At 49.6% G+C, this 70992-nt stretch overlaps 1 protein-coding gene across 2 annotated transcripts; it reads left to right on the plus strand.

Moving 5' to 3' along the window:
- Window positions 1–24333: 24333 nt before the first annotated feature.
- Il1r2 (interleukin 1 receptor type 2) lies at window positions 24334–59682 on the plus strand. 2 transcript variants are annotated; one of them, XM_055608209.1, is made up of 9 exons: window positions 24334–24388; window positions 40238–40383; window positions 42187–42445; window positions 48135–48315; window positions 50793–50967; window positions 53626–53688; window positions 55168–55303; window positions 56801–56943; window positions 59498–59682. In XM_055608209.1, the coding sequence occupies exons 1-9, from the start codon at window positions 24357–24359 to the stop codon at window positions 59680–59682; spliced, it is 1320 nt and encodes a 439-aa protein (XP_055464184.1). In that variant the 5' UTR covers window positions 24334–24356. The 2 variants fall into 2 exon arrangements, with proteins under 2 accessions (XP_055464184.1, XP_055464177.1); XM_055608202.1 differs by lacking the exon at window positions 24334–24388 and adding an exon at window positions 29494–29545.
- The last annotated feature ends 11310 nt before the right edge of the window (window positions 59683–70992 follow it).

The following is a 70992-nucleotide window of genomic DNA, read 5'->3' on the forward strand; positions in this document are numbered from 1 at the left end:
GTGCAATCCTGGTGTATTTTCTCTCTGTATCGTGCTGAGAACGAGCAGCTGAGTGCGTGCATTGGCTCTGGGCAGACAGTCGTGTTTAGCTTGTGGCTTCATGTCGGGTCACAGGCCCCTCCCAGCCCTACCCCAGGGACTCTCCAGAGCTAACGGCACAGCTGTATGGGCTATAGTCCTGTGGTCTGCTCTGGCTTCTGGGGAGAAATGGACCCATGCCTCCTTACAGAAGCCAGGAGCTGTCAAAATGTTGAGCATTTTAGGAAGCCAGGGAGGAAAGAAAAGGCCGCGGAAGGAAAATTGCCAAGCCCCTGCTGGTTCTGTAGCCATGCTTCTCAGTGGGCCCCTGGTCACCCTCCAAGCCCTGTGGAGCCCTCTTTCTCTGAAGTATGATGTAGAGATGAGAATTCAGCTCTCGAGTACTGCACCGGGATAGGATGGGACCTGGGGAACAAGGCCTTGTCCTCTCTAGGCTTCAGGCCTCAGGTCCAGGGGCTGCTAGTAAAGGGTAGGAAGGCTATAGCAAGTCTCAGGAGTCCCTCAGCTGTCGGTTGCAAGTGCGTTTGTTAGCCAGCTTTCTGGCACTGTGACAAAATGCCAGAGATTATCATCTTACAAGACAGAAAAGATTTTGTTTGTTTTGTTGTTGATCTATCCTAGGTTGCTTCCAGCCTGTGGGAGTGTGAGGTGCGAGGCCTGCCCACCTCATGGCACCCAGGAGAGAGAGGAAGGCCACCCCCAAGGCAACTTCCCTTCCCTTCCATAAGCCCCCCCTCCTAGTGGTTCACTACCAACCTGCTCGATCCCAGGCTGCTGAAGAGTTGGGGAACACTGACCTTCTGCCAGGGGATCCCAGGTGATGCTAATCACGTAGAAAGCACAGTAGAATTCAAAATCTTCTCCCAGCCCAGAGAACCTTTGTACAAAGGTATGAAAGTAAGAAAACTGTTTTGTCGGTATCGCTTAAGGCGTCAAACCAGAATGTGATCCGCATCCAAGGCGTCAGAGATTTCACACAGAAATCTCCTCCTTTCACATAGCCAGGTGGGGGCTCCCTGGCACAGGAGAACGAACAGGAGCTCTCCAGGTGTCCATATGTGTGCGTGCCTGTATTGTATATCACATATGCACACGGAACCTTCCATCCATTCTTGGAGAACTGCACACACGCATCCAGGGCGCTTGGTCACACACAGCACCTGCTCCTCCACTGCTCCCTTTTAGATCCACTCGCTACTTAGATCTCCCTCCCACTTCCCACCCTCTTTCTTTGCTCTCTTTTTTTGTAGCCCACGGAGTCCAGCGCGAGCTGCCCACATGCCAGAGCTTTGTTAACCTCACGTGGGCCACATCCTTAAAGAAAACTGAGTCCTCCTCAGAAGCCGTGACCTGGGAGCAGCCCCTCAGCATGAGGCGAGCCCCTAACCAATCCATGCTGAAGTATTGACTGACTTGCTCTCCTGTAGGCCTCCTGAAGGCCAGCACAGCTGCGGCTGCTCATGAGCACAGCAGCTGCCGCCCAGAAGACACTGTTTCTGTCTTCCCCAGACTCTGGAGCTTGCAATCTTGTTGCCCGCTGTTCCACAAAGGTCCCCAAGCCCCAGTCAGGTTTTATCCAGTCCCACAGGCAATAGAATTAATCAGGCAGCCCTGGCTTTCCATTTCTAGTCCCCCACATAAAGCTTGAAACCCTCTGCAAGCAGGCTGTCACCAAGGCTGAAGTGTGGCTCGAGGGCTCAGTGGCCCACCTGGGAACACGCTCCTCAGGGAGCTCTGGAGCTGCGCCCCACACTCTGTGGGGAAGGTGGAAGCTGGAAGGATGCCACATACCCCGGGTCTGCCTCCGACCACTTTGGAGCCTCAGGCCCAGCTCTCCGGCCCGCTGAATCCTTTAGGCACCAAGTGGAGTGAAGGCATCAGGGGCTGGCCGGTGGAGGACGGCTGCCAGTTCTGAACCTTCCCTTCCTGCTCACTCTGCCCTGCCCATCAGCATCTCGCACGGCTCCCAGAACATAAGGAAAGTGCCCACATGGCTGCTCCACAGTATGGTTAAGGTTTTTATTGTAGACATGAGAGAAAGAAAAGCTGGAGGTGTCTGGTGGTCCAGAGCAGAGAGAGAAGAAATCCTAGCATGGCCTGCAGACTAGACATGGCCAGGGAAACGGGAGAGGGAGAGAGAGAGCGAGAGGGAAGAAAGCAGAACTAGAGAGAGCGAGTGAGGAGCAGCAGAGCACAGAAGGCTAGGAGGGTGAGTAGCTGAGGGCTGGGAAGGGCCGGGACACGGGTGTGGGGGCTTTGGGTTGTGTAACAAAGACTGAGGGACTTGGAGGCCAGCTCAGCTTTGGTGCAGCCACAGGTCAATGGAGCCGTATGTCCCTTCTGCCAGAGGCTGGGGAAATGACTGCTTTTGGCAGCGGGGAACCAGTTTCACAAGCTCCAGAGGAATGCTGGCTCTTCTCTAACCCAGAAGTCCTGCCAAATCCACGTGGAGGTCATTTCTTCCTATCCACACAGCTGGAGAACTAACAGGGGCCCCAGCCAGGGGGCGTCATGGCTGTATAGATCTTGAGATCTATAGGAGGCTGACAGGAGCAGATTGCTGGCATTTCCACATGGGGAGAGCCTGGTGTGGGCTGGGTCTAGAAATGTCCTTCCCTACCATGGCAGATCCTCCAGAGACGCGAAGCATGGGAAGGGGACCTGTCCTCTGCGTCAGCAAAGCCACCTTGCCACTCTCGAGACGGGTGAGCTCCAGCCCCGGCATGCTGTACTTTTGAGACTTACGGAAGAGTTCATGGAAAACCACCATGCCCCTCTGCTCCAGCATGACCAGAGGCCACGGGTCCACGCTTGCTCCGGCTGGATGGCACCAGCTGCAGAGCGTCGGCCGATGAGGGTTGTGACTGCCTCGCCCGCTGAGGCGTCATACGGTCCTCGTGTCTCAGGCTGCTCTCGTGCTGTGTTCGTAAGGTCTCAGTTAATACACAAAGGACCCGTTCACACCCAGGTGAAATGCATGTTTGGATACAGGCGCTGTTTTCAGGTGTGGACTCCCTGGCCTTCCGGGGAGGGGTTCAGGCCTGTGCGTGGTAGAGGTGTGACGTCAAGGCTCTGAGCCTAGGGCTGTGACTTTCTGAGATGAATTCTTTAAGGAATATGAAGAAACAGATTCTTGGTCACTGTCATGTTCATTGGTAAGCACTGACTGATACTCTTATAGTGGGACACCAAAGCTACGGGTCATCGGGGAACACGCTGCTTCCATCCGCCAGACCAGCGGTGATGTAGGTGTCATTACCTGGTGCCAGTGAGGACACCCGGCTCACAGCAGAGAAACCATGTGTCTGAAGCCTGAGAGCTGAAGCTAGTGGGGCTGAGCTCCACCCTGCTAGCTCCTCCCCTGACCGGTGCCCCTTGTACGGGTGTCTCCCTCTGTATGCAAGCCTACTCTGGCCACCACTCTAAGCCTTTCCGTGGCTGTGGTACGGAGCGAGGTGGCCTTCTATAGGGAACGGGGGGCCACACATGTATGTTGCTTTGATTGTATTTATTTATGTAATCATCTTTTTTTTTAATTTTAACCATTCTTCAAGGACCCCTCACAGCCCCCTTGTAATTCTCTCCTTGAATCAGCCTGATGAACTGGGCAGAGAGGGTCTTGCTGAGTGTCCAGGAAAGTCAGAGAGGCTGTAACTCCGTCCATCTCCGAGGAGTGGGAGGCCTTGGGAAGACAGGGCACAAAGGCTGCTTTAGTTCTTGCTGCTGCCGGCTCTATGCTGTGACGGAAGAGAGGCAAGGCAGGCTTTGGGGCTGGGGACTAGAAGCTCTAAGAAACTTTATCTCCTACTGGACAACAGTTATGATGTTTGCACTGCTTGATAGGATAGATATAAGGCTGAAAGGCTTAGAGCTTGCTAAGAGCTGAGATCAGTGGTCCTCAGCCTCCCCAAGGCTACGGCCCTTTAATACAGGCCCTCATGCTGTGGTGACACCCAGCCATAAGATTATTTTCATTGCTGCTTCATAACTGTGATTTTGCTACTGCTGCAGACCGTTTTGTAAACATCCATGTTTTCCTATAGTCTTTAGTGACCCCTGTGAATGGGTCTCTTGATCCCCAGAGGGGTCTCGACCCACAGGTTGAGAAGCACTGGCTTAGAGCTTTGTCCAGCATGTCCGAGGCCCTAGGTTCAGTCCCCACAATGTGCAGGAAAAGTCACAGCGGAGTCACTAGAGGTCCTCATGTGTAAATTGCTGCAGTGCCCCTTCACTGTGGATGGTGACAGACGCGAGGGAGGAGGACATTAACTCATGCTTTTTTGAAAACGCCCATGGTAGCCGAGGGTCAAAGGCTCTACGACCACAACCTCCCTCCCTCTCTACCTTCTCCTGACCTGGACTCCAGGTTTGTAGGAAAAGCTTGGAGAAAGACTCATTTCAGGGCCACCTGCCTTGGTGTTTGGAGGTTTAAGCTGGAAGTGAGGACCCCTCAGGGAAGAGCTTCCTCAGGGAGCTGCAGCAGGGCAGAGCAGGGCTGGGGCAGAGGTGGCCTCCTGGAAGCATGTGACCCACTCCGGATCCCTTCGGCCTTCTGAAAGAGTTGCTGGAGAATTCTTGGAGTCTCTGGGCCAGTTACAGCCTACTGCACATCAAATTCTGTTCTTGTGTGTGTCTCACCTTGTCTGTCTCTTTGTTTCCAGTCTCTCACCCTCTTGCCTGCCTGGGAATCTGAGCTTGTGCCTTTGGATGAAGACCTGGATGGAGACAGACAAAGGGAGCAAGGGCAGAGCCTATATTCCTGTTGAAGAAAAAAAAATGTTTCAGTGGGAAATTGTGCCTCATCCATTGTTATCCTTCTGAGCTGGCTCGCCAGAGCCAGTGTCTCGAGGCTGAGCTGCAGCTGGCCTTTGTAGCAGTGGCTGGCACGTGACTTGGTCCCTGCGCTGGCCTCCTCGCTGCCTTGGCAGAGTTATCCCCTGTACTTGCTGCCTGTCCCCCACATCGCTCTCCCCACACATCCATGCGGTTTGGAGCCCCCCTGAGCCAGCTATATCTGCCTCTAACCCTCATGTCATTCAGAGGGTTAATCGTATTTACTTACCTGATTTTAACGTGTTTCTAAACTATCTTTTCAAAGGGAGTGTATATGTGGGTGCCGTCAGATGCTGTCGGGGTGCCCCCGGAGGTCACCTGCTAACTGTGGCTGTGGGGCTTGGTTGTGGGGGACTTCACGCAGCTTCAAGATGGCATGATGGTGGCCTCCAGGCCTTCCTAACAACCCAACTGAGAATGAGTTTCTCGCCAGCTCTGGCTAAGGCTAGAATATCTCTGGTTGGGAGGTTGGGGCCTGGGAATGTCCATAGCTAGATTTAGTTTGATGTATCAGAACTAAGAAGCATAAGGCTTCCTGCATCCAGACAGCATGGAGCAAGCGCTGTGCATGGCTCTGCATGTGGAGGCTGCTGTGGGTGGAGCTGACCGTGTAGGGTGACCGTCTACACCGATTCACCTTCCGGCTGACGGTGAGGCAAGGGGGGCTTGGAGAGCCTAAGGCAGCAGTGACGGACACAGAACCCTTCAGCGGTATGAAGGAGCCAGTCTCTTCAAGCTGGAAGCCCTTCCGTGGGAAGGAGCAGCATTGTGGTGATGTGAGTGAGAGCACCGAGGGACCCTGTCTTTGTGCCTAACTTCTGGGATGTGCGTCGGCTACCTGAGAGGAGGGAAGCTTTGTGCCTTTTGTGGTGAGTTATTAGTCAAGGACAGTTGTTGCAGGGAATGCCGCCGTTCTTTCAAGGAGGGCTGGGACCCTGGCTGCTTGGCTCATTTGAGATATTGGAGCGATGACAGCCTGGGTGGCCGAGGACCCATGTTGCGGAGGTGGTACCCCAAGGCTTAAAGGGTGCTCTGCTGCAGCTGCTGGTAGAGAATGAGGACTTAGGGCATGCCAAAACATACCCTCGCCACTTAGAAGGCCTTTTAGCTCCTTAGAAGTCAGGCATGATTTTCGGAGCCAGGGTTGGAGGTAGGAACCTGGGTTTAGCCTTAAGTCTTTGCACATAAGAAACTAAATATGAAGAATGAGCAATGGCCAGGGCGTGTATATAAAAGGAGACTATGACCCATGTATGCAGCAGCCAATCTGGGACACACCTATTGTGATGGCTCCTCTCACGCTGAGTCAAACCTGTACAGGGTGATTCAAACAAGGAAACCATCGGACGCCTCACACAGCTGCCCCCTAAGCAGCCTAGATAACATCCGACAGCCATTCCAGCTTCCGGTTTACAAGGCAAGAAAGGTAAGAAACAAGGCGAGCACACCCTGAACCAGTCATGCACGCCGCCCACATTCAGTTTGCGTCACTTCGCTCCCAGGCCAGGAGCCTGTGTCCCTCTGATGCTGCCCCGCCCTCCTGCGCGAGGCTCCCTGTGGCCACCTGCCAGTCTGCCAGCTCTCAGCGCCCCGTGGCTCCTCTGTCAGAGCAAGCCTTTGCTGGCTTTCGCTTGGGCCGTCTTTATTTCCACAGAGGCATGTTCCTGATCAAAGAGGAGACGGGCCAATCTGAGGCCTGCCTGGTTGTTCCAGCAACTGAAATGAGGGAAAGGGGAATGCCGGGAACACAGACCAGCATGCCTAATCTAGAAACAGGGACTGGCATGCCTACTCCTTCCATAACTGCTGAGTTGCAAAGACACTGAGATTCACCAAGTTCAATTCGCCAAATATTACCAACCGTACTTGGTAGACCTGGCACTGGCAACCACGGTTTCTTTTCTTCTCAGCTTGACAATATTAGCTCTCAGATCACAAACTGTGTTGCAAATTGTGTGCATGCGTGTTCTCAAGGGGCCAAGAAAAGGTTAAAGAGTTTGCAGAGCTCATGGACCTCACTGAGGAAGCAAAGGGCTGGGGCAGATGCAGCCGTCGAGTTTGGCTGGACTTTAACGGGTCACAGGGGGTTCGGGAGAGGAGCTGTGGAGGGACACAGAACTGGCTTGGGCTTGAACCCGGCCCCGGGGAACTGAGCTAGGTCTAGCCTGTGGGTAGGCTCTGCAGCTGGGAATCGTCTGAGCTAGGCACTCACTGTCTGTCAGGCCCACCATGCATGTGCCAGGTTTGGTGAAGGTTGGTAGGTGCCACTGTACCTAGTATTAGCTGTGCCTCTGTTTGTGTGATGCCAGGGAAGGAGGGGCATAGTATGTGGATCAGGTGCTCTCAAAATTTCACGGGCTAGCATATTTTAAAATGGATTTTAAAATATGTGTCCATATTTCTTCAGGTTTAACTTGGTAAATCAGCTTGGTGGTCATCCTTTATTTGCATAACTCATGAGCCTACGTGCGTATGAACATATGTAAATGTGGCGTCTGTTTGATTGCATAGACAAGATGCTGAGCCTTGTAAGCCTTTGCACGAAACACAGGACAGGCTGCCTATAACATGGAGCCAGGCTGGGTAAGGCCCAGCCCAAAAGCTGCTCTGTTCAGCACAGTGCCTCAGGGCAGAGTACAGCCTAGCCACAAGGAGCGGGGGTGGAGGGAGACCGGGGCTTGGGGTGACTCAGTGGCTCTTCCAAGGAGAAGACAAATGGGGCTGATAAGCCAAGCAGTTCTGGGTCTTGAAAGGACGAGTTGTTCTTAACCTAGACATCATTTTCTTATAACTTTATGCTTTGAAAAATATTGCACGAACGGCAGAATTTTCATGTAGTTCCCGGCTTCTCTGAATAACAACGATTTATTGTACCAACCCTGTCATTTTCTACTCCTTGTCCCCTGTGTATGCATTAATACTTTTTCTGAACTGTTTAAAGATATGACTAGGCAATCCTCTATTCCTGAACACAGTAGAGCCTATTTTCTGAAGGCAAATTTTCACCTAGCCAGACAACCACATATATTCCCATTTGCCCCAGTGTTTCCCTTTGTTGTAGAAGAGAATCTAACATCCTCCCTTGCGGCTCACTGTCATCTCTCTTGGGCTCCAGTAGCCCGGACTGCTTTCCAGCCTTTCTTTGCATCTCATGGTACTTGACGCTCTGAAAGACGGTAGCCTGGGGAGTCTTTGGAAGGCCCTTCATGTCTGCCTAGTGTCTGCTCAGGGTTGTCTTCAGGCTTACACCTTTGGCAGGAACCATGACATCAAGCTACACTGAATTTATTTCTCATTGCTATGTGCACATACCTGACGAAACAATTAAGGAAGGAAAAGAGGTTATTTTTTTGCTCGTGGTTTCCATGCACTGTGTGAGGCTTTGCTCGTTCTGGATCGAAACTTTGGCAGAATGTTATGGTTGGGGAGAATGTGACAGGAGTTTCACATAGCCTAGAGGGGGAAGACGGAGAGGAGAAGGAGAGGGAGGGAAGAAGAAGAGAGAGAGAGAGACAGAAATTGAGGAGAGAGAGGGGAGAGAGAGAGGAAGGGAGAGAAGAGGAAAGAGGAAGGGAGAAAGAGTAGGTGAGAGTGAGAGAGGGAGAGTGTGAGAAAAAGAGAGAGTGGAAATGACAAGAGGAATAAGACACCCCAAAGCCCCAGCCCCTCGTAACTGTCTCCCACTGTCTTAACCTCCCCAAATAGCATCACCATCTGTGGCTCACCTCCCTGGAACTGCAGTGACGTTAAAATCATGCCTGCCTCTGAATGTGGTGCCGTGGGTGCTCCTGGCATTGAGCTGTGCCCAGGACTGCAGGCCCGCCAGCCAAGGAGACTCAATGAACGGTTCATCAGGCCTTTCAGCAGGAAGCTCACACCTACAGGCAGTCTCTTGCTTACATCTCAGACACCTGCGGCCTGAGCGCCAAGGTGGGCTTTGGCGGGTGAAAGAGTGACCTGCCTGTGCGGCGGTTTGGGTTGGAAATGGCTCTCACTGCTGAGACTCAAGGCCTTTGGAATGGATTGGGCTGTCCCATTTTAGGAAGTGCTGTCTGCGCTTGCTTTCAGGAGGCAGGAGCCCTGTGGGGGTGATGATTTGCACCCCCTATACAGCTCTGGTCACTTTTCTCATTGGGGAGAACAGCTTAGTGGTGGGATTGGAACCAGCCTAACACAGATTTGGCTTTTGCCTCAGAAGGCACTTGAGGCGAGGGATGGCTTCTCCACAAAGATGGAGGGCGGAAACTTGCTCAGCCTACAGAGAAGAATGAACGTAACAACATTTTCTTAGCCCTTGCTATTAACACCTGGTTCTTGTATGCGTGTGAAGCAGATTGCTCTTGAACTTGCTGCCATGGCAACCTTTAGCAAGTCCACAGTGTGTGGCTGTTGGTCTTCTCCACCTTTAGTCTTTTGGGACTAATACTTTCTATCTGGTGGGTTTGCATAGAGGGGAATCTTTGCCACAGTCTCTGCGTTTGAAAGATCCCAAGATCCCACGTGTAAAGTTTGTTGAGGGGAGCTGAAATCACATGCCATCCTGCTTAACGGACGGAACGTATGCGTTATTGGGACCATGCATTATGCATCCATAGACTGCATGTCCGTTTCCACAAGGCTTGAGATAAATGTTTCAGTTTTTTTAAATAAAGAATTTTAGAATATTTGTGTATAATTAAATGGATATCTCAGGGGTAAGAAGTAAGTCAGGGAATCCATTCGTATTTCATAACACTATGCAGTGTGTAGCCTTAAGTAATATTTTATAGAATATTTTTAATAATTTTATCCACGAAACAAGTTCTTAAGGTATGGAAATGAGTGATGTCATGTTTGTACTCCAAAAGTTTAAGACTTAGGGCCTGTTACAGTTTAATATGAGATTCTGTCTTTATGTACCAGAGGACGGGTTACAAACTGAGGAGGTTTTGAGATGCTGCTGGATCAGGAAGGCTCTGCATTCATAAATGGATAAACCCTGCTGATAGGTTCATAATTAGGTGGGACTTTTGGGAGATGGTGGAAATGCTAAAACATGGGAGCTGCTTGGAGGAAGCAGGCCTTTGGAGTCAGGTGCATTTTCCTCCTTTCTCTGCTTCCTCTCTGCCACGAGGGATCAGCCACCCCGTCCACAGTGCTCAGCTTCACCGCAGGCTCACAACCATGGAAACAGACTGCGGACTGGAGCCTCTCAAACCACAGGCTGGAATAACTCTCCCCTCCCTTAAGTTGCTTATGTCATATATGTTGTCAGTGGGAAAGCTGACACAGGTGACTCTCAGATTTGGGGTTAAGAATGCCCAATGGTGCTGGAGAGATGGCTCAGCTAGGAACATTTGCTGCCTCCAGAGAACCCTGTGAGTCCTGTCCTCAGGACCCACATCAGGTAGCTCACAAGCCCCTGTAACTCCAGCTCCAAGGATTCGACACTTTCTTCTACCCTCTGCAAGCACCCCCACACATGTGGCATTTACACACAGACACACACACACACAGAAATAAAAATAATATAAACAAATCTTTAAAAAGAATGCCCAGTCTGTATACAATCCAAGTCCTTCTCAGTGCGTACAGCTAAACACTGAATTTCTCCCTTAAAAATCTTGGTGCCACGGACTAGAGAGATGGCTCAACAGTTAAGAGCAGGTGGAGCTCTTGCCGAAGACTCAGGCTCAGTTTCCAGAACTCCCATAGTTTCTCACAACTATTTGTAACTCCAGTTCAAGCAGCTCCAGTGCCGTCCTTGACCTCTGTTGGCAGCAGGCACGCAAAGTGATGTGCTCAGGCAAAACACTCGTTCACATGAAATAAAATAAACAAATAGAGAGCCTTTAAATCTCAACGCCAGCCTTAGCGCTGGGGGCTGGAAGGACTGTATCCCTGGCATCGGCAGTCTGAAAGATCCCAGAGAATAAGCAGTTGTGGTTTGGTTCACAAGCATGAAGGAAGAATTCTAGTCCCACAGAGAGCCAAAGAGCCTCCTTCCTTTCGTCCCAGAGGAGGCCCTCAGAGAGGGTGGGAAGAAGCTGGAGTGTCCTCCCTGGGTGGACAGCAGGGTGGCTGTGGGGTGGCATAGATGCCTCCACCCTGCTCTTCACCATCGCTTTTAGGGGGCTCTCCCAGAAGCGGCATCTGGAAGGGTTCTGGTGTCCACATGGGAGGAGCTCAGCTCTGATGAAGACATGGCTGGAGATGTTGGGCCCCTGTGCTTGCTACACTGTCTTCCCATACACGCCTTAAAGATGGATGCGGCAGCTCACTGTCCACGGCGGTAGGGAGGTAGTCAGGAGGAAGATCCGTGCTTAATTTGGGATATTTGGATAGTCCTCCCTGGAAGATAGGCTTTGCCTGGTGTCCACGTGCGCAGCCTCTCTTCTGCTCTGCAGGGCTGCTGTCCTGGCCTAGGGCACCAGCCCTGCCCCGGTTTCCTCCACTGGAAACTCTGGGCTAAGGAGCCCTGAGGCAGGCAGCTGCTTTCTACAGGAATGTCAACTGGTGCTTACTTCCTGTTAAATTTGCAGGACACTAGGGGTCTTGAAAGCAGGTGTTCAGAGATAGCCCTTTCTTTTCTGGAGATGGGGACAGTGGGACCTCGGGCTCTGACTTCCTTCTTCAGTGGTCCTTAGCTCTGAGTGATGCGCATGCTCCTGAGGGACTTTGGTCAAGCAAGGCAGGAAGGGCCTGCTCTGGGGACTGGATCACGTGAAATAAACCTGAATGTAGGTGAAAGGTGGGATGAGGGTAGGACTATCTGCAGAGGGTGGGCTCCAGGGAAGGTCCATGGCTGTGGTCAGTAGTCAGCACAGCCATGGCCAGCAGGCTGAGGCTGAGCATGGCCACCTGAGGCTGGGCCTGTGTCCTGTGCCCTCAGAGTCTTGATTTTGGCCCACTGAGGAGTCCACTGTGGGTTTCTCTCCACAGCATCCCACCAATTTGGGGTCAGATTTTGATCATGCTGCCTGGTGAAAAGTTGGTGCATTTGGAGGCCTCTTGTAGCCAAGAGGATCATGGGAAGGGGACAACCATCTCAGAACAGGCTGTGCTGACCCCTGACCATGCATAGGACGAAGAGACTCAGTCTTGCTGGTGTGTGTGTGTCGGGGGAGGGGGGGCTGGTGAGCTGCAGTCCCGGGCTGTCACCCTCAGCCAGGAGAGCGAGGAGCCTAGGTTCTCTGAGGCTTCCTGAGCAGCCAGCCATTCCTTCCCTGCTGTGACAATCCACCAACCACAGAAATGGGCAGAGAGAGGGGAAGGGTCACTCAGAGGGACCCGAGGCTCGGGATGCTGAGGGAGCATGAGGAAGGAGGGACCAGTGGTGGGCGCAGGGAGGAGAGCAGGGAGGAGAGCAGGGTACTGCAAAAGGTGTTACCTGGGGAACAGAGGGAGCAGGGTTGGGTCCCAACATGCTCTGGGGTACAATTCCTTCCTGCTCCATATGGAACAATGAGGCTTGGCCTTCCTGGCTCGGGCGGGCTCCTTGTCCCCTTGACAGCTTGAATGACTGTTACTGCCTGGAGGCCTGGAATGTGGGCTTGCAGCACAGTCAAGGGAGGAAGCACTGTTAGCATCAATTCTTGCTCCTCCTGCTGCGGGGCTTGGGGCATGTGGATGAGGAGGAAGTGTCTGTGCACAGGGCAGGCACCGGTGAGAGCTGCCTGTCTCCTTAGGGAACAGGGCCAGGCTGGGTCCCGAGGTCCCTCCGCTGCTGAGTAACTCTGGAGGAGAAAATGGACCCGGTTCCCCTCTCAGTCTCTCCATCTCTCACTCCTTCACCCGCTCCCCATGGACGCCGCTGCCTCCTGAGGATGCTACAGTGTCCTGACATCTCCTCTGCTTCACAGAGCTGCCCAGCACTGGGTGCCTGTGCAGGCTGGAAGGCAGCGCAGCCAGGGCAGATCCAGGCCTGCGAGGGAAGGGGAGCAAGTGCAGGAGCAAGGTCAGGAGCTGGCAAGGTTGACGTGACCCTGAGTCAGCAGCCTTAGGCTCCCCGAGTTCTTTTCACCCGGAGCAGGCTGAGCTTAGAACAGTGCCATGCTCAGGAGTGAGGGCTGTTGCTGCTATTTTACACACACACACACACACACACACACACACACACACACGCACGCACGCACGCACGCATGCACGCACATACACACACACACACGCACGCATGCACGCACATACACACACACACACGCACGCACGCACGCACATACACACACACACACACACACACACACACACACACACACGCATGCACACACACACGCACACACATACATATACCCTTCAAAAAAATCTAGGGCCTGGAGAAAACAGCAGAGCAGTTAAGAGTGCTTGCTGCTCCTTCGGAGGGCCTGAGCTCAGTCTCCAGAACCGGTGCCGGGCAGTTCACAACTCTGGCTCCAGGAGATCTGATGCCCTCTTCTGACTACCACAGGCACCCACATGTGTGTGTGCGAACACATGCGCACACATAAATAAACAATAAAATATTAGTGTTACGGAACCTAGTGCGCGCAGCAAGCTGGGGTGACTTGCTAACGCATATGCTGGGGGCTGTTGGTACTGCTTCTGTCTTCGGGGGTCTGTGTTTCCTAGGGTGGCGGCTGGACCTGCAGGGTGGATGCTGTTCTGGCATCGGGTGAGGGCCCTCACCTCTTCCTCTGAGGGAAGCTCGTTCCACCACGGTGCTGCCCAGCCTTGGTGAGAGCAGGTTTGGCACAGCGTCTCCTCCGCCCTTGGGGCAGGCAGTTTGCTCTGGCGCCCTTCCACCTGGCAGGAGCTGCAGACACCTGGAGCACCTGGTTGGATTCAGCCCTCGCAGAGTGAGCACTGCTTCAGAAAGCAGTAAACAAGCCCAGCCCAAACGGGGCACATGCTGTTCTCCACCAAACTGCCTGTTCCCACAGCTAGCCAGGATGGCTCCTGCCTTCTTACAGAGGTTCCTTAGCTTGCCTCTGTCTATCGAAAGCTTTTGAGAACATAGATAAGCAACGAATAAGATAGTATCTACCATGGATTCTGTATTTGTGGAGTTCTTGGATAATCTCCACCACCACCTCCACCATCACCACCACCACCACCACCATCACCATCACCACCACCACCGCCACCACCACCACCATCACCACCACCACCATCACCACCTCCACCATCACCACCACCATCACCACCACCACCACCATCACGGTGAATATACCTCATGTCTGTGCCCTGAGCTGAAGTCACCCCAGGTCTGCACCACCTGAAGGCACAAGCATGGCTTAGCCTAGCGAGGAACTGCACCCTGCCTGGTTTAGAACAACAACGTAGAACCACACATTTAGAGCAACAGCATGCTTGCCGGTGTCACTGTCCGGACTGTGGGTTCTGCCACACTCTCTCCAGTGGCTGTGGGAAGGTTCCTCCTATCCCAGTAGTACCTATCCCAGTACTACTGGGATCTGGGAAAGATCCCAGTATCTTTAGATGCATCTCCTGGCATCTAAACCTGCCATGCCCATCTCAGTCATCCCTCAGAGCGTCTTTATATCCCCCCTCCATGCGTTTCTCTGTGCCTCAGTTTCTCCTTTGCACATGGACAGGGGTGAGTAGGGAGAGCCCACCCTCGATCCTGCTGTAGCTGCCTTTTGTTGGGGCCTAGTTGGGGTACTAGGCCTTAGGATTTCCACTGGCAAAACAGAACGAAGACCAGCACAGCTAAGCCATCTGCAAAGCCATGTCTCTCAGCTGGCCCAAATCACGCCCCTCACACGGGACAGCTCTGAACAGACTTCATGCGACCTCCCACAAGGTGGCTTCCAGCAAAACATCACGTGGCACAACTGAGTCTTCAAGGAAACCAGAGACTTGAGCTTCAGAAAAGGCAGGCTGTCCTCACTGTTCCCAAGAGCAGGAGGCCATGGAGCAGGGCTGAGGCGGCCCACGGAGCAGGGATAAGGTGGCCCGCAGAGCAGGGCCGGGGCACCGGTAGGACAGAAGGCAAAGGGAGGAGCAATCTGTGCTGAGGGGATGCAGGCCTAACACAGGCTGACTGGAATGCCCTGATCAGAATCCAGGGTGCCTGGGACCTGCTGGGTGATTCCGGCAGGGACCTGGGGACAGTGTGAGAGCATGGTGGAGTGAGTGGTCAGGGGGTGGGCGGATGGAGGGGCTTGTGGTTGTGGAGCTCGCTGGGCCCCGTGGAGAGCTTTGAGAGCTTTCTTTAGAACACCGTGCAGTTGGCTCTTGGCCAAATCCTGGGCCGCTCCTGATGGGAGTAGAGTGAAATTTGTTTGAAATCCGTTTTCTGCATTAATAACATATCAAGGAATGAAAATAAAACAACTTCCACTTGGGGTCTTTTGACCAAGAGCGAGCCCGAATTTGCGTCTCCACTTCTGGGGTTGGCGTCTTTTCAGCAGCGGAGGTAGATGTTAGCAGCCTACTTCCGAGCGTTGCTTCCGACATTTACGGGAGTCTAGCTGCCTGTTGGCTACGTTCAGAAAATGAGATGACAGCACACACATATTATTCTGGAAGGGGCATGAAGAGTATATCATTTAAGATTCAAGCTATGTATTAGCTTAGCTTGTAAAAGCTGATTGCAAGAAATCCAGGCATGGTGAGGTTGAGCACATTGTTCTCTTAAAGGCAGTGTATTAGTTAGGTTTCTCTAGAGAAACAACTGAGGGTGAATCTCTCTGGGTTTTCCTCTGTGTGTATTTCTTTGTATGTATGTATGGGCACATCTATCTATCTATCTATGTATCTATTTATGTATCTATCTATCTACCCATCCATCTATCTATCACCCATTATTTTTATATCTGGAATTTATTAGAGTGGATGCTAGACTGTGATCTGGCTTGCCCAGCAATGGCTGTCTCCTTACAGAAAGTCCAAGAATCATTGTGGTCCATGAGGCTGGGTGTCAGCTGGCCTTCAGTATGCATCAGGATCCTGAGGAAGCAGGCTCTCATGCCAGTGAAGGCATGGACTGGCCAGAGGGAGCAAGAGCAAGCAGGCAAATAGCAAAAGCTTCCTTCCTCATGTTTTTTTAGGAAAGCCCAGATTTAGGGTGAGCTTTCTGACTTTAAATAATCCGAACTTAAGAGTCATCTTCTGACCTTAGAGGGTCCAGTCAAGAAAAATCCCCAGGGGCGCTTGGGCATCAGTCAATTCCAGATGTCATCAAGTGGCCAACCAAGAATGGCCAGCACAGGCAGGTGAAACTTCAGTAAGCTGGGTCCCCAGTAGGCTAGCTCCTCTGTCTGCCTCTCTCTGTCTCTGTCTCTGTCTCTCTTGTAACAGCATTGACATTGTCTGAAGCAGCATGGATCATACACAAATGCTCTTTTAAATCTAAAGCAGTTTCTAAGGGCAAACTTTTAAAACAAAATCCGATGCTTGTTGCTGTTTTGGCATGGGTCTTTAATTTTTAATATACTGGGAGTTTTGAAAGTGTGATAGGGTGTGGCTTCTCGTCTCAGGAAGAGGCAGAAGAGGCAATGAGTGGTTATTCAGGGGTGGTGGAAGAGTGAGCATGCTCTGGGGAGTAGAAAGGAAGGGCTGTCATTCATTCATACAGAAAAAAAAAATCTGCAAACACATATCACCTTCTCCACACTTCTGGGGCGTTGCTTTTAAACAAAAAGGCAGTCATTTGATTTTACCAATAAAGACTCAGGGGACAGATGCAAGGGTAAACGTCTGTTTGCTCAGAGAGGCAGAGAAAGCTCCCATCTGACCTTCCTACTCAGAGGACCTCCCAGAAGGAAAAAGGGGTCCCCTGTTTTCTACTTCCTTCGCTTCTCTCTGTCCATCTTCTGGATTTCCTCCCACTCTCTATGGTTTTTCCCTATGTTCACTTCCTGTCAACTGGTTGCTTGCTCCACCTCTTGACCTAGGGTTGACTTTATTTAATCCTGCTTACCAAAAGCTCCTTTATTAAAGGTGTGTTCTAGGGTTGAGACATACCACAATAAGCCAGGCAGGAGGAGCTGCCGTGAGCGTCCTGGAGACGCCCACCATTTTGCTCAGCTGCAGTGGGACTACCTTGGAGAGGCATGGCCCCAGGGCCTTGGTCTCCGGATGGCTTCTTGGTGCTGCTGTGCCTTCTCGTGTCTGTCACTGTTGTGTTCATCATATATCCGACATGGCGTGATTGGGTGTGGGGAGACCCTCGCTGCCTCTAGTCCACTGGGATTGTTTCCTGGGTGACAGCCCGTTCATTTGGGCAATTTTCCTGCAGATCAATATGAAGATGAACTTTCATAAAATGATACTGTTTAGATGAATTAGTGATTGTACAGACTTCCTGATTCGATTTAGTTTTAGAAAGTTAAGCTAAGGTGCTTTTGTCAGAGGCTCTGATGTAGAAAAATCTGAAGAACATTTCAAGTTCAGAAAGGCACACTCTTAGTAGAAGAGCTGGGGAGTTTTGATGTTCGCATTGGCTGATGGGATTCTCTTGCTGAAACTGGGCTGGCGATGGCTGATTTCTTATGTTCATTTTGCCCAGAGCTTCCTGATGTGACCTAATAAAAATTGTTAGTGAGTAGATGTGCCTCCTGAGGACTTAAAGTGGAAATGGCTGATTGTTTTTCATATAAAAGTTTATGTTTGTGATTCTTTTAAGATTTTATAAGATTGTTTTTTAAGATAATTGATTCTTTCTCTGTAACTGTAAATTGTAGCCTGCCCGTAGAGAGAAGCTGGCTGAGAAAATTACCTTCCTTGCTTACACTTTTAAATCTGTAACAAGTTGCTTAGTTGAAAATGTATGTGGGTTTTGGGGATAGTCTGTTTTTCACCCACGAAATGTAAAACATTTGGTCATGTGAGGGTATTGGGGAACATGTCTTTACCTACGTACACTCATTGGAATCATTCACTTGAAGAAAAACAGAATGTAACCACGTTGTGATTTTTGTACTGCTTGAAAGGTTTTACTGGGATATATAATCTGTGGGAGGAAAAAAAAAGTTGTTGGAGTTTTCTCCATCCATCCAATTTGTAGGTGTGTATATGTATATACATATGTATGTGTGTAAAATGGTTGGAGCCTTTGAAGCTTTGCTCCATCTACCCAATGTGTGAATATGCACGTGTCTGTCTGTCTGTCTGTATCTATGTATGCATGTGTATGTGTGGAGTTGTCGAAGCTTGTTGGAACTTATTGGAGCTTGTCTTGCTTCATCGTGTGTGTGTGTGTGTGTGTGTGTGTGTGTGTGCATGATCATTCTTTCCTCCTTTCCTTTTCTCTGGAAACAATCACTTCCATCCTGGAGAATCAAGCTTCTTATCAGTCTCCAGATATAAGCAGTACTGGCCTCTAGTTGCCCTATGCCCTCCTCTATGCCCTGCCTCAGTTTACCCATGTGATGTCAAAGCTGGTGTGTGTTAAGGCTGAGCCACACCACAACTGGAAACAGGTTTTTCCAGTTCACAGTCTCAGGGTGTGATCAAATATCCTGCAACACTAAGATAGGGGATCCTAAAGTAGAGAGTTCATCTAAGGGTTTTGGGGTGTGTGTGTGTGTGTGTGTGTGTGTGTGTGTGTGTGTGTGTACACCAGCTTCACTGTGTGTCATATCAACTCAGTTCTTCAGTAATTTCTACCTCTATTAGAAGGTTAGCGGAGCCAATGAGATATGTTAGGGTCTCCACCACGAGAAACACCTGCTCTCTGGCACTCAGGGAATGGAACCCTCTCTCACCCCTCCAGAGCAGAGGGCAGGGTGCCCACCACAGCGAGTGGCCTGCAGTGGTCAGTTTCTGGAGTTCACTCCCTGGATAGGCTCAGTGTGCCGACAGGCTGAGGAGCAGCCGTCTGCACTCCATGTGCAAGCGTCACTTCTGTCAAATGCTAACAACACAGATGGTACTAAAGTGTGAGAAGGAAGGGGTCTCAGACACGCAGTCCTCTACTGGAACCAGCACAGAACACTCCTCTGGAAATAATGCTTGGTCCAAAGGCGACCACAACCTTACACAAAAAAGTTTCGGCCCAACAACTTCCTGTTTAATCTGACCGAAGGCATGCATGTTATTGATCCTGTGGCTGGTATTGTGATTTCAAAGCACCTTACGCAAGCCTCCCCCACCCCCTTAGAACTGTCCCGTGACTCCACTCCCTTAAGTTCCCACGTTATTCACCACGGAGCCTTCCCACCCTGACGTCCACTCCCAAATTAATTCATTGTAGATTCTCCCTGTGGTAGTTACTTTTTGACTCACATAAAGGAGAGAGTGGGCTCAGATAAGGCTAGGGGTGAGTTAGTGTCTTTGGAGCCCCAGTGTTGTAGTAAAATTGATGGAAGAACACTCGGATCTTGGGTGCTGGGTGGGGCCTGGGTGCTCTTGGGAAGGTCCCTTGGTGTTGAAATGAGACCAGGGTCTAGCTTCCCTGGGCCCCGTGGGAAGGCAGGATGATGTGAGAGTGATCAGGAGGGGTCAGTGTTAAGGCTGACCTCTCTGGAACTCCCATTCAATTCCAGATTGCCTAGAAACCTAAGGTGGGAATTAAAAAGACAGGAGCAAGAAAATAAAAAGAAATCCTTCCGCAAGCCAGGCGCAGTGGTGCACGCCTTTGATCTCAGCACTGGGGAGATAGAGGCAGGCAGATCTCTAAGTTTGCTCTACAGAATGACTCTATGCTACACAGAGAAACTTTGTCCCAAAAAACAACAAACAAACAACAAATCCTTCCACAGTGAGCACTGGATTTTTTTGGAGTTGAACAGCAGAGTTAGATGCCCTGGGAATCGCCAAGGCTCCGCTTGTATTTTGTTTCCAGTTTCTGCTCAGCGTTAACCGGGGTATGAAAAGAATTGTGGGATTGCCATGTTAGCGTTGTTGTTAAGAGAAACTGTCTTATGCTGGGTGGACTGGCCTTAAACTCTGGGACTCAGCCTCTGAGCACGAGGACTCCAAGCATGTATGGACAAACCTGTGGGAACCACCTTCTCATGCTTCTGTTTAGAGGCATAAAGCACAGATTGTGAACACCGGAAGGAGGCGTTGAACCCATGGTAGCCAAAAGATGCCTGCCTCTGAGTCTTTGGAAGCTGGGAACATGCTAGCTAATGTGGAGAAAGGGGCTTCATTAAAGTAGATAAATGAAGGATTTCCAGGTGAGGAGACAAGCTCGGATTTGGTGTTTAAGGGAGAATGGTCAGATGGTTAGAGGAGAAAGAGATGCTGTGGGCAGGCCTATCGTCCATGAGGCAGAAAAACGCCACAGAGGCTGGACAAGGACCAGGCATGGATGCTGCCCTGTGGTGCCGGGACCCGGTGTTGACCACAGTTCATGTTGGTCCACTGATACCCATGCAGACCTCTGACCTTCATGGCGATGTAGTAACAGGGAGTCAACACTGATCTCATTGCCCCAGCCCCCACCTTCATCTGATTTTCCCCCAAAACAGGAGCCTGAAGCCCATGTTTTCTTCTCCTGTCCTCAATTTGTGAAGAACTTATGAGGAGGAATTGCTTTTCTCATGTCTCTATGAAAACGATATAGCGTTTTTCTGTTGCCCAGCTGACCAGAGTAGGGCTTAGGGTTCTTTACCGTACAATACATCCCTGACTTTTATCCTAGGTGTTTGATGGCCAGATTTTCTTCCATCAAAACTACAGAACTTGGATCTGATAAGAACAAATGAATGGTGAGGACAATATGCCAGGGTATTCGGGGTTAACATTGTCCCCTCAAACTGGGGACAAGTTCATGCCATTAGTGGCCCACACAGGCTATCTTCCAGCTCACCTTCCTCTACCCTCTGGCCTGCGCATCACAGAAAGGACCTTGTCACAGGCTTCCAGGGGTGGGTACTGATTTCTAAACCCAAGTCAAGTAGGGAAAACTTCTCTGGGTCTAACAAGGAGGGGTCTCTGCTTCAGACTTTGGACAGCATCTCGGGTACAGTGCATCTGGAACCTCAGGGGATCTTGAGATGCCTGTGTTCATTTCCCATCAGCAGGTGGGGAAGCTGATCCGAACATTCTATCGCTGGTAGGACCATGAATGGAAGATGGAGGGATACAGGAGAAGCAGTCATTGTTTCTTAGCTTGTTGTTGTTGTTGCTGTTGTTGTTGTTGTTGTTGTTGTTGTTGTTGTTGTTGTTGTTCTTCTTCTTCTTCTTCTTCTTCTTTTTCTTCTTCTTCTTCTTCTTCTTCTTCTTCTTCTTCTTCTTCTTCTTCTTCTTCTTCTTCTTTTTCTTCTTCTTCTTCTTCCTCTTACCAGCCTGGCCTTGAACTCACAGAGATCCACCTGCCTCTGTCTCCCAAGTCACTGGGATTACTGGCATTCACAAAGCAGGACTTGGGCATTAGTACTTGTAAGGATTATTAGGTTCTATGATTGTCTTAGTTAACTTTCTAAGCTATGATAAAAACCATGATCAAAGGCAACTTGGGGAGGAAAGAGTTTATTTCAAATTACAGTTTTCAGTTCTCCATGAATGGAACTCAGGGGCAGGAATCTGAGGACAGGAACTGGAGCAGATATTATGGAGGGGTGCTGCTTTCCAGTTTGGTCTTTTAGGATTGCTCTGTCTGTATTCTTATTCTACCCAGGACCACCCTCTGGGGTGTGATGGGCCCTCCCATCTCAATCAGTAATCAAGAAAATTTTCCACAGACTTAGACAAGTCTGTCAAATGAGAAACAGATGCTGTGTGCAGGCCTGTCGTCCATGAGGCAGAAATGGGACAATGGGACAATCTGATGGAGACATTTCTTTCAATTAAAAAAAAAATCTTTTTTTTTTTTTTGATATATGTCTTGGTCTGTGTCAAGTCAACAATAACCAACCAGCACAGTAAGTTTTTCCATTGACAGAAAGTGAGATTGAGTAAATTCCTCTTTATAGATCACAAGGTTTGAAGTTCCTCTTGCACGCAGACCAAGGCATCTGCACGATCTTGCTTCTCCTCTGAGCCACTTTAAGCCGTGTGTTGCCTTTGTTATTGAGTGACTGGGATCCTAAATTAGGCAGATCAGCTGGAATGGCGCACGTGAGGGATACACAAACACACAGTCACCACCAACTCCACAATAAAAGGAACTAACATTCATTGTCACTATTATCTAGCAACATCAGTAGACTCAACTCTCCAACAAGAAGACACAGACTAACAGAATGGTTGCAGAAACAGGATCTGACACTCTGCTGCATTTAAGAAACACACCTCTGCAGCAAAGATAGACACTACGTCAGAGTAAAGGGCTGGCCTGTATGTTGGCATGGTGAGACCTTTCTGTTGGGGTGAATTTCTGCCTTTGGTACTAATTTGACTTGATATTTATAGCTTACTCTTTAACCTTACCATGTCAGAATTAAAAAACAAAAGCAAATAGTCTACCTTCAGGAGTACTGGGAAAAGAATAAACATGGATATAATTTAACACTTACCCTTTGTTCTACAACCTCATTTTGGGGTAGGAATAGCCTCATAAGACCATTACCCAATGTGATTGTTGAATTTTGTCAACTCACACAGACCTAGACATATCAAGGAAGAGGAAATCTTAATTGATAAAATGCTTCTGTAAGATTGGCCTGGAGGCAAGGCTGTGAGGTATTTTCTTGACTAATGATTGGTGTGGGAGGGCCCAGACACTTGTGGGTTGTGCCATCCCTGGGTAGGTGGCACTAGAAAGTATCAGGAGACAGGCTGAGTGAGCCGTGGGGATGGAGCTTTAAGACCTCTGTTTCAGTTCCTGCTTCTATGTTTCTGTCCTGACTTCCCTCAATGATGGATTGTGACCTAAGAGTTAGAAGATGAAATAAACCATTTCCTCCCCAAGTTGCTTTTGGTTATGGAGTTTTATCACAGTAATAGAGAGTGTAGCTAAGACACCCATGATGAAATGATGTACATGATTAAATTAGCATAGTTAACTCAAACGTGGCCCCCCAAACCTCTGGACTCCAGTTTGATCTGTTTCAACCTGAGCATCAGTCTGATTAGGTCCGAGTTTCCGTCTCATTCTCACATTTTGTTTTTGTTAGATACTATTTACTTATTCTGAAATTTGAATTCTAAGATTAGCCTTCTTTGTTTTCCAAAGGCTGCCAGTTTTAACTTGACTTTGAGACTTGTTTCATTTGTTAAACTTCCATGTAGGCATGTATCTACGTGGAGTTAAGTGCACGCGAATGCAGTGTTCTCAGAGTCGAGATCCCTGGGGCTGGGGTCCCAGCAGTTGCGAGCCGCTTTGACGTGGGTGCTGGGAACTGAACTTGGGACCTCTATAGAGCCAAATGCATCCCTAACTGCTGGGCCATGTCTCCAACACTGACCCCGAGGCTTTTGTTGTGGTTATGAAAGTCTTAATATTTTTTAAATGTTTTTTGCCTCCCCTTTCACCTGTAGGACTATGAAGAGCTGATATAAACAGGGTAGAAAATATCATCAGAGTTTATAATCTGGGTTGTTGGTTCCTTCCACGTTGATATCAATGTTTGTGATTATTTTTTGCAGTGTTGAGTTTTAAAGTGCATTTTGAAAAGCATCATTTTCCATCTCCCAGTAGCGGGTCTTTACATAAATCTGCCTGTGCTGTGTGGCAGTGCCCAGCATCTATGCAGCAGGGTCCACTGGGACTGCACAGACCTGGAAGACTAGCAGGGGTCACAACCTGGCGCTTGTGCCAGAGCCATGGCCTCGCTGTGTCCCACGCTGCTCCCTCCCCAGCAGCCAATGATAGACCATGGGTGCCTCTGAGATCTTGTGAGATCTGAGAGATCTGCAGCTCTCACCACGTAAAGGTGACCTGTGAACAAGAAGGAGAAAGTGACAACATCTTTGGGACCTTTGGGGGAGTCAATGAGACATTTCTATAAGAACAGAAGCTACTATTAGAGCAATTCCATAAACTGGAAAGAAAGAATTAGAACATCAACCCTTTATATTGCCTGTCTTGGAAACAATTCATAGAAGGATAAAAACAAAACAAACACAAAACTAAAAAAACAAAAAGCCAAATCAAAGCCCCTAAAACAAGCCCATAACCCTCCTTAGAGCCAAGAGGAGTCCTTTCAGGTAGGAGTGGTGACTGCCCTCTCATTCATTAAAAACCTCCTTTTCTCTTTAATGGGGCCATGGTTGGGTTTCAATCAGCACCCAGCCGTTGGGGTGGAATCCCACCTGTGAACCTGACTACAACTTTTTGATATACAACCGGCATCACTTTAAAATGTATTTTCAGCTGGAAGCATGTCAGTTTAGCAAGTCACACACACACACACACACACACACACACACACACACACACACACACGAAACTCAGAGTTTCCTAGGCCACTTCCCCATCTGGCAAGTATGTACGCACACAGCCCCACGAGCCGGGTGCTCCCTGTGAAGAGGGAAAAGGTGTGTCCACCACCACCCAGTTAGCGTGTGTGACACAGCAGTTAGGAAATCCCAGCAGGCAGGAGCCTATAAATCCCTGTGGGGGCTGCTGAGACAACATAGAAGGTGAAAGTGGCCTGCAGCCTTCCCCAGGCAGGATGCAGCGAGGTGCAAGAATGCAGAGCTCCAGGTGAGAAGCTGGGGAGGCCGGGAAGGACACCAGGGCGTCAGAAGGGCAGCTCATCTTCCATGGGACCCCAGGCTACTCGCCAGGCTCCTCTTGACCTCCTGTGGGCAAGCCTTCTCAGTGACTGTCCACACCTCTGTGCGGGTCACTCTAAGCACTCCTTGGCCCTCTCCCCCTTGGGTTTCTCTGTTTTGAAAAGGGGCACTGGGTCGGAGGCGTTCTGAGGGAAGTCTGCAGTTCCACCTGAAGGAGGGGATGGCCTGGGAGGCTGAGCATGTGGGCCGGGGGCAGCGCACTTCTTCGGAAGGCTCCCAGGTCGCTCCCTGATGTAATGTGTGGTGATTCAGCACGCCTGAAGCCTCTCAGAACACACAGCTCCCAGGCTGGCTGAGTAGCGCTCTGGCACAGGCCTGGCACACACAGGTATTAGATAAACGGTCTGCTGCTTTCCCCTTGCTATTTAGAGTTTCTCCTCCCTTTTGGAGCCTTTTTTTCCTCTGAGCCTCAGTGTTATCAGTCCCTCACTTCAGCCTCCTCACACAGGGTGCTCTTGGCTGGAACTTCTTTTCGGGTTTCCTGCTGAGTAGATAGAGACAGAGGGCTGACCTATCCCGGCCAGTCCTGCCTGGGCTCTGCTTGCTGGATCCCCTCTGCACTCCTTATCACCTCTGGAGCTCTTCAGCTCTGCCTGTCCAGGAGGCTTGCTGTCTGGGAGCAATGTCTTGTTCCTACAGGCGTAAGTTCGGAGAATGCCTTCCCAGAGGAGGAATGTCTTCCCAGAGGAAGAATGTCTTCCGGGGCCTCAGTGCATGCTTTTCCTTCTCCCAGCTTCTTTGGTTTTCCCAGGTCTGGGGGTTCTGTGGGGGTGAGCCCTCCATCCCACGCGCTGCGGCTTGACCTGGGCTCGCTCCAGCAGCCTCACTCCCGGCTCAGCTCCAATTCCAACTGTGTGACACTTAGAATGCAGCGATCACGTGATCATTCCCCTCCTCCCAGGCTGCAGGAGAGCAGAGCCAGCCTCCAGCAGGGCTGAGGTTCTGCTGCCTCGGGCGGCCTTTTCCTGGAGCGGTCCACGAGAAGGCGCTCCACCATGGCAGCCCGGTGTTTACCAGGTCCTCAGACTTTGCCTGTATCAGATCTGCCCACACAGATTTTCAGGTCCAGGAGGTGTGGGTGGGCTGGCATCACCCACGCAGGACTGTTTTCTTGGGAATGAGAGGCGGGTCATGCTCATTAGTGAGCTCAGGAGGGAGGGCGTTATCTAGGGACAAGGAACTCTGAGGTCACTGTTTCTTGTATCTCAGGAGTCTGGTAAACACGTGGGTGATATTCTTTCTCCTGGAGGCTGATGCAGGGCACCTGCATTCCTCACAAGTGGTGATCGCGCTGTGAGTAACCAGCCTTAAAGAATCTGGAAAAGACCTTACTTGAGAGCGAGGAAAAAGTAATGTAAAGCATTGGGTGGGTCTCGGATGTCGGAGAGGTCGTAGTCACCGGATGTTTCACACGTGTGTAACAGGCAGAACTGCAGAAGGAGACCGGCTGACTCATGCCTTATCTAAATCCCCTCTATTGAGCGAGGCCGGGATGTAGGGGCAGATGGGTTCTCACAGACAAGGTTTGTACTGCCTTATATAGCCAGGTGGAGGCACTTCATGGGCGCAGTTAGCTAAACAGAAGAAAGAGCAGGTTGGGGATCTCATGTCAGAGCCTCCTTCTTCATAAGCGGGTCAGAGATCCGAAGCAGCATCAGATGGTCTGTTGGCCTTAAGAGGGGCAGAAGGCTAGATATTTGGCTTTGGGGACCTGGCCTTCAGCTGATAAAAAGCAGGGACTTCAGTGGTCTAATCATAACTGTCACTTAACCTTGGAAGAAGGCTCAGAAAAGGAACATAGGCCAAAGGACCCTTAGCTTGAATCAGGAAGGACTGAGCACAGGGAAACCATCTAAACAGAGCCCAGACGCTGGGCCTACAGCGGCTGCGCCTGCACTGTTACTGGTTTCAGGGCAATAGAAGGCAAACCTCTCTCTTTGGCTCATGTATGCACTAATCCAAGGTCCGATGAGGCAGTGCCTACAACCTCCAACTCCCTGTCCCTTAACATAGCACCAGCCACTTATTGCTCCTGTGATCACCTGGACGATACCTCAGAGCCTCTCTTGGCCTCCCAGGCTATTTTCAAAACAGGATTTACAGAGAACAACTGCTCACCTAATATTGTTTTGACGTTCATTCTCTCTCTGTCTCTCCCTCTCTCTGTCTCTGTTTCTTTCTGTCTCTCCCTGTGTCTTTCTCTCTGTCTGTCTCTCTGTCTCTGCCTTTGCCTGACTGCCTGTCTCTCTCTGTTTCTGTCTGTCTGTCTGTCTGTCTCTCTCTCTGTGTGTAATAGACCACAGGCTAGCTACAGGATATACAGGACCTGAAACTTCCTCTGTGTCCTAAGGAAGTGGTTTTCAGAGTGTAGTGCCTGGGCCAGCGGCTTCAGCATCGTTTGGGAACTTCCTAGTCCTGTAAGTCCTTGTGTCTGCACTCATGCCTACTGAAGCAGACAGAGCAGCAGAGCAGGAACAAATGTGGGTCAGCAGCTGGCCCTTAGACCTCTCATGTCGGGGGACCAGCTGCGTTCTGCTGGCAGCATTCACAAAAACTCAATATTTACTCTGGCCAGAGAGTAGAGGACTGGAACAGAGAACACCAACCATAAACTGAGGCGGGCTGGAAAGCCAAGTGTTTCCCCCAGTGGTGTGCTAGGCTTAAGTTCAAGGATGCAGAGAGAAGAAAGTACCTGTGTATCCCACAGTAAGGCAGTGTCCGCTGCCGATGACCCGGGTACGCTGTATCGACATGTCCAAGCGCTCAGTGATGCCAGCTGGAGTGGCTGCGGGGGAAGCCCTGGACACAGGATTTCAGATTGCAAGCTTTCTAGGGGTGTTCTCACTACAGGAGCAGGCGGAGAGAAGCCAGAGGGTGCAGTGTAGGAAGGGAACGTAGCTCTTTGGGCAGAACAAAGAGTTTGGGGAGCCCCTGAGAACACAGTGAGTTTGGGGTGACTGCCTTTTCTCATGTCAAGGGATTTTCCAACACAGTATAGAGAAAAAGTTCTTGGAATCCAAGTGTGTGGGGAGATTGTGTGCTCATGGCTGACCTTTATTTTCCTCACGGATAGTCATCAGGACAGCTGGCGACCCTCAGACGAAAGGACATTTTAGCTGTTGGCCTTGGTGACTCTGACACCAGAGGCCATTCTAGGTGGGCACAATTTCTGGAGAGTGGGATGTAATCTTTTAAAGCATCTAAAGAAAAGTCCTGTCTGTCCTGGCATCTTAACAGCCATATAAAGAAAAACTTTATATCACTGCAAATGATCTCCCCCATGTGCCTTTATTCACGCTGTAAGGAGGCTCTCACTTGGTTCCCGAGCCCTCCTTCCACAGGCAGGGAACTCCAGCCTGCTGCTGAGCACTGTGTCTGTCTCAGATACTCACACCCATTCCTCTTGGGCTCACCAGATTCCGTTGGGTGGGTGCTCACTCTGGCCTCTCCTCTGTCCCTCGTAGCCTCGTCTAGGATGCATTCCCAAAGCATGGCAGGCAGTGTCGTGTGTGTGCTGGCCTGGGTTACTCAGGCTTCCTCAGAGCCGTGTGCATAGCTTCCTGGTCACAAAGTCACTGCTACTGGGATGCGGGGCTGGGGAAAAACACAGCCTCATGCCTAAGGTATGCGACAGCCAATGCTGGCCAGTTTGTCCTCTGTGCTGCTCACTGAGCACCCGTCCTCTGCATTTGGACAAACTTTTTCCCCCTCTGGTTCAGAATGTCCAGGTGATAGCCAAACAGCATACAGTGGGGGACCCAGCTCGAACAACCTAACCGGACACGGCCCCATCTGTTGCTGGACTGTGGGAGTATTGGGAACATCAAGAAAGCTGGAGCACCAGAGAGCGGAGCTTCTCTGGCTGCTCCATTCCTTCCCAGCTTTGGCCTCAGCTGGGTTAACCCCTTTCACCGTGGCAGCCTCGGCCCAGCCCTCGGTTTGCCTCCGTCCTTCCCAGGAAGCACAGGGGAAGATCCACACACTCTCTGCTGACGTGGCAGTGAGACCAGCAGTCCTCTGAAACCTAGCGCCCCTTTTGCCGATGCATCGCATCATTATTGCCTTCCCTTTCCGCCATCCCCACCCTACTAAGAGCGCCTCGGGTGCCCAAGGCGGGTTCCTGTACAGACCCATTTGTAATGGACAAAAGTTCTGCTCTCAACCTCTTAAAAAAGAAAAAAATCAAAATTCTTTTCTGCTTGGCTTTTAGCTTTGGAACGCAGATTAGGTCCATGTACCTCTTTCATCTGGCACCTCTCTCTCCATTTTCCTCGGACCCCAAAGGACGTTTCTCTTCTGCCTGTCTTCCTATGAGGAAGGCATTTCCTCCACGTCTTACCTACACCTCTCCCCCCTTTCTGAGCAGTGTGCTGTGTCTCCACTCCTGGGGGCCATCTTACAGAGCAATCAGGAACAGAAAGACACATATTCTGGAAAGCGACTGCCATCTTGCCTTCACTAAAAGCCTGCCCTGCTCCACCTTAGACAAGCTTGGCCAGAGCTGAACTGTGCTTCATGACCTGAGGCTGTCCCTGGAAAGCTTAGCTTTGTGCGCTCACATCCCAGTGTCCTTGCTGGGACACAATGACATGGAAGGCAACACTTGTGTCTGCTTTTGTGTTCTTGCAAAAGCTTTAGTCGGTTTCCCCCTGCGCCCTGCTGTTGTTTGCAGCTTGCATTTCCTTCTCTGCTGTGTGTTTCAACTGAGTTCCGACAGTGGTCATCGGTTAATGAATGGGCATGTCTGTGGGGTCTAAGATGGCTTCCCTCACATGGGCAGAACCTCGGAGGAGATTTGAGGGGTTGCTGGCAGCTCGGTGAAGACCCCTCACACGTGCCCCTGCTCCCCGCACTGGTGACGCTCAGGCTGCTTGGACAGTGGCTGGAGACTGCTCAGCTCTCTCTGATGTAGCTGCAGAATCCACGCACCATGAGCTCAGTCCCACTGCATTCCTTCGGCCACACGTGAGCTACCAGCCCGTCCACATTCAAGGGAGGCGAGCTGGACTCCACCTCGGGGTGGCAGACCGATGGCAGCACGACAGGGGACCATGAGGGATGGAAGGTAGGGTCCTGGACATCTGAAGGGTCTGACCTACTCTGCAGAAGTAGCTGTGCTCGCACAGAGAGAAAGCAGCTCAGAGGAAGGCTTCTCAGCCACCACTGTGAGTCAGTTCACAGAGCGTGTTGAAGGCCCACAGCTCCCTCAGCTATTCCAATCTCTCTGACCTTGTTTGCTTTGGCTGCTTTGTTTCAGACAGGCAGGTTTTCTGGGTAACTGGCTGCTTGAATGTCTATGTTGTTCCCTGTTTTCAGGTAACAGAAATTGGAAGCCCACATTTGGTCTGAAGGGTGTTGTGTGTGCCACCAGCCAGTCCTCAGCCCCTGTGCCAGCAGAATACCCAGTCACTAGCTACCACTGCCTAGAATTGCTCCAACTGAGGCAGCACTCTAACACCCAGAAGAAAGCCCCAGTCCTGAGGGTTGGTTCTGTTCTTTGCTGGCCACAGAGAGTATGACAGAGGAGCTGGCTTGGCACACTCTGTCTGATGACCCCTCCCCTCAACTTGAGTCTTTAGAAATGTAAGCTGTAAGCCAGACCGAGACCCGTGCTCAGATCTGGGATAACTCTGAATCCTAGAGATTTTACTTGCTGGTGAGGCCTCCTCAGCACAGCCTTTGTATTTTAGAGATGAAGAAACTGCGACCCAGGTTGTGTAATTGTCTTTGTGGTTGCCCAAGATCACATAGCTAGTAAATGGCAACCTGATGCTAGAGCCCAGCTCAGATCTCCTCATCTCTGTTTAATGGTTCCATCTCGAAGGGGTCAGACCGAAAGAAGGTACCAGAAGACTGAGAATTCCCAGCCAGTTTTATAGAGCCATATGTAGCTTTCTCTGTGAATGTAAAAATCCCGTTTATATGTTAAACGTACCTATAATTTGGATTTAAGGGTTTAGACTTCCTGATTCCATTAGGCAGTACTGTTTTTATTTGAAGCATGGTGAGTGGTACTAGCTCAGTTAGTGCCCGTGATGGCAGAAAGGTCTGTGCCCTGGGGCGCAACCAAAGCAGGACCCCGCAGCCAGGAGGGTGGGCGCTGTGACGCTTTGCTCAGGCCTGCTAGCTTCAAAGCCATGTTACTAACCTGCTCAGTCGCCAGCGTCCGTCAAGTGTCTTTGCTGCCGTGTGCTGAGCAGTTTCTCTTTTTCAGCATCAGGCTGGGTGAGCATCACGTGATGAGTCTGTCCTCCTGAGCTTTCTGCAGGTTGGCCTCCATTTATAGATGAGAATGAACCACCCACGTGTGATCTTTGTGGTCCTCGGCCATGCCTTTGCAAGCCGTGTGTTCCCTCTTTCTGCCCCCATGTGCTTTTCCATTGTATTTTTCTGAGGTCCAGGATGACTGAACAATGGGAACAAGGCTAGGTAGTCAAATCTGACCAGTGGATGCCATTTAGAGAAAGGCGAATTTGGGCTCGGGGCTGAGAGAAAAGTTTCCGATGACGGCCTTGTCTCAAGACGGGAAATGAGCATCTCCTAATGGGACAAGCTGGATCTTCCATGGGTGACAATGATGGCTGGGCTCTTCCAGGAAGCATTGCTGTCTTCCTCGGCTTCTCTGGAGGGCGCCTGTGGGAGGGCGCTGGTTAAGGAGCAGAGAGCGTTCATCTGACATGGGCCATGCACCGGAGGCAGAACTCCCTTTCTTCTGGGGGTTAAAGCTGGGTGCCTCCAGCTCATTTGCCAAGGAGAGCTGCTGCGACCCCTTCACACCTTCCCCCTCATGTGCCCCGAGGACCCTCCCTCTGCTGCACTTTGTAAGGTTGGGGGGTTTCCCGCCTGAGACATTTTTGATGTGAATGTTTGTTCTGTCCCCGGCTGCTTTTGTATGAGGTGCATGAGACGTGTGTGGGATTTTAGGATTTTGTTTACCACACTGGATGTGACTAAGTGATGGGTGCTTGGGCCAATAGCTAATCAACTTGATTAGCATCCAGCACTGCCACCTCGGCCTCGTTCTGTTCTTCCTGTGACTGTTCCGTGTGACTCAGAGGTAGGCCAGCTGCCCAAACCTCCAGGCCTCCAACTGAGGATAACAACAGACTAAAGCTCAGCCTACCAGGCTCAGTCCCGACACACTCAAACACAGTGCAGGACCTAAAAAAGTCTTATTTGAGTTTTGAAGAGAAGTTTTGCTTGTTTATTCACCTCTGATTCCGCTCAAAAGATCTCTACATCCCTCTTCCAACTTCAGCTTTTTTTTTTTTGTTTGTTTGTTTATAGTCCATGGAGCCTAATTAGGGCAGCGTGTAAGGCACTGAGTTCATGATGTGATGTCCGGTCATGTCCAGAAGACAGAATTAAGCAGCTTCACTGGCCTCTTGTGACCTTCTCTCCTTTCCAGATGTTCTCTGAGCTTTTTGAGGAGGCTGTTGATACAGGCTGAGGGCTGAGAGACCCATGGACTGAATCTTAAGCCTTTGGAAGGTAGTTTGATGCTACGTCCATTTAAGAAAACAATGACCATGTAGGTCATACCCTAGGGCCAATGACCTCTCACCTTCCAGTTCTTATTTATATTTATTTATTTACTTACTCATCTATCTATCTATTTATTTATTTTTATTTATTTATTTCTTCTTAATCTGTTAAAATGTACTTATTCCTATGTGTATTCTGAAGTATTTACAAGTTTGATGAAACCTGTAATTTTTAGTTGTATATAGAACTGTAATTCTATATATACCTATAATTTTTCTGTATATAGAATTTTACAGTATATACAGAGGAAAAGACACACACACACACACACACACACACAGACATTGTGAGTTTAGGTGAAGTATACTCTGAAGCATCCTATACCATTTTTTCCCTCATAAAAGTTGGACTGAAAGGCGATGAATCACCAACAAGCTCGTAGGCTGTTTACACTGTCCATGGACAGAGGTCAGGAGACAAATAGCTGATCCCAGCCTGGGTGAGCACCATTGGAGGACGAGGCCTGTCTGCTCTGGGCTAGGTCTCTGAGCCTTTAGTCCACTGAATTTTCTCTTTTCCACGTCTTCACACATGCTCACCATTTTCGTATCCCGCCCCGATTTGCAGCCCATCCTTGTTTTCTTACATGGACTGGGATGTATGGAACATGATTATTTGTCTAGAAAAAAAAATAGAGATCAAATCATAACTCAGATGCTTGGAATGAGCCATGCTTGAAATTTCTTCCCGGTACTAAAGTCAACTCAGACTTCACGAAAAAGATCAAGTCGCCTGTGATTTGAAGATATGTTTAAAGAAAGTAGGGCAGGGAGTGTGTTTGGCTGGGAGCCTCCCAAATGGTTTCTTCTCTCTGGGCCCATAAGGACTCTCTGTTTCACACACTACAACATTTTGGCTTCAGCCTTTTGTGATGTTTTGGTTATTGAAAACTGTTACTTCTGTGTACCTGTGGTTTTCTTGCCTAAAGCCACTTCCTGGGAGAGTCACAGTGAAGCAGCTGTTTTGCTGAAGTCCAGAGAGAAGCCAAGACTATCTCTTGGCTGGGGGCAGCCTGGGCCATGGACTGGGGCTAGCTGAGCTCCAGGAGAACATCACCTGAGGCTTTTGTTTTCTTCTGGAAACAGTGATCTTCTTGCTTGGCCAGATAGACAAGCTTGAGAGAACAGCCAACTTCAAATTCTCTTTGGTTTCCTGTCCAAGGAAGATACCAGAATGGAATTCTCATATCAGTCACTTTTCTTGCTGCTAGAACAAAATACCTGACAAGAAGCAATTCAAAGCCAGTCCCTTTTGGCTTACAGTTCTAAGGGGACATAGTCTATCATGGTACAGGAGACATGACAGCAGGGATAAAAGGCAAGCTGGTTATAGTGCATCAGCAGTCAAGAGACAAAGAGTGAGGAGGAAGTGACGCTGGGCCAGAAGACCTCAAGACCCTCCCTCCCCTGAGACCTACTTCCTCCAGGAAGGCTCTGCCTCCTGAAGGTACCACAGCCTTCCGAAACAGCACTGCTAGCTGAAAACCAAGTGTTCACACACAGGAGCCTGGGACTCCACAGCTTCATGTTTCTGTGAAACTATCAGCTAGAGATCTCGTCTGCATGAATACGACCTGGTGTTTTGGTGTCAGAGTAATTTTATAGACCACCATATAAATGCAAGGAAAACCTCACTCAGAAACGGGATGAGCCTTGGTGGGTAGTGCTTTATCCCAGTAGAGGCTGCAAGGCAACTGCTGAGTGAAAAGATTTTTCAGTCAACCATCAGAAAACTTCCAATTTGAACAAGCTGGTGTCAGGAGGAGGGCTGTGTGAACAGTGCCCTTGATGATACCTTTTAGGGCTCCTTCCCTTGCTGTTTTTTTTTTTTTTTAATTGATTTAATAAACTCCAGGGTGGCCACATATCGAGTTTGGCTGCATAGTATAGAAAGCTTGAGCACTTAAAGAAGGTGGTCTAGGACTTAACCTTCTTCTCATTGTTCCAACACTTCTCACTTGTAGTCCAAGATGGTGGCTACTGTCTAGCCACCAGGGAGCACAGAGACCGAGGACAAACGGAAGAACGGTTAGCAGAGACTTTGTTGGTCATGCTCTTTTTTCTAACATAACGGTGCACGCTTATGGGAAACAGTGTGACAATGTGGCAGTATATATTTTATAATAAACAATTGTATGTGATCAGCGTAGCAATCACGTGGCACAGATCCCATCGGGAACACAGGAAATCTTTGTTGACGCTAGTCATCTTATTGCACACTGAGAAGAGTAGTTCCTGTTCTTCCTGTCTGCTTCTAACTTTGTTCCGGTTGACCAATATTTTACAGCTTCTCTGCAGGTCACTCTTCTGCGTACGACTTCTATGTGATCCATATTTCCAGATGCCGCATACAGGGAAGTTTCACAGCCGTTGTCTGCATCTGGCCTCTTGTGCTGGGCGTGATATCGCTTTACGTTGATGCAAGTGGAAGAATCTATAACTATAAAAACCAAACAGTGTCTGTCATGTATACACACATCACATATCCTTCATTTATCCACATTTGGATATTAATTGACTCCAAATCTTGCTCACTTGGAATAAACAGAAGTGTCTCTTTGACACACTGACTTCGTTCCTTTGGGCGTACACCTCATAGTGGGCTGTGAGATTGGTAAATACTACCTTAGGGGACCTCCCTAGGAAGATTACACGTTAGCTATATTTCTTGACCCAAATTTTCTCACATGGACACTCCTGATTACAGAGGATGATGGGAAGTGTGGTCCGCGTGAGAGTTGGCGGTGGGCCCAGTAGAGCAGCAGAGGGATATTGTTGGGGAAACAGAGTGGACAGGGATTGGGGGAGGGAGGAGCATCTGCCGTGGACAGCAGATCTGAAGGTCAGGGGCTCTGGAGTCAGCCGTCCTGGGGTTCCGTTCTCAGTAGCTGTGCTGGCATGGCCAAGCCCTTCAATCTCTTTGCTTCATTCTTATATATCTTGTGTAAACTGGTATGATATTCACCTCCTAGGGATAAATGAAAGAACATGTCTTCATCATTTGTCACAATCACTGTGGCTATTACATTAGCCCATACACATGCATATTTGGCTTCCTTTTCTTGTTCAAAGGCACAACGTAAGCTAGACATGGTGTAAATTTACTTTTTCACACACCAACTGGAGAGTCAGTAAGTCTGTCTAGGGCCAGTATGGCTGGGGACATGGGACACAGAGGAGTGGCTAAAGAGGACAGAGAAACCTGCCTAGTGTTTGTATGGCTCCCATGCCACCAAACCAGAGGACAGGGCTAGAGGCGAGATTTAAGAAGTGTTTGTGTTTCCAGAATGAGAGAAGCCCATGGACGCAAGAAGAGCTTGGGGAGAAAGGCGCTATGGCAGGTCCATCCCGAGGGAGAAACCTCTGCCGTCCTGTCATGACAGGCTGCAGGTCTGAGCCCAGGGACTCTGAGATTCCCTCCTTATGAGGGAGAAGTACTGGGATATTACAATGCTTTCCCACTAACAATGAATGCTCTCGTGGACTGCTTCACATTGTTCACAAGGGCAGTGAGCTGTGGTGCTGTTTCAGATTACACCTCAGGTAGAATTTCAGTGGTCCCTGGGATTTTCTATGGCTGGACACTGTGAGGCCAAGAAGCCTACAAACATGGCCCAGCTTCCGGCCTGAAAGTTGTTACCACCCATGCAGAACCAGGTAAAGAGCAAGAGGAGTAGAGGACACAGTGCTCCCATATCAGCCCTGCTGGGGTAGCTCTTCCCTTGACCTGGCGACTTGTGGAGGGAGAGGAATGTGGGCGGGTAGGAAGGAGCTCGTTCCAAGCATCATTTGCCTCTGTCTGCACTGCTTGGCCGTCCCTGGAAAAGGGTGTTTACTGTTCTAAGGACACTGAGAAAAACATGAGCAGACTCGGGCTCCGCCTGTATCTTGGAGCCATCCTCAGCCGTGCCTGCTCTTGGCTAGGCCTCTATAGGACACAGAGACTTGTAAGTGAGAGCAAACAAGCGCTTTATGCCATCAGCACTGGCGACATCCCCTGAGCTGCCTCGCTGTTGTAGTGGTTGGCTACTACAACCAAAAGTGGTGTGATACGGCATGAGAAGGGCCATGGGGGGTTAGAACAACTGATGGACCGATCTGGGCCGGGGGAGATGCTTCATGAACTTGTATATCATAAGCACTTTTTGGCTACTCATTTTTTTCAAGGTATTAATGCTCCCCCCAGAATACTTTAGATGAGGAAGTTAGAGTCTGTCAGTGCGTGTCAGAATTGTATATGAAAATCAGAGTCCATTATTTCACATACAACTCCAGGGAATTTGTTCATTTGTCCCTTGGTGTCTGTGGGTCATTGGCTTAAGATCTTCTGGATACTGCAGGGTGCTCAAGCCCCTTACACTTCATGAGCTGTGTAAGCCTCCTGCATACTCTGAATCATGTCTGGGTCACATATGATATCAAACACAAAGGAAATACTATATGTCTTGTTACTGTAATGTCTCGCTTAGGACCATGGGAAGAATGATGTTTGTGTAAGCATAGCAGAGATCCTGAGAAAGAACCAGAAAGCCAAGTTTCCCAGCCATGCTTTCTGACACTGCTGAGTCGTCGTAACAAATGGGTCTTTCAGATACAAAACCATTCTGTAAGAGGGAGGGAAACTGGAAGAGAATTTCTAAGTGAAGACTTTCATAAAATGCTATGAGAACTCTGGAGTGGAAAAAATTTCCATCATGGGACTGTATGGGTACAAGTCTCTAAGCCCCCCAGGCTTACAACCCCCAAACTCAGACAAGCCGACCTCCTTCCATCTGGGACCTCACCATGGTCTTGGCCCCTCTTTGGGCTCCTCCACCTCCTGTGCAGAAAGCTGTATTCGGGGATGCAGCGAGATGTGTATTTTCTCAGTTCTCCCCTCCACCTTCTGTTGGAATTGAGGAAAAGAGCTGTCTAGATGGAAATTCCACTCCACGGCTTTAAGCGTGCCTTTAAATGGTGCGCTGATCTACTCACACGCTGACTGGCTGGCGTCACCTGGGGGAAATAACGCTTTCTGATGCAGGGTCTCCTTTCAGCTGCAGTTTCACAGGGCCTTGGGTACTTTTTGAAAGCTCCCCGGTGATGCTGGTACCCAGCAATGCTGAGAAGCATAGTGGGAACTTCCTGCAGAGACATGGGTGGGTCAGAGTCTGGGGCCTCACAGTCCCCTTGCTTCACCTAAGGAGTCAGCTGTGCATGCCAAACCCTGGTCAGACCATGTCTGAACACGAAAGGGCGAGGGTGAAGGGCTCTGTGAACTGTTCCCATGGCTGCACCAGCGCCATCTCGGTAAGGGTGCTCAGCCCTGCTTCTGAATGCAATAAGCAACCACGAGACAAAGTGAGATCAAGGAGCTGAATTTTCCCCAAAGCGTTTCCATTCCAGGTCCCAGGTTTTGAGGTTTTTCTTCCTTGCGCACCACTGACCCCGTTTATCCCGTCTGTAATGAGACTGAGGCCAGGAAATCAGCTGACAAGGGAATCAGTTTTGATTTTGGGAAATGACATATTGAGACAGAGAGATGGTCAGGGCATGGGTTCCCTCTCAGATGGTGAGGCCCAATCTCACAGAGGACAGCGACAGGCTCAGGTATGAGTTCCTCAGCTTTGGCGTTTGTCTTATCCTGGAGGTGTGTTCTCACAGCACTGCGGGCCAGAAAACAGCACATGGCCACACAACCACTGTGCAGCAACCCAGAGAGGGCGGAGTTTCCCATGCGGGTCCCCACTGAGACCCAGAGAAGCCCGTCTTGTTGCTGCGGAGAAGACAGAGCATCATACCATCTGCGCTTTGGAAGGAGTACCAGGCTACAGAGTGACGCCTGTTGCTACCTGATGAATTTAGGCCTCCTCAGACCTTTATCCAGGTGCTCCTGAAGACACACCAACACTGTCCAAGCTCACTGCGAGGAAGAGCTTCATCGCTACGCACCGCTACGCACCCTTACGCACAGGCTGCCACACGGTCCTACGGGAAGTTATACCGCCCGAGGCAGACTATGACCCTTTGCCAACTCTGGTAGAGGCCTTAAGGTTTATAACCACAGAATAGACGGAAGACGTGAGGAGTTTAGAGAAACCTATGGACCTCGGGGTACCCTGATTTCACTGCTATCTCAGGGTGACCCCCCAACACCACTGAAGAGCAACGGCACCCAGGGCAGAATCAGTGTGTGTTCTGGGAAAGGAATTCACAGGAAGCGAGACTGTTCCCTCCCGTCACCCCAGAGAGGGCAAGCTGAGTGGCATTCCACACTGAGCCCAAGCTCGGATCTGGTCCCCTAAGGGGGAAAGTCACCCCCTGGACTGAAGAGACTTGAGGCTCTCCCACCTCCCTCCCAAATTCACCATCACAGGAGCAGGGTCTCCTTGACTGCAACGGGGAAACAGTTTAAGCGGTCAGCCTAAAGCAAAGGAGCTTCATTCTCCTTCCAGATGACGCCTGTTTCTGCTTCTCCTTAGAGAGAAGAGATAGGTTTGGAAGAGCCAGAAAAGTCCTCACCAGCTAGCTTTCTTTGATTGTCCCAGTCCTAAACTCATACATTCCTCACAGACAAACAAACATTCCGCACAGAAAACAAAGCGTGGCCCTGGAGTTGCTAGTGAGATTTATTGAGCATGGATTCTGTAGACCACCCTTATCCATAAGGAAGGGAAAGGGCAGGGAGTCCCATCTCAGTCCTGGGGCCCAGTATTTATCTAAAATTTGAATCTCCTCACAGTCACAGTCCTGTGTGCCCTATCGAGACTCACAGGAAGCTGCGGGACTTCCTTGGGGTTGGGGCAGCCTCCATGGTTTTGGCCGTGCTTTGGCCAAAGTATTAAGAAAACCACCTAAGAAAGGGGATGGGGCTGCAAACACAGACACGTGCTATTTGATAAGGTCTAGAGGCCAGCACTGTGCTCCAAGGGCACTGTGAGCTACAGGCTTTTAAATGTACCCTCAGGGGAGGGACCAGGACCACGCCTGTCACTAGAAGAGTCAGGGGCAGAGTCCTGTGCCTCCAGACATCGCAGCCAGAAACACATGATGTCAGCCAGGGCCTGTTCAAATCTAAGAAGCCTTGCTGATTTCTCAACCCGGCCTTCTATCTCTAATGAGAAACAGGCTTTGCAGGATCGCGCTATTTAAGCCATCTCCCTCACTGAGGACTTCAGTTCTCAGCAGTCCGGGTGTCCCAGGCCAGCTCTGTGATTGTGTAGGCTTCCCTCCTCGCCCCTTCAGGGTGGCCCGGACACCCTAGCCTCTGTTGTGCTCCTTCGTGCCTGAGAAAATCCCTCCCCAGGCCTCCCTGTGTGGAGCTGCCTGCTTTACTCCTGCCTTGAGCCGAGCAGGAGAACCCCTGGACGGGGATGCCCAGTGGCCTCCTGTGAGCTGTGCTCCCATCCCCGGCAGGCAAACAGGTAACACCGAGAGCCGATGGTCAATCTCGAGAAGCCTTCTTGTTGCTGTTTCCATCATCTGCCCACGTGGGACCAGGGAAAGCTCCCTGACAAGTAAAATTGGAGGACTGTGTGGCTGCTAGTGATTTGTTGGCTCGTTCACGAATTTACCACTGAGTTGGGGCAAGGTAGGACGCCGAATAAAATGAAGCGTGTCCTCATCTACACAGCGCTTACGTGAGTTCAGCAGAGTGTTGCAGAAGACCACGGAGCCAGAGAGGAGAGTGGAGGGCGGCAGACTCGGGTCAGAGAGCGCTGCAGGTTTACCTGCAGGTGTGGAGATTCCTTACTCAGAGAGCGGGGTGTGGACACAGGGAAGGAGGAGAAAAGGTACAGGGTGGCCCGGGCAGAATCCACTGCTTCCATTTCAGGGGTGTGTGTGTGTGTGTGTGTGTGTGTGTGTGCCTGCAGGGTTCATGTTGGCCACAGGGAGACAAATACAAATGGTTGGAGAATGTACAGACTAAGTGGGCACAGTGGTGCATGCCCATAATCCCAGTGCTGAGGGAGGCAGAGGCAGGAGGATCTCTGTGAGTTCCAGGCCAGCCTGGTCTGCAAAGAGTCCAGGGCAGCCAAGGCTACATGGAGGAACCCTGTCTTGAAAAACCAAAACCAACTAAGCAACCAAACAAACAAAATGTGTAGACTAAAGGTTCCCCTTCTCAGGTGCAGTTCAAGAGCCTATTCTGTCTCCTACCCCACGCCCCACCCCAGAACCATCTTCCTGTGGAAGCTCACACTCCCACTTGACCCCTCTTTTTCTTCTTGCAGGCTGCAAGGGTCCTGGGCCCTCTGGAAGTTGGTGTGGAAGATGCTGATCTTGTGTGTGTTACTAACTGGGGTTTCTGCTTTCACCACTCCATCAGTGCGCACAGAAAGGGCTTCCGGACCTCCCAGTACGTCAGAGACTCACACAGGTAAGAAACAAACACAGGGAAAGGGCCGGACCCAGCTTCTCCAGGGGAAACAGTTCTTGGGAGGGGGGGTCTGCTAACCAACAGCAAACTACAAATATTCATGGCTTGGCAAGTGACCACAGATACTCCCGTCGGTTCGCTGCAGCCTGGGCGTGCGTCTCCTGCCGGGAAGAGAATGAAGAGCATGGCCAGTTCACCTTTATTCAAAGATACATTTGTTTTGGAGTTTGAGATGCCCGGGAAAGGCCACAGACTTAATCCGGATTGTAATTTGTTAAATTTGTTGAAGCTGTTAGCAGGACAGCAATCTCTGAGCTAAATTAGAGACTGTGGCTCAAAGCCAGGTGAGGGGAGGATTTTTAAAGGAGGGAAGCACAGGAGTACCTGCACAAGCAAGAGCCAAAAGTTCTTCTGCTCTGCCGAGATTAGGTGGTCAAGGCGACTTCAAAACAGTCCTTGAATGTCTGCGTAAGAAGGTTACAGAAGCCAAAAGAGCAATTATATCATAACAGGTAGATGTCACGGCTGTATATTTCCAGGCGGGGAGTCAGGGTTACTGGGAACTTATCTTCCAAGGACTGGACTCGAGACAAATGGCTAGAGGGTACTTAGCATAACATGGAGTTTCTTTAGCCATCACACCTTTGATTTTAGACATATAGCCTGTCACAACCAACCCCTTTTGTCTGTATTTACATAGTTCAACTTTTGATATTAACACATGAATATGACCGTGGTTTTAAAGCTTTTAGAAAAGATTTGAAATCTTGCTTTTATGTGTGTGTGTGTGCACATGTCTGTGTGTGCAAATGCCCTGGAAGGCCAGAAGAGAGTGTCAGATCCCCTGTAGCCTGAGTTGCAGACGTTTGTAAGATTTCTGATATAGATGCTGAAGGATTTCCAACCCCCATTAATTTCCAACCCCCATTAACTTTTATTAATTATACTTTATTCACTTTGTATCCCCCCATAAGCCCCTTCCTCCTCCCCCTTCTTCACACATGCCCCTTCCCAAGTCCACTGATAGGGGAGGTTCTCCTCTCCTTTCTGATCTTAGTCTATCAGTTCTCATCAAAAGTGGCTGCATTGTCATCTTCTGTGGCCTGGTAAGGCTGCTCCCCCCTCAGGGGGGAGGTGATCAAAGAGCAGACCAATCAGATTATGTCAGAGGCAGTCCCTCTTTCCATTACTATGTAACCCACTTGGACACTGAACTGCCATGGGCTACATCTGTGCAGGGGTTCTAGGTTATCTCCATGCCTGGTACTTGGTTGGAGTATGGGTCTCTGGGAAGATCCCTGTGTTCAAATTTTCTGGTTCTGTTGCTCTCCTTGTGTGGTTCCTGTCCTCTCCAGCTCTTACTATTTCCCACTTCTTACATAAGATTCCATGCACTCTGCCCAACCGTTGGCCATAAGTCTCAGCATCTGCTTTGATAGTCTGCAGAGCAGAGCCTTTCAGAGACCCTCCGTGGCAGGTTCCTAACTTGTTTCCTGTTTTCTTCTTCTGGTGTCCATCCTCTTTGCCTTTCGGAATGGGGCATTTTTTTTTTTTTTTTAATCACAATATGAACCTGATTTAGCTGCCTTCACAGGATAGAACTGGAAGGTTATCATTCCGGAGGTCTAAGGCCGTAGTAACAGAGGGTACTGCGCTCAGGACCTGGGTGCAGGGCGTTTGGAATAGACAGGCTCTTCCTCAGATGTGCTGTGTGTCTTTGGGTTGGGGTGCCCGCAGTTTGGGGATGTGCTTTTGTGATGTGAGTGGGTTTGGGACCTAACGCCTACTATGTCTGACCGGCAGTGCCTGGAGACAACTGCCGGTTTCGAGGCCAAGATTACAAATCCGAATTCAGGCTGGAAGGAGAGCCAGTGGTTCTGAGGTGCCCCCTGGCACCTCACTGGGATGCCTCCAGCAGTTCCCACAGCCTTCTGACGTGGCATAAATCGGGCTCTTCTCAGCTGATCCCAGGGCACAAGCCGAGGTTGTGGGTGAAGGATGACACTCTCTGGCTTCTTCCAGCGGAGCAGCAGGACTCTGGCACCTATGTTTGCACATTCAGGTAAGTCCCTCTGGGCCCGGGGCAGTGTGGCTCCAGGCAGAAGGGACTCTAAGGGTTTCAGTGACAATTGTACTTCAGAAAGTACACAGATGGCAACTCGCAGTATGTTTTCCTTGGCAGCCCTGAAAAAATGCCTGTGCTAGTTTTATATATAATATATATGTATACGTGTGTATATATAATATAGATATGTATATGTGTGTGTGTGTGTTTGCTGCTGTTTTGTTTTCCTGTCAACTTGACACAACCTAGCTTCTCTTTGGATGAGGGTAGCGCAGCTGAGGAACTGTCCCCATCACACCGACCTGTAGGCAAACAAGTGGAACGTTTTTGATTAATGAAGTACGTAGAAGGACGCAGCCCAGAGTCGTAGTGAGCGCTCTACTGCTGCGAAGAGACACCATGGCATGTCGGCTCCTATGAAAGAAGGCACTTGGTCGGGCTCACTTACAGCTTCGGAGGGCTAGTCTGTTGTCCCCATGGCGGGAAGCACAGTGGCCTGCCAGCAGACATGGTGCTGGGAAGGAGCAGCTCAGGCAGCAGGAAGAGAGAAACCCTGGGCCTGGCTTAGGCTTCGGAGGCCCCAAAGTCCATCCTCCAGTGACCCACTTCCTCCAACAAGGCCACACCTCATCTCCCCACAGTTAGTACCACTCCTTAATGACCAAGTATTCAAATAGATGAGCCTCTGGGGCCGTTCTCACTCAAATAACTGCAGCCACCGTGGAGCAAGCTGTTCCTGGTTCTATAAGAAAGTAGGCTGAACAAGTGAGGAGGTGGTGTTTCTCAGAGGCCTCTGCTCGGGTTTCTGCCTCTAGGTTCAGGCCCTGACTTCCCTTCATGCTGGACCGTAAGCTGTAAGCGGAAATGGATCCTCTCCTCTCCTAGTTGCTTTTAGTCATGGTAGTCCTCTCTCTCTTATGGCCTAGTGCTTTTGAAAAGAAATGATGTAAAATGCGTATGACGTAGGTCCTGCCATGCTAACTTCCTCTAAGTGAACAGCTCGAGCGAGTTAAGTACTTCCATGCTTGCACTTCCATCATCACCATCTTCCTTCCGAACTTCTTCTTCCCAACTGGAGCTCCGTCCTCCTGTCCTCCTAAAGCTACAGCTAGCTGTCCATCTGTTCCTCAGCCCCCAACAGCGGCCATTTTCCTTCTGTGTCTATAAATCTGCATCGTCTGGAAGCTTCATGCCAGTGTTAAAGCCCATGTTAGAGTCTCCTTCCTTTTCAAGGCTGACTGTTGCTGTCTCCTGGTGTGAACACTCTACATTGTTTGTCCATTCCGTGAACGCGCAGGTTTGTTCTGCTCTGTGGATTTCTTCAGGAAGACCATTATGAATCTGCCATCATGGCCACCTAGCAACTTATGTCTGATTTTATTTTGTTTTTAAGACTTGCAGTCTCTTTTCCACAGCAGCTGCACTGATTTCCATCCCTGGATTCTGTTGCTTTCCATTCTTGCCAGTGCTGGTTGCTCTTTTATTTTCACATGATGTTCTACTGTGTGTTTGAATGGTGTCTTGAGCCCTTGATTTTAGTTTCCTGGTGTTTCAGATTTCCGTGTCCTTCTTGGCCACTTGTATACACTTGTTGGAGAAATGGCCGCTCAAGTCCTACTTGTTTTGAGAACTGCATTGTTTATTGCTGTTGAGTTGGAGGGGTTTGGAATGTCTACTGCTTATCGGCTGTATGACCTGAAGATACTTTATCTCACTCTGGCTTGCTCATTCATTCCATTGGTAGTGTCCTTTACACAAACACATTCACATTTTGATGAATTCTAAATTATGTGCTTTTCTATTTTTGTTTTCTGAGCTCAGGAACTCACAGATGAATTCAAAGTAACGAAGCTTTCCTTTTTGTTTTCTTCTGTAAATTTATAGATTTAACTCCTGTTTCAGGTTTCTGATACGTTTTGAGCTGTTTCTTTGCATACAGCATGAGGCAAGTCTAGTTCTGTTTTTGCATGGTCTCTCTTGCTTTCTCATCACGGTTTGTTGAAAAGATCATAATTTTTTGCAGTGATTGCTGCTGACATGTCCTGCCGCTTCTTGAAGGGTGAAGTTGTTGGCTTTGTGTTGGTGATCTTAATAGTTCCCTGGTGCAGTTCTGAAAGGATCAGGACACACCCTTGGCATGACTGCAGAGGAGCTTTTCCTCTCCAGATGGCTGCCTCTGCTTTTAGGCTGGTGCTTGCTCCATGTCCTACCGGTTTCAGATTCCTTCGAGAGTCCATTAACTCAGCTATGTAGAACTTGTCCAGGGCATTGACACCTAGGAGATCCAGACACACTGACATTGTTAGCATGAATGGCGGAAGTTCAGACATCAGCACTACCATAGGTGAGGTCTGTAAAAAGTGTGCACACACTGGGAAGATGCCTCAGGGGCTCAGTGATCACGCTGAGCCTGGGGTCGGCTCCCAGTGCCTACACTGGGTGGCCCCCAGCCAACTAACTCCAGCTCCAGAGGATTTAACACCTTTTCCCAGCCTCAGCCAGCACCCAAACACACAGGTACACACACACACACACACAATTGAAAATAGAAGAGGTATTAAAAAAGAAAAAAGAAAAAAGAAAGCACATCACATGTGTTTGTGATGCAAGAATTCTTTCAGCTCAAATCCAGCTTGGTGCTCTGGTCCATGTGCCTCACTTCCCTGTAAGTGGTTTAGGGGAAGCTTCACACAGTCAGCGACTTGGTGAGGGAGCAGGCAAGTGGTCTCTCACATCTAAGTCAGTGAAATAGGAACATCTGACTTTGCAGAAGGCATCCCTCCAAGGTTTTCCAACTGACCTTCTCTGAGGAACATTGCCAGGAAAACTTAGAAGTGTATTAGAAAAACAAACAAACAAACAATAAAAAAAAAAAAACAACCAACCAACCACCAGCACCACCACCACCACCAACAGCAGCAGAAAAACCTCCATCTTGGAACCTGAAAGACATAATGGGGATTTTAGCCCTTCCCCTTCTTATCCTGACTTTTACGGTTCCGTTTTCTTCCCTATTGAGTATTTGTTGGGGGCAGGGTTAGGTGGGCTAGCCACAGCATGGTAAGGGTCTGGTGTATTGAGAGCCATGGTCTATATGTAGAGCCCCTGCCAAGAGGTACAAGTCCAGGAAGAAGTGAATAGAGGCATGTGGCGTGTTGGTCTTGTAGCTAGTTTTTGTGCTAGAATGAGAAAAAAGGGAGCTCTGAGATTTGAGGGGCGGTGAAAACCTCGGTGTGCTTGCCTTCTCTTCCGACTGTAATCCTGAGCTTCATTCAGTGTTGGAGAAGTCAGAGTGGAAATCTGCAGCAGCTACTGGGACACACTGTGACATTCACAGTTCCAGGACACGAGACTGCCCTGCTCTTCCATGTTTGTGCTTACGCTATTGGGAACTCACATGACCTTTCTACCACTCAGCGTGGTCAAGATAATGCTGCCAGAACAAACAGTCCCGAAATCTCAATGTTTTGTCCAAGGGGAATTCTGAGATAAATAACGTATGCAAGCTTGGTTCTGGAGACTTCTCCTGGTTTGTGGGATTTTCAAGGGCTGTGATTTTTGTCTCTCAGTAGCTCCAGAGACTCAGAAGCTTACTAAAGTTCTTAATTGACTGTCGGTGGAAACACCATAATGATTGTTACCACTTGTGTGTGTTTCACTGGCCTGAGATCACTTCCCTGTAACAGACTTCTCATTTGTATCTCTTCAGTTGTGATGTGATTGCTAGGATTTCCTACATCTTTCTTGTTGTTTGCTACAGTAAGGATAACTTATCAGTGGCCAGAGAACTGTGAAGGTGACACCTGCTTCCCCTGGTACCCAGTAACTGCCTGGAGCCCTTCAGTGAGGCGTGGGCTCCTCCCCTGGGCTTTGGACAATCGCAGCCCAGTCTTATATTGGAGACCACGCTGCTCTGAACCCATGAATGCAGTGGCCTGGCCATATCCAAAAGATGCTGTTTCATGGCTTTCCCTTCAGTCTCTGGGTGTTACATTGTTCCCACCCCCTCTTCTGCAATGCTCTCTGTGTCTTAGGGTGGTGATGTGAATGTCCTATTTGGGGCTGAGCACCCTGGAGTCTCCTACTTTTTACCGGTGTAACAGCGCTGAGTCTCTGAATCTTCACCCACTGAACACAGAGACTTCTCTGCTGAAGGATGAGAGCCACATTCGTCTGTGGCTAAATACGTAAATACTTCGGAGTAGTTTGAGACCATGTCATTTAACAGAATAGGGCTTCCATCAGGGCCTATGACCTTTCCAGCCACAGAGAGCAGATTTACAGATCCAAGTGTGAGTTTCTTCCTGTGAAGGAAGCCTCAGATCCAACCAGAGAGTAGTTGGTTGCCTCTCTATATGAACCGTGCCGTTACTACATCAGTGGGCATACCTTGCCGGGCAGGAAGCTGCCGCTCGTGGCATAGCCAGTTATGCCGCTGATGACTTTTCTCCCCCAGCAATTTGCATAGCCTTTTCAATACTCTGCGAGCTAGCCAGCGGGGAAGGAACTTCCGGCACAGATCCAGATGGATTTCTCAATGTCCTGCAAATCCCAAGTGTGATTACTCGTTTTCTTTTAAAATTGAGAGCTAACATTTTCTTTGTGCATAAATTTCCCCTCTGATTTCATTTTTCTTGTCTGTATTGTTTTCAATTTATTTTTAAAGCTTTCAGCCAGTTAAGTGGTTATCAAACTTCTTTCGTATATATTTGCTGTATTTTGTTGCTTCTTTGGATGAATATTGTTAGACTTTTGTGTGTGTGTGTAAAACTTTTACAACATATTTGCAGTTGATTCTCATGGCCTCAGTTGAGGTTGTTATTCATTTTATATAGCTATTCCTCTCAGGGTTTTAGCTGATATAATTATATTTTTCTTTTTTTTTTTTTGTTTTTTTGTTTAGTTTTTTGTGTACTGCAGATAAAATGCATGGCCTCATCCGTGCTAAGCACAGGCTCCACTACTGCTCTGCCTTCCAACCCTTTGTTTTTGTTTTTCATTTTAAACATTAAATTTTGTTAATCGTTTCTATGTCTTCATCCATTCACCCTCACATTTTCAGCCATACTTTTACCTCTGGCTTTTTCTCACTCCTAAGGGCTTGACAAAATCACATACTAGGACTATGGGTGGGCTGATGAACAATTAAAAACATCTTTTGGGATGAATTGTTTTCCTCACCCCCTGCCATGCCGTTTTGTTCTCTTTCAAGAGCCCAAACACAAGATTCTCAGCAGTTTCCTGAGACTAGAAATCAGTTGGCAAAGGATTCCAAGGGGAAGAAAAAGGAATTTTTCTTTTTTATGTAACTGAAATAGTGTTTCTTGGGAAACTATGTATTTGGATATAGTTCTTTGGAGCATATGCAGACTTGGTTCAAGGCTCCCGAATTTAAACTCTCTTTGGAGAAGGCTTGGGAGAGGGGCATGTTCTTAGTGTCCTGGGTGCTGGAATGAGGCCTCTGGGGGTCCCTCATGAAATGCACAGGACACATGGCCACTAGAGAGTCCTCAGACATGATGCTTTTGTACGCAAGAACTTAAAACAAACAGGAGGTCAGCAGTACTCGGCAAGATGACAGAGACAAGATTCAATGGGGGTGGGAAGTTGTTCTCAGCTTCACTTCGTTTTTGTCTTTCTGTCCTTGCATTCATTGCCTCTTTCTTTTTTCCTAACAAACAATTAGAAATGCGTCCATCTGTGAGCGAATGTCCGTGGAGCTCAAGGTCTTTAAGGACACGGAAGCTTCTCTGCCGCTTGTCTCCTACTTGCAAATCTTAGCTGCCTCGGCCACCGGGTGGCTAGTGTGCCCTGATTTGAAAGAATTCATCTCCAGCAAAACTGGCGGAAAGACACAGTGGTATAAGGTATGCTTCAGAACGTGCGTGCCACTAAAACATGTCTTGCAGCCCGCAGAACACATATGCAAAACTTGTTTGGAGACAATGTATTTATGTAGACACACATGCAATTATATATTAAGAAAGATAATATATATGCAAATATAATATAAAATATATTAAAATAGTGGTGATTAGTATTGTCTTCTAGTCCTTCTATGGTTTGGGTAAGGTTCATGTAGAAAGAATAGGAAATGATTCCAGAGGAAGTAGCTGCTGAAGAGCTTTTAGGTGCCACTTGCCTGAAAATAAGTAGGAAAAAAAAAAAAAAAACCAAAAAAACCAACCCTGTTCATTTCTAAAAAAAAATTAATACATTTTTTTTTTAAAGTCTCTTTTAAAGTTTAATACAACTTTTGGGTTACAGGAGCAAACACAGTGACAATTTCCTCTCTGTCTTCTTAAGTAAGCAGCAGGTGCTTTACGGGTTCTTTGTGAGGTCATCAGACATGGTCACGTTGGGCACAGGCCACAGATGACGGCCTGCAGGCATGCAGAGCCTGTCTCTGCGTAACTCATCAGGAGTGGCGGGCTTTCAGTCTTTAAGTGCTTGAAAACAATAGAGGAATGCTTTAGCGCTCATGACCCTGACTCTGGCTCACACTCCGACGTCCATAGCACATTTGTCCTGGGACACAGCTATGCCGTCAGTTTCCAGATTGTGTCTGCATCACTGTAGTTGTGACAGAGACCTCGGGGACTCTGACGGTACTAACGTATGTCCTACCTGGCTCTTACCTGAAAGAACTTGTCAGCCTCTGATACAGATGCCAGGAAGTGTAGTATTCGGTCGTGATAAGAATTAGCCCTGCATTAAACAGGCTAACCGAGCTCCTGGTGTTAAAATGGCAGAATGTAAGTGCATGCCCGGGCACACTCAGATGCACACATTTGTTCACGTCATAGCAATGCAATACTGGACATTTAAAATTGCTTTTCTGAGAGCAGTCTGTGCCTGTGTGCGGGCCGGTGAGCTGGAGAGGGCCTTGTCTTGGTTCAGGAAGAGCGTGCAGAGGACAAACGCCAGGTCTCGCCTGCAGGGGTAGGACACAGATCTGCAAACAGCACATCTGGGTTAGAAAGCTGTTTCCTTTCTTCTACTGCGGTTCCCTTGCTTCCCTTCTTGCACCCGCTTCTGCTGTGAAATAGAATTAGCAATTCTGGCTCCCTGCAACTGTTCTGAGGGTCAGGAGAGGAGCTGTGGGCAGGAGGCACCCGGCATGGTGCTGGCAGGCACCTCCCCCATGCTTCCTGAACGGGACTAGCATGTCAGCGTTAACAATAGCTGTTCCCTCCACGATCATGCTGAACACTGCCGACATCCTGTTCTAACCTCAACGAGCACTTTAACGAGGCAGGGAAAGGAACGAAGAAACTGACCCAAGGCCTCAGTTTGTAGAACAACTGTGATTCTGTGCGTGTTCATATTTGTCTACGCAAGTTAGGGGTTGTGAAATCTCCCCCTTTAGTTAAGTATATTTTGAAGACAAGCTGCCGACTGTCTCAGTTTTGTCTGTGTTCTCATCCAGTGTAAGATTATGATGTCACTCAAGGTTGTGTTGGATTACTGAAAGCCTTTAGTTTTGATCACAGTTTGCTCCTCCCTCCCTCCCTCTTTTTCTTCCCTCATTACTCTCCCCCACCATTCACTCCATTTGATAGGGTTTTTTCTATGTAGCTCAGTCTGGCCTCAAACTCATAATCCCCCTGCCTCAGCTTCCTAGGTACATTATACCATGTATGGGTTTCGTGGGTTAGAAAGCAATATACTGAGGCCATGGGGTGCTCAGGATTTTCTTCCTGTCTGCTTCTCCTGTTTTCCTGAAGGTCGAGCTCCCCAGGGCTTGGTTTGGCTGAGAACTGACAGGGCTCCATGTCTATGTGAGAATGTGGACCCATCTCTCCAATTTATTTACTTACAAAATTTTGTCTCTTGCAGAAAGTCCTAAAACTGAAATGATTGTTAAAGAGATTTCTGCCACATGTTCTCTTGCAACCCTGTTTTCCATGTTTTCATGCCTGTGGAACAGTGACTTCCCTGGGTACTGCTCATAGTCAGTAGCAGGCAGCTGGACCTTAGCTATATTCAAATGATCCAAAATAAGCTGATCTTTAAAAAAAATCAAGTTTTTAACCAATTCCTTTCCCTAAACTGGGTGTGGGACCCCGTCCATGTCATCCCGGACTCCTGGAGGCCAAGACAGAAGATCCAAGACTTTGAGGCCAATGTGGGCTATGTGCGAAGGCCCTGCCTCAAGAATAAATAAATAAATTTCCCTAAAAATACAGACAGAAGCATTCCCCAAGGACAAAATTGTCAAAGTGAGCCTATAGCAGGGGATCTTGGGTTGTAGACTCCACACTGATTGACAGCCGAGATACGGCCCTCAGTGTGGAGAGCTCTGTTGGTCTACGATGTAACTTTAAGGTGCATTTTTCCTCAGGGCTCCGTCCTCTTGGAGGAAGGCAACAAGAAGTTTGTGAGTGCGGGAGACTCCACCCGCTTGCTGATAGCCAACACATCCACGGAAGACGCGGGCTACTACAGATGTGTGGTGTCCTTTACCCACAAGGGCAAGGAGTACAACGTCACCAGGAGTATTGAGCTCCGGGTCAAAGGTAGGCACTCACCGCTGGGCCGCCTGCCTTACCTGGCTCTGGAAGCAGCAGGATGGCGAATTCAGGATCACCCAGAAGGCTTCATGAGTCCTCGGCATGAAGGCAAAGAAAAACATGTGTCAACTATTCTAAGTGTTACTAAGACACACGCTTGATAGTCTGAAACACTAGGGAGTTCTGAGAGAAGGAGAATTAATTAATTCTTGGGCCGGTAAGGGGGTAGAGTGGGTATTTGAAAGTGGCAAGGCTAAAACAGCTAGCCAGGGGTCCTTCTGGTGACCGGAAGGAGCGAACACTCTGAGGTGACCAGGACGCACGTGTCATGCCCGAGAATACACTTCTGAGGTAAGGAGAGTTTGCTGCGGGGGTTCTCAACCCGTGGGCCGTGACCCCCTTGGTGGAGGCGGTCATATATCAGCTCTCTTGCATATCAGATATTTATATCACAAGTCATAACAGGAGCAAACTCACAGCTTTGAAGAAGCAGCGAAGTAATTTTATGGTTGGGGATCACCACGGCATGAAGACGTGTGTTAAGGGGTCCCAGCATTAGGAAAGTTGGGAACCAGTGTTTTAAAGTGTGGGCACGGCCTGTGCAAAGTGCCCATGTTGTCTGCCAAGGGCATGTCTGGTTGCCCTTCCTACAGGTTGAACACCACCTGCCCGAAAGTTTGACAATAGAAACCTTTAGAATCTGATTTTTTTTGTTTCCAAATAAATTACAATAAACTGTCTTATTTGGCTTAAAAAAAAAAAAGAATCTGATTTTTTTTTTCATGAATTGGCATATTTTCACCAGCCTAAGGACATATCCTGGGCATAGGCAGAAGTTTAAGCATGAAATTAGTTTACACTCATATATATTTTACACATAACCCAAAGATAGTCAGATGTGATGCTTTCTTTCATGTTTTTGAGACAGGGTCTCAGGCTGTACTTAGAACAGCTATGTGGTTCGGGGCCTCAGGCTGGCTTCTATCTAGAGAGTCTATTGTGGCCTTTCTGTTCAATTCCAGACCACTGCCACCAGGACGGCTATCCCTGTGTTTTAATTAATTCTGCGCATTAAAACAACACTTTACAGTATGGAATTTTCTATGCACAGCATTGCGTTGGTGCTCAACAGGTTTCCGACTCCAGACTTCAGATTTCAGGGTTTCATCACCCCTGGAAAGGTGATGTCTAGCCCACACCAGAAAACTACATGTGAAAAGAGTGTGCTAGGCAGGGTAGGCCAGCATTTAAAACATGTAATGTCTGCCCCCGGCTCTTATGTGCTGGAGAGGAAGCTGGAAGAAAGGAGAATAAAATAGGTGAGCCCCAGACTATGGAGAACATTCAGTATTACTCTGTACTGAGGATCAGACACAACTGGAGCCATTACATGGCAGCTTCAGAGATCCGTGGGAACGCTGGGCTTAAAAGACTGCCCCTGTGAGGGGAAAGGACTTATCTCGCAGAACCGAGAGGGACATTTGTGTCACAGGGAATATTTTACTCTCCATGAACGAAGCCTTTGCTTCTACTTGTTACCCCTACCCTGAGAATCCACGCCCTTTCAGGGTGGTGCCATACCGCATGGAAACACCAGGGGGCGGCAGACCTGCATGCTGTGTGCTGAGATTTGCCTTTGGGTAGGCAGTAGTGATTCTCAAAGGCTGGTCCTAAACCTAGCTGAGCTCTCCTCCGACGGAGAGCCCGAGCCATCCTCACACACACAGAATCCAAACAATCCTCATACAGAAATTCCGAGTGTACCCCCGCCCCAGGCTCTGAGTGGTCCGCACACACTAGAGAACCTAAGGTCCGAGGCAGGTCTGCTAAACCGGAGCTTGGGAGCCACGGTGCTGGCATCTGCGCTTCCCAAGCCTTTACCGCCCAAGGCCCGTACAGCTGCACCCTCAAATTGGAGAAGCAGCACAAGTCGTGTCCCTGACGCTGGTCTTTCTCCCTTGGTTGCCCCAGCCTTGACATAGGCAGCAATGTCGGTGGACAAGCTTCTCCTTAAGCCTCACCGTCACCTCATTAGATCCTTACTCCTGGTAATTTAAGTGCTTTTTAGCAGCAGAAACAACCAAGAGGCCAGCTGAGGGATGGTTCTCAGCCCTTGACTGGCTCCCCAGCTTCTCACTGCACTTCAGGTGCCCCCTTTTCTTCATGCTGGTTCGAATCCCATGGAAGGCCCCAGCCCCCCCTCAGGAGTTTACCGCCTCAGTTTACGTGATCTCAGTGACCAAGGCTGGGTCACTGTATTTAGGACCCAGTGTGGGGTTAATCTCACACATGATCCCTGTGCCTGCTCTAGAGGAAGCACATCATTAGTGTTGAGGGAGAACAAAACCCCTCCTGTGGATGCCCTCAGCGAGCACTCGGGAGGCCTGGGAGGAAACTAGCTGATTGCTCATCACAGAGCAGATAACGAAGAGCATCTGCCAGAGGAACATGAAACCGTGGCCTCTTCCAGGAATGTCTCTGCCGGGAAAAGTGCTGGCTTAAGATGCTCAATTTTATGGAGAGCCTGTTTCCTTCGCCAGACAAAGGCTGATTCTCAGAGCCTCACAGCGGAAGGACCCCTCAGTCAGCTAAACAATGAAACCCGAATCCCTGCGGAAACCAAGGCTTCCCTAATGCAGTCTCTTTTCCTTTCCACCTTCCCAGGAACAACCACGGAATCCATCCCTGTGATCATTTCTCCCCTGGAGACAATACCAGCCTCTGTGGGTAAGGGCCAGCAAGGCCGGTGCAGCTCATGTGCCCAGGGTGGTGCCGGAAATCGTCAGGGGCTTGGGGACCTGTGTGTGCTGAGCACAGCAGCCTTAGGGTGCAGAGCGCCCGAGTGGAGCCCGAGAACCACAAAGGGACCTTTGCCCTTGCTCAGCATTGCCAGCATTGCCCTTATTCCAGAACAGCGGTACTTGATGTTCGGAAGGCTATACCTACAAACACCTAAGTGTAATGGGGCAGATATTTTGGCAAGCACTACTAACCACAGGACAGAGTCCACAGAGCTGGCATCTTTGGTACATTTAACGTAATTCACGGTCTCAATATTTAGCAGCTGCTCAGAATTCCTATTTGTCAAACAAAGGCAGCAGTGACTGCCAGCAGTTTCCTGTCGCTAGCGGGGCTGGTATAGTCAGCCACTCTACGGTATGACCAAAAGGGGTTTCTGCTGTCACCCCATGCAGGTGCAGGGTGTCCTGACCAAAAGTCTTGTTAGGTGGTCCACAGTGGGTGGCCAGTGAGGGCACGTGCGTGAGTGGACCGTACTAGACCATTTCTCAAGTTCATGTTAGAGAGGGGCTGCCCATTTCTGGAGCATGTGCTCTGCCCAGTGGGAGTGCAGAACACAGCAGAGTCACATGACCACTTTTGTTTGTTTGTTTTGTTTTATCCCAGTTCTGGGCCTGGGGCCAGGCTTTCTGTACTCCAGGCATGAGCTAGCTCTAAGGCGCTAGGGTAGCTGGAGGGAGTGTTTAAAGTCACAGGGACAAGAGGTGATGGCGAAGATCTCTCTGAGTGTGACATGGGCAGACAGACAGGTTGACAGGCAAACTGCAGAAGGAGCAGCTTCAGAAGTAAGAAGTAAGCGGGTGGGGCTGACTCCTGCTTTTCACTCACCTCGTTGGTGACTCAGAAAGGAAGGTAATGTACTATGGTTGAGGCAAGGGACTGGCACCATGGCATTGCACAGCCATATGGAAGGCACTGTCCTTAGACTCTGCCACTGGTTCTCAAAGGGTTAGTGCTAAACCTGGGCCCTCTTGGAATGGAGCATTCCATTGGGAAAGAGTAGAGCAGAGGCCAGCTATGGGGCCAGAGAAAGAATCACACACGACTACATTTTCTTGTAGTTAGAATCCATTGTGGGAGAAAACAGCCCTTGAGTAGGGAATGCTCCGTGGGAGCTCAGTGCCCTTGGTGAAGCCAGTCAGACCGTGTGCGTTGGGGCCTTTGCCTGCTGCATAGACAAGTGATCTAGAGTCATTTGGTAGATAAGTACCAAAGCTTTACTCGAGCAGAACCATCTGGGGAAACTAAAGTTCCTTATATGGAAGGACTTGACCAATGCGGGCGGGAGGGAGTGTTGGAGAAGACGGGCAAGGCTGCGTGCTGAGAGCTTTCTGAGGGGTGGGAGCTGAGGAGACCATTTCCCTGCTGGGCTCTGATGGTTGGCTTGTTATGTCTTGCTCTGCCCAGGCTCCAGACTGGTAGTCCCGTGCAAGGTGTTCCTGGGAGCTGGCACACCTTCTAACACCATTGTGTGGTGGATGGCCAACAGCACTTTCATCTCGGTGGCCTACCCGGGAGGCCGCGTGACCGAGGGCTTGCACCAGTAAGTGGCCGAGGGTCCTCCGCTGCGGTCTACTTTCTCCTGGAGGGGACGTCACATTCGGGGTCTCTTAATGACGTACAGATACTGTAGTAAAAGTGACTTTTTCAAAGGTTACAAACTGCTGGGGGTTTAGGACTTTTAGAGGTGAAATCTGCTAAATATAGTCTTGAGAACCAAACGTTCTTTAGACTTGTGTTGAATTGCACTTTACTAGTTGACTCTTTAAACTTTTATTTCCTGATTTTTTTGCATGTCTAAAATAGTTCAGAGTTGGCACATTTCCATTTGCCACTCTGCCACACTCATTACCGTTAAAGATTTTTCATAAGTCCTCATGAACATTATAAGGCCTGACACAGTACCGTACTGACACCGTGTTCTGGAGTGTCTTTAAAGGAGGGAGGGGGAGAGAGAGGGGGGAGAACTACCTCTGCATAAACACCATCTCTTAGGACAGTTTCTACACTCTGAAAGCCGAGAGGGAAGGAGAGAGACGGTGCAAGCTCTCACGTACTTTTTTACGTTGCAGTGCTGTGACTTTAACTAGCCTGGGCGTTGTGCGTGCCACTCTTTGGCATTTTGGGGAGATTAACAAGAATGCCCTCTCTGGGTACACTCGGTGGGTGAACATGGTACTTGGTGGCACACTCATTTGCTCTCAGTTCCTTGTTGCCAAAGACTTAGTCACAGCAAATGCCTGGTGCTGGTGGCTCAGCCTGTTGCTCAATAGTCCCGGCGAGCACGGTCTCCATGCCTTTATGCCGTGAACGGATAGTGGTGAGGTGCTGTGGCTTCTGTGTAAAGCACACATGGGAGCCACCCTGGCCGGGGCCTTCCCTGGCTGTCAGACGGAGCTGACCTGCACTTGTTTCCCCATGAGGGAGGACACCCCGGAGCCCAGATCCTGGGAACTCCCTGTGCCTCACCATGCCTGTGAGAAAGCCCAAGTCCCCACACTAGACTTTTCTGTTCCTGCTTGATTAGTGAAGGTATTTTCGCTCACTCCAAAATGAAGTTTTCCATCTAGACCAGGAGGAGGGTGTGGGCTTTCACTGTGACAAATTTCCGGTTACAAAGGACAACATCTTTAGGCTACATGGTCCTCCAGGAACAGGCCAGAAAGTCTCTCAGATGAGAATCAAAGATGGTGGCAATCTACTGAAGTTGTGCTCAGCTTACCAACAGATGTTTCTAATCTGAGACTGTCTGCCTGGTTGCCCCGTAAAAGACAAGCCTAGCTACACACATCATGCTCTCCATACATCATGTGCTACATACATGCATCATGCTCTATATGCATACATTATGCTTTACACACATCATCTTGTTCTACATACATGCATTATGATATATTATGTTCTATATACATGCGTCATGCTCTACATACATCATGCTCTACATACATACACTATGCTTTACACACATCATCTTGTTCTACATACACACATCATGCTCTACATACATACATCATGCTCAGTAAAGTGTGTTCTCACCCAGCCAATACTCAGAGAACGATGAAAACTACGTGGAAGTGTCACTGATATTCGATCCAGTCGCTAGGGAGGATCTGAGGACAGATTTCAAGTGTGTCGCCACGAATCCGCGGAGCTCGCAGTCCCACCACACCACAGTCAAAGAAGGTATGTATCCGCGGCCCGCGGAAAGGAAAACCAACTTGTCGGCTGCTTTATGATGCTACACGCCGTCTAGATGTTTCCTTGCAGGGCATTGAAAGCAAACCTCAAACTGTGTGTGTGTGTGTGTGTGTGTGTGTGTATGAAGGCCAGAGACAAGGTCTTCCTCAATCACTCGTACTTTATTTATGTAGGCCGGGCCTCTCTGGCCAGGAGCTCAGTGATCACACCAGCCCAGCCACTCAGCCAGCTGCGGGCTCCCTGTCTGGAGTCGGGTGCTGGGGTGACAGGCAGGCTCCACACCCGTGGGCGTATATGTAGGTGCTGGGACCCGTAGTCTGGCCCTCATTCCTGTGCAGGTACATACTTTACTCACCAGCGACTTCCCTGCCCCACCCTCTGCTTTTTAAAAAGAATCGTCAGCGGAGTGGACACTTGGCACTGGGAAATTATACTCACATGAAAACAGCCCAAGCTGGACTTCTTTTTAGCAAACACACAAAAGTCCGAGGTGAACTGAACACGCCTCGTCTCCTCGGGGCTCTGCCTTGGAGCATCAGCGTTCGTTGGCCTCACACGGTCTCTTGAAGGGGGTGCAGCGCTCCGTCTCTGTCCTGCTTTCTGACCAGCAGGGTTTCAGGGCAGCTGGCAAGTGCAAGGTCAAAGCCATCAACAACAGGAAATAAACGCAGCGGAAAAGGACATTTCAAAAGGAAAGAAACGAACCACAGTGAGTTAGTCTTAATGTCTGAATGTTAAGGGGGACTGTGAGGTGCAGGTCACACAGTTTCTGCTGACAGGCCCTGGATCCAAGTGTCTGCAGGCCACAGCGACCCTGGAGAGGGGTCTGGACTCCAGAGCAGGGCTGCAGCTGTCCGAGAAACCCCTCCGTCTGTACCGGTTTGCATGTCCAGGGAGGCGGCTGTAGATGTATCTGAAATGAGGACAATGACTTGGCCAGACCCCAGAATGGCGATGGATACTAAGCCCAGCTCCCTCTCAGCACCCACCCACCCGAGCCTCTGCTAGACCACGGGCACATCTCTGGCCTCTATCAGGAAGCTCACACAGGCTCTCCTGAGCAGCCCCTGATCACAACTGCCCTGGCTCCTTTCAGACTGAGGTTTGCAAGTAAAGCTGGGGTGCCTGGGGTGCTGGCTCAGGCCACCCAGTCCCACCCAAGCTGGGAGGGTCTGGCGAGGCGGGAGCAGCTTCCCCTCGGGGTCACACTAGCGGGGGAATGTGGACTTGATGTGGTCCCTGCCGTCTTTTTACGTTTGATCACCTGGCCCTGACTTAGCGTGTCGATCCCAGGGGAGGCTGTGGCTGCTTCCCAAGGGCACTCAAAGATTGAGGGGTCTATGCAACTTGTTTCTCAGGAAATCACAGCTTCATTATTCCTCATCCATGTGGAATTGTAAGGTAGTGTGAGAATCTTCCGTAGAGCCAGCTTGCTTCCTGGGCAAGAGCATGGCAAATGATAGCTTCAGTGTGGAGTCTGGTCCTCGGGAGATGTTCAAATGGTAAAGAGGACCTGAGTTCAGATGCAGGCATCCGTGAAAAGAGCCAGCAATGTACCAGGGACCCATGATCACAGCCCTGGGAGGAGATGGAAGTCCTGGGGCTCACTGGCTAGCCAGTCCGGCCAGTAGATGACCTCTGGGTTCACTGAGACACTGTGTCTAAGAGAGCAAAGTGGAGAGTGATAGAGGGGGCGCCCGGGTCATCTCTGGTCTACATATACACACATCTTCACTAGCCCTGCAATCCTCTCCCGCAAACACATACATTTAACCCATGCATGCCCACATGCTTACACCCAAACACACACCTTACAACCACTGCTCATGCACACACACACACACACACACACGTGTACACACAGAGGCTATGAACCCCCTCTAACAAGTGTGGAAGCCTACACACCTATAACCCTAGTCCTTGAACGGAAGCAAGGGAGTCAAGTTTGAGGTCCTCCTGGACTGCATGGGCCAGACCCCATCTTTGAAAGAAAGCAGATTCTGGCCTCATCAACATGACGTCTAATAACCCGTCCTCACAGTTGCTTCTAAATACTGTGCTCACAATCTCCTCTTGTATTTCCTCAACAGAGATGTCTAGGAATCAAATATATAATATCTGTGCCCAAGAAATAACCTTGGCATTCAAGGCACGTAACCAAAAGTCTCCCCTTTGCCTTTGTGTCCTGTTCAGTCTTCCCGACGCCCGTGGTCGCTGGCACGGGCTGTGAGGCTGGGGCCTGTCCTGGCACCTCATGCACAGCTAACAGACAAGGCACGTACCGTCTCGCACCCGCTGCCCACCATTGGTGCGGCCCCGTGGCCTCTGCTCCTTCTGATGTCCTTTCATCAGACTTTGCCACCTTGTTTGGTCTCTGACATCCTCAAGTGGCTTTGGTGTAAGAGACAAGCTTTCCAGAAATTGGTGCACACTTATCAAGGAAAACAAACTCTGGAATTTTCTTTCTTCCCCATCAACCCGCGCTGTCCTGTTCTGCAGTGAGCGACGTCCCCCCTCACGCCCTCTCTTCTCTCCACAGTGTCCTCCACCTTCTCCTGGGGCATCGCCCTGGCACCTGTGTCTCTGATCTTCCTGGTTGTGGGGGCAGTATGGGTGCACAGACGCTGGAAGCGCAGGGCTGGAAAGACGTACGGACTGACCAAGCTACAGCCTGACAACCAGGACTTCCCTTCCAGCCCGAACCAAATAAAGGAAATGAAATAACACAGGCTGACCGTGTCGTTTCTGGGGGCCGCTGTGCCACTTAGAGGTTCTGTGTTTGCCTCTGTGTTAGTCAAAGCTGGAAGTCTTACACTCCACACTTCTCTGAAAGTCAGTGCCGGGGGCAAGCGTGCAGGGCATGAGCGGACATGGGCTCCGCGACCCCGTGAGAACAGCGTGTGTGGAAGCACAGCAGCTGTGGAGGTCTCGTGGAGCGGGGGTCCTCTGATCCTGAGTACAGCACCGTCCCTTCTCACCCCTCCAAAACAGCCGCGCAAACAAGGCACCAGCAGTGTTGCGTAAGTGTGAAAAACCTCCAGAGCACTCTGAGGTTAACCGCTCCCTCGGTTACGGTGTCTTTGTGATTAGGCTGATGGGAGAAGCTGGAGGCGTGAAGCTGCTTACCATCTAACGCTCCTTGAGAAAGGCTGATTTTCATTTTGATTCTGGAAGGACGGTTTAGAAGCAGAAGAATCAGCAAGGATTACTGATTCAAAAATTAGCACTCATCTTTTTGTGGCAGATAGAAACCATGACGAGAATCCTTAGCTGGTCCGCACTGCAGAGGACACTGCCTATGGGCTGCCTGCACCCAGTGGACACATCCGTAGCACAGCTCCTATCCCCAAGGCCCCAGGACTGTCTCAGAGGAGGTGGAAGGATTATAGGAGCCGCACGTCCTGCATCCGCCGTGAGACATCTTCATGTATGAGAAGGAGGCGGCACTTAGGAAACAGCAGCAATATGGCCTTCTAAACAAGACCTGAGCAATGGCAGCGCTGGTTGATGGGGAATTCCACAGGCTCTACCCCTAGATAAGACCTACAGCTCCCCAGTGGCCGCCGGAGGGAGAAGGCTCAGACTTCTGCAGGGGTGGGCCCCAGCAGCTCGCTCGATCCCAGCTGCTCAGCTCTGAGTACGTATACATGTGAGCCACATGAAACAGGCTCAGCAAGTTATGTCTAATCACACACACATATATAATGCACATATGTGCATATAAATTAAAAATTTAATATATAAATAATAGAGACTATGTAACACTATACAATAATGTTTAAATAATAGATCACATACATCTATAATATAACAATAAATTATATAAATTATATACTGTATGTACATATGCATACATACAGATGTATGCATGCATACATACAAAATAATAAAGTTTGGATCATGAATTTGAGAAGGAGTTGGGGGCATGGAAGGAGTTGAATGAGGAAGAGGGTGTATGGATATGATAAAAATATAGTACTCATGTATAAAATCCTCAAAAAATTGTAAAAAACAAAAGAGCAAAAGCTGTAGCACCATTCTGTTGAGAGTTAAACTCTCAACAGGAATGTTAGGAAGACACAATCTGACAGCACTCACACCCCTGTCAATGTAGACAAGCACAGGAGACAAACACACAAGGCTCGTGTCAGGGATCACCAGATGTAAAAGTGACTTCGAGGTGCCTGCGCACTCACTCCCTGTCTGCGTTTCATGGCCAAGGTCAAGGCTGTTTGGAAGCCCCCGCTCCTCCACCCTGTGGTTTTTAGCATTTTGATAACTAATGAATCATAACAAGTAGTGAGGTACTGGCATCAACTTGGATGAGTTTCCAAGGACCAAGGGTCTCTTACCTTTTCTGCTCTGTGACGCCATGCTGCTGCCGTAGAGCCGTTGTGATTTTATTTCACCCTACAAAATGGCAAATACCGCAGACAATTGCTTCTGTGTCCCAGCTGCCTAAGTCCAGGACGTGCCACAGTGCTAGGCCTAGCAACTTGCCTTAGGCGATCCTTAGGAAGGGAAGATGATTAGCGATACACCATTCAGTGTCCTGATGGTAAAAATGATGCACTAATTATGTGATAATTGTCCAGGTTGTGAGACAAAGAAAACGTGAATGGGAAATTATAAGGTGTTTTGTGTGATCCTTGGAATTGTTACCAGTGGTCGGAATCTGGACTGTTTCCAGGTTCTTGGCCCCTTGGTTAAAGGACTGAAATGAGTCTGTGTATAGGTTGGCAAGAGTAGCCAGGGGACTTGTTGAAAGCGGACTGCGCAGGCCAGCACGACACTGTCAAAGCTGACCGTGGCAACTGAGGAGGCGCGTATTGAAAGGCCTGACTGTTTCCCAGTCTCCTATGAGATTCAAAAGGAGAGGAGGTTCGGTCTGTAGGGTGTAGTTGGCACACGTCTCTGTTTTGATTGGCTGACTGTGTTGCATAGTCATTTCTCTTGGTGTGTCCCTTTCCATAGTTCGTCTTATTATAGTCACGTGCGTACCCAGTTGTGCATGTACATAAGATGGTAAACAGAGGGTTCTTCCCAGGAGTTCACTCAGAGACTCAGCTTGGCATCGTTATAAAACTAATCCCATACCAGGTCTAGGCTTGGCTGGCCTGCCACCTTGGTACCTAGACACAAGCTGAGCGTGACTGAGTAGAACCTGAGTTTGATGGTTGTTCAGAGAAGGGAGAACACACTCCATTGTTCACGGCCGGTGTGTGTGCTGCTTGATTCAGGTTGGGCTATGAGGTTAACGAAGGGTTGCTGGGAGCATTGTTTGAAGTCAGGCGTGTGCATAGGCTGAGCCAAGTAGAACCCAGGTGACTAAACCATTCTCCATGCTTGAGTACCTTAGTTACAATGTCACTAAACTGCACCCAAAGATGAAAGTTGGAAGTCAGGAATGGAAAGAGAGCTATTTGTGTCAGCTTTGTGATCACAGGCAAATCCTTTAATCTTGCAGGGTACCAATTTTCTTATTTGAAATGTTGGGATGATAACAAAGCCTCTGTTAACTATTTTACTATATCTTGCATATTTATACCTTTCCTTTTTTTAAAAAATGAAAAGTCAAAGCCAGGAGCATCAACAGATATCAAAATGGCTGCTTTGTATGGCTACCCAGAAGCAAACCACAGCTTTGCAGACTGGAGCTGCTGGTTTCTGTCCATTACCAGCCATCAGAATGTGGGCACGCCTGCATGCTTGTGGGTTGTCATTGGCCGCCATTGCTCTTTGCAGGCAGAGCAGCCCAACAGTAAACAGCCACTGAGAACCAGGGCCACCTTGACTTCTATTTTGACATTTCCCTATTGTTGGCTTCCCTTGTCCTGTCCTCTTGTCTTCTAATTGTTTGAGGGGGAGAAGAAATAGGAAGAGGAAGCAGAGGCTTTTGAGCATCTGGGTTTACCCATGAAGGCAGAGTGCACGGCTTGACACTTAAGGAGCAGGTAGGGCAGGGCAGGGCAGGGCAGGGCATGCTGCGGGGCGGCAGGCTTGGGCCCTACTGCCCTTCACTAGTCTCTTCAGCTCCCTGGAGTCCACACCTGTGGATTCTGGCAGCTTCAGCAATGCCCAGAAAAGATCCTGACTCGACTAGAAGGAAGGGCCAGCTACACTCCAAACTCACCTTGACTGCAACCAGGTTGTACTGCCTTCAGACTGTGCTTCCGAAGCATCAGAAGATGCGGGACAGGTGTTCTAAGTGACTTACATTCACGTCAAAGAAGAAGCATGATGAGATCAACAAATTAAAAGAAAAAAATGGCTGTTATCTTTATGAAAGACACACTGGATTATTTAAGAATGTGTCTTAGGTGGAAGAACCAAAGAAAGAAAATTGGCCACATGTTGACAAATTTTGTCACTGGTGATAATTTTCCTGGACTTCTGTATGCCATCCTGTCTATTCTTGCCTGTGTCTGAAAACTTCCACATACAGAATAAGATATAAATACACCAGGAAGTGGATTTCATAATGTGGCTGACCCTTCTATCTCTCTAACTAACTAACTAACTAACTAACTAACTAACTAACTAACTAACTAACTATCCACATATCTATCTGTCTGCCTATCTATCTATCTATCTATCTATCTATCTATCTATCTATCATCAATCTGTCTGTCTGTGTGCCTTTCTGTCTATCTATCTATCTATCTATCTATCTATCTATCTATCATCTATCTGTCTGTCTGCCTATCTATCTATCTATCTATCTATCTATCTATCTATCATCTATCTGTCTGTCTGCCTATCTATCTATCTATCTATCTATCATCAATCTGTCTGCCTATCTATCTATCTATCTATCTATCTATCACCAATCTGTCTGCCTATCTATCTATCTATCTATCTATCTATCTATCTATCACCAATCTGTCTGTCTGCCTATCTATCTATCTATCTATCTATCTATCTATCTATCTATCATCAATCTGTCTGCCTATCTATTTATCTATCTATCTATCTATCTATCTATCTATCTATCTATCTACCTATCTGTCTATCTATGATCTATCTGTCTGTCTGCCTATCTATCTGTTTATCTATCTGGTTGATTCTCTTGACTATTGGAATATGGGATTTTTTTCACACCCCCTCTATGAAGGATGGATGTGGGGAGGCTGATCCCATTGGGGACTTCCACTTCCGTGTGTTGTGGTAGGAAGAGGACAAGCCCTATGTAATAAGAAGCCAACTCTGCAAGAGGCAACTGAGGATGACAGGGGGTGTCAGCAATGGTAGCCAAAAGTGACTGGTACACTAAGAGGTAGATCTGATGCTTCACGTATTTCAAATGCCCAAGGGAATGCAGGAGGCTCTTACATAGAAAAGACAGACATTTACTGCCAGGGTCTCCCGGCAGGAGGGCACTTACGGAAGGCTGTGTCGCCGGCACTGGGCATGGCGCTTTTCCACACTGTAGGCATTTACACCATGTCCTCAGCAGGACATAGTTTGTCTCCCACCCCAAACTTGCCCTGGCTTTTGCCCTGACTTCCTGTCAACAGTTGGGCACAAGTGCTCCCTGTGTTTTTATGGTTGTTCTCCACCTCCTGGGCGCCTGCCACATTTGTCACCTCGTCAGGGCTAGCTGTTACGGCTCCTGGGCTCCAGGAGATCACTGCTGCCCACAGGGGTGTGGCCCTCGGGTATTCAAGGACAAGCTGCTCAGCTGCCAACCTTGGCTGCAAACACAGCCAGTTACGGCTGCCCTCTGTACCTTCAGGGAAGCTCTATATTCTGAAGCTAATGTGGGGAACCAGACTCCAAACCAGGGTGATGGTGGCATGGTTCCAAACCCTTCCCCCGTCTTCAGAAACAGCCAAGCAAAGCAGGTCTGTGTGGAGAAGCTTGCAGAGCCCACACTGCTCACGGCCTTGAGAAACTGTCCAGGTCACAGTTGTAGGGTGGAGTTATCAGAGAGACACAACTGGATCCAAAGAGAGCAGGAGAGACACGCTGGGGAAATGAAAGGAATGAAAGAAGAAAGAGAAAGCTTCATGAATTTACAGTAGTAAGATTTTATGTTTTGCCCAATTTAATGCTCAAAGAAAGAAATCTACTAGTTACCCACACTTTAGAGATAAGAAACAGATACACATTTATTACTTTTTAGTGTGTGTGTGTGTGTGTGTGTGTGTAACATCAGAGTATCTTCTTTAACCTCTTTCCCACTTTCTATTTTTGAGACGTGCTCTCATTGAATCTGGAGCCCGGTGCATGCTGTTCTACCTAGACTGGCTCAGCAATCAGCCCTGGAAAGTAAGCCTCTGCCCTTCAGCCTAAGGGCTTCTGCTACCTTCTCTGGCTTTTATGTAGGTGTCCGGGATCTGATCTTAGTTCCTTACTCTTGCACAGCAAGGACTTTACCCACTGAACCATCTCCTCAGCCCTGGCACTTTCACTTTAAGCTCCCTGGAGAGCGGAGAATGTGGCTTAGAGTAGCAGCAACAACGAGCCTTCTAATGCCTTCATGACAGCTGGCCCAGGTCAAGGTGGTTACAGCTAGAGGGGACAGAGCAAATGTCTTCACCCCTGGGGGCGGGGGGCAAGGGGCTGGCTTTCGCAAAGAGAAAGTTGACCGAGTCACAGACTAACTCCCATCAAACTCACCAGCAGACTTGTGTGGAGTCTGTGGAGGAACCGGCGCTGCTAACAAAGATCCCTCAACGGAGAAGGAAGCATCAGAGAGGGAACCAAGGGTCCCACCTGCAGGATTTCTCCATTTTGGGTTCTCCAAGCTGGATGGACTGCCCCACAGGCCCATGGTCAACTGAGTGTCACTCTTGCCCCTGCTTTTCCTTGGCCATCAAGCTTCCGGCCTTTGCAACCTGCTTTCCCAGGGAAATGCAACACGGATTTTGGGAACTTTCTGATGCTATTGAGAAGAAAATCTGGATTTTACCCTCAGAAAACTCCGAAATATTAAAAAAAAAAAGTGTATGAGCTAAATGAACATCAAAATCCCCTCTGGAGTGGAGGCCTGGCTGGCCTCTGGCTGTGCAGGGGGAGGGATCCATACTTGGAGGAGAGCTTGCTCTAGCCTTACCTGGTGTGCGTTGGAATGGCTCATTCTCCGAGTAAGTTATCAGCTGTCGGAACTGACAGAACCCGGGGGAGGCGGTTCTTCCAGGGTCAACAATGCCCAGCGTCAGATCATCCGAAACACACACTTAGTGTTTCTCTGAGGTGGTGCAAGAGAAGCAAACAAGACAGTCCACTGGCCACGCATCGTGTTCTGTGGATGTCCCAGCTGCATGGCGGAGCTTTGCCTAGCGTCTGCAGGGCTCTGGGTCCATTGCCAATGCTAGAAAACAAAAGGCCAATTAAGTATGCCCCTGATACCAAGTATCATTTACCAAGCACAGCAGACCACACACAGTAAGACCTCACAGGCCTGGGCAGCACAGGGCCGGGATGGCACAGCCGTGCCGTTTGCAGCCTGGCCAGCGGAACCTGAGATCCTGCTCCACCGTCCCTTCCTGCTGCGTCTCCTGCAGGAGCAGGGCAGCCTGCGTTGTTACCTTCTGCCGAGAAGCCTGTGGCTCTAGGTGCTGCATTCTGGAGCGGCCTCTCTCGAGCACCTTTCAGTATCAACAGAGGGTAACACTAGCCTGGCCCTGCACTGACTTGTCTGTATGAAAGTTTAACTCAAGCCTTCTTGCAGCCCTGGGGAAGGGTTTTCAGGGTCAAGTGGCTTCTGGGTCCTGGCTGAGTGAACCATGTTCACACCAGAGACGTGGGGCATTCTGAGGGAAGTCAGGGAGGGGCACGAAAGCCTGGGTGCCGCTTCTCCGTGTGTGGACCCCAGGCCAGCCCTGGCCTCCCTAGACAGCTCTTAGCTGTGACAGGGCTGCTGGGAAACCCAGGGCAGCCTATAGTTCAGCGCCCCCCGCCCCCCGTTAATGGGCATATACCAAGGGTAAGCATCCGGCCTCTGTGGTCAGCCTTGAACCGGAGAGCTGGGATGGAAGAGCTCTTTGGGCCTTTCTTCTCAGCAGTGGTCAGTGATAGGACTGTGTTTATCACACCTGGGCAAAATTCCACCTTGCATCTCATCCCGGGATCCAGCGCTTGGGCTGTCTTCCATAGTACACACCCAGAACTAGACACCTAGTTACAGGCCCAGCCTTTCGGGGTGTTTTCCTTCCTCCCTCTGACACCGTGCTTTGACCGGTGACCCCGTACTTTGGCCTTTGTCTACTGCCAGAGCTCCCCTAACTGCCGATAGGTAGTTAGTATATGCTCCCTGCTGTGGGACTTTCTAGACCTAAACTTTGCAGGAAATTTTAATGAATGCCCTGGGAGGAAGCCCTTGCTTGGCTCGGCTTAACCTCCTTGACATTCTATCTCTTGTGGGCTGCTGACCCATCTGTCTATCCATCCATCATCCATCCATCCATTTGTCCATCCATTCCTTTTCCTACTCTAACACGCTCTTCAAGATTTTGGTCTCATACATGGGTCTCATACATGGTGTGACCAATGTAAAATCAGTAAGCTTTTATGGAAGAAGCTTCCTGAAGACTTCGGGGCCGAAAGGATCCCAGGAGCATCTGGCTTCATAATCATGTCCCGTCTTCTAATGGACAGCATATGAGCAGGAGAGAAAGGCACGCATCGTGCGTATCCTTTCTGACACACGTGAGGTCCCACACTGCTCCCCTCTTGCAGGAGTGTCCACACAGAGGCGAGCGCCAGGCGGTGGGAGCGGCTGTGTCCTCCTCAAAACCTCAGTGCTCCTCAGTTATTTCCAGCGCCTGCAGCGCAGCTTCTCTGTTCCGATTCTGATCTTCAGTACCGCAGTGCCTCGTCCCTGGAGTGTAGACACTGGGCACTTGGGGTGTAGTTTTGAAGTTGGAATACTCCTGGGAAATCTCTTTGGAAACAGGACGAGAGTCTTTAGAGGCCGCTGCTCAAGCTCTGTTCTCCATGCTCTGTGCCCTCACCTGCATGCCCCGGGGCATTTGTGCCCCAGGGCAGTAGTCCACCTCTAATGCTTTCAGGTTTGGCAGACAGTAGGCAATCCACACATGCTTATTGGATCTGCTCAGGCATGACAATGAATGGTTTCCTCACTGAGGGGAAGGAACGTGAGAAATAGCTTTCTGGTGGCCACTGGCCCCCTGCAAAGGCTGGGGTCAGGTTCCCAGGGGGCTCTTCATCTGCATGGTATCACAGCATCCGTGCTTCCTACTTCCTGTGACGTAGATACTGTTTCCCCATTGAGCTCCAGTTGCAGTGCAGGCACGTTGAGAACAGGTTCAAGATCTGACTGATCTTCACCTCTCAGAACCCATCCTGCAAGATTTCACAGGACAGAGGAGAAGAGTGGACTCACATAAAAGCTCTGAGGAAGATGGAGAGAGAGGGCAAATGGCTGGAGAGTCACATAACTGTGCTGCTGCGACCTGGGGAGAAGGCTGGAAGACACAAACTCCCTCTGGCTGTCCACAGCCTTCTGAGGAGGCTGGCAGGACCATGGGGCTCTGATGAGGAGGCTGGCAGGACCCTGAGGCTCTGATGAGGGGGCTGGCAGGAACATGGGGCTCTGATGAGGGGGCTGGCAGGACCCTGAGGCTCTGATGAGGAGGCTGGCAGGACCATGGGGCTCTGATGAGGGGGCTGGCAGGACCATAGGGCTCTGACGAGGGGTGTCAGGTACACCCCAGGGGGTCTGAATTCCAGCATCTGCTCTAAAGCAGTGGTTCTCAGGTTGTGGGTTGTGACCCCTTTGGGGTAGAACAACCTTTCAAAGTGGTCGCTTATCAGATGTCCTACATACCAGGTATTTACAGCACAACTCCCAACTAGCAAAATTGCACTTTTGAAATAGTAAGAAAAATAACTTTGTGGTTGGGGGTCACGCAACTCAGGGAATGTATTAAAAGGCCTCAGCATTAGGAAGGTTGAGAACCATGCTCTGAAGAGAGTGAGCTTAGAGACATCTTGTATGTACAAAAACGTGGAGTCACTGACGAGAAAATACTAACTGTGTCCATCAGTTCATCCTAAAAGGAAACTCAACCCCTCCCTTCTGTTTCATGTTTTATCTCTCAGTGGAGTCCTGGTCGCCGGGGAGCCACCTTGGTCAGGGTGGGTAGCCTTTCCCAGCCTCTTCTGGCACGGTTCTCGGTGTTTTCTGTTCTCTGGACTCAGGGTTTCCTGTTGAGAAGGTCTGAGAGAGTATCGAGATTGGTCACAGAGCACTTGCTGAACTCTGGCTGAATACAGCCTCTGATTAAACCCTTCAGACACTAATGAAAACATTTCTTAGGAGACTCCTTAGGGAGCCACGCCAAGTGCGCGCACTTTTCTCGGTAACCGCTCGGACTGGCCGGCCCTTCTGAGTCAGCTTGGAGTCAGCGAGCCCATCCTGAGGAAACGCAGGCCACTGATCTTCAAAGCCCAGAGTGGGAGTTGGTTTCAGACGTCCTGGAGATAGCGGAGCAGAGCAGACAGCTCACGGTGCTGGGATGCTCTCAGTCCCTCCAAGTGGCCTCTTTATTTAACCCTTGCAGTAAAAATCCCCAGCAACATGCTAGAAATGTCAGCTTCTTGGGAGAAAGGCCACAGAGGAATTTTCCATCACTTCTCTGTATCTTGCCGTCTCCTGTATCCGCACCATGTGGCGCTGGGCTGGGGGTGACGTGGGGTGGTTTCTTCACAGCAGGCCTCACCTCTACTGTGGAGGTGGCTTACATCTCACGTCCACTCCATACCCGGCTCGTTCTCCTCTCCTGCTCTTCCTGCCTTGGCATGGAACGGGCACGACTGTGGGTGGGAGGCCCTGTGTGCTCAGGAAGTGGGAGGAAGTGCTTGGACACACGCTGGGGATGTCTGTCACCAGGAGTGGGTGGGCAGCTCCCAGGAGGCCACTTCTCTCCAGGGGCCTCATGGACGGAGCTCCTTCAGCTCCGCTCCTGCCCTTGGCTCTCACACCAAAGGTCCGTGGCACCCAGAAGTTGGTTTGGCAGCAGGGAATGGAGAACCAGAAGTCTGTCCTGCCGTTTCTCTTCCACCACCGGGCCCTTAGGAGCTTGGCCATGGCAGGGCCACACCACTCTGTTCAGGTCTTTTCCTCAAGGCCCCGGGGGCACCATGGTACCTACACTGCAAACAAGCAGCAGGAACGCGCAGCCGCCCCCTTCACTCTCTCTAAAGGCCTCTCCCTCAGCTCCCGGCAGTCTCTGATTAGACGTGTCGCTGATTAGAACCCTCTCATGAGACGGTCCCCCAAGGGAGGACAGGAAAGTCAGATCTCAGGCTCCCACGCTGTCTTTCCCCCCACCATCTTTTCTGAAGGCATTGCTTTTTGTTTTTTGCTTTGGCTATTTATAGGCTCAGTTTTTTTAGTTTCCAAGCACAGACCAATAATCTGCTTGTGGCCATCTACAATGGGGAGGCACTATGCTTTGTTGTCCTGTCATTATTCCTGAAGCAATGTGCTGTAACAACTGTTTACGGAGCAGGCACACGCGCTGGATGTGACAGTAACTAGAGACGATCGCGCTGCGGAACGCTCCCCCGCGCTGTAGATGAAGATAGACACATCCGTGTGGCACGTGGTTTCCGACATGGTCCTCTCCTCTCACTACTCACTTGGGGATCCCCAGGCCTGGCTGCTTGCAGCAACTTCTTTTCTCATGGGGCCGTTGTTTTGAGGGCCATGGGGTGCTCAGTGCTGCCTGATTGGGAGTGGTGAATCTGGGGCAAGGCTAGATGTCAGACGTGTGAGCGGCTCAGCAACTTCAGGGGAATCAAGAGTGCGATGGTGACAGGGTGACACAGATGTGTAGGAGTTCCTGTTATGCTAGGAAGGAGCAAAGCAAGGGAGGGGAAGGGAAAGAGAGAGGAATGAGAGAAACAGAGAGGAAGGAAGAAACACAGACATCAGCACAGGGAGACAAAGAGAAAGAGAAATGGATGTATGATAGGGATGGAATGTGTATGTGTGATATGGAGACAGAGTGCACAAACAAGCCCAAACATGTTCTTTGCTACACACACACACACACACACACA

This window comes from Psammomys obesus, unplaced genomic scaffold, assembly GCF_907164565.1.
Source record: "Psammomys obesus unplaced genomic scaffold, mPsaObe1.curated_primary_1811, whole genome shotgun sequence".
NCBI lineage: Eukaryota > Metazoa > Chordata > Mammalia > Rodentia > Muridae > Psammomys > Psammomys obesus.

Coding starts and splice junctions, on each gene's coding strand:
- Il1r2 (XM_055608202.1), top strand. CDS start 29,511: ATGGCAGCACGACAGGGGACCATGAGGGATGGAAG. Junction 29,546..40,237: donor GGGACCATGAGGGATGGAAG/GTAGGGTCCTGG, acceptor TTCTTCTTGCAG/GCTGCAAGGGTCCTGGGCCC. Junction 42,446..48,134: donor ACCTATGTTTGCACATTCAG/GTAAGTCCCTCT, acceptor ACAAACAATTAG/AAATGCGTCCATCTGTGAGC.